Source organism: Muscardinus avellanarius (genome assembly GCF_963383645.1).
Source record: "Muscardinus avellanarius genome assembly, chromosome: X".
Lineage (NCBI taxonomy): Eukaryota > Metazoa > Chordata > Mammalia > Rodentia > Gliridae > Muscardinus > Muscardinus avellanarius.
The window spans coordinates 117485100-117557188 of record NC_137792.1 but is presented as its reverse complement, the minus strand read 5'-3'; the positions used below and the strand labels follow the sequence as shown (position 1 = coordinate 117557188).

General features: G+C 36.9%; 2 protein-coding genes across 2 annotated transcripts; one reads left to right on the top strand and one right to left on the bottom strand.

The window, feature by feature from the left end:
• Positions 1 to 30950: 30950 nt before the first annotated feature.
• On the bottom strand, positions 30951 to 57904 carry CYLC1 (cylicin 1; the record flags this gene model as incomplete). Its single annotated transcript, XM_080719020.1, has 6 exons — positions 30951 to 30983; positions 34699 to 36333; positions 38585 to 38703; positions 40189 to 40195; positions 43292 to 43345; positions 57770 to 57904. 6 exons carry the CDS (start codon positions 57902 to 57904, stop codon positions 30951 to 30953), a joined length of 1983 nt encoding a protein of 660 aa, XP_080575146.1.
• Positions 57905 to 62351: 4447 nt separating this feature from the next.
• On the top strand, positions 62352 to 63284 carry LOC308278653 (prohibitin 1-like; the record flags this gene model as incomplete). The annotated part of the gene is made up of 3 exons (XM_080718553.1): positions 62352 to 62531; positions 62673 to 62915; positions 63267 to 63284. The coding sequence occupies 3 exons, from the start codon at positions 62352 to 62354 to the stop codon at positions 63282 to 63284; spliced, it is 441 nt and encodes a 146-aa protein (XP_080574679.1).
• Between the last annotated feature and the right edge of the window lie 8805 nt (positions 63285 to 72089).

Sequence of the window (72089 nt, the reverse complement as noted above, 5' to 3'; positions counted from 1 at the left end):
CAACCGATTAGACCACATGGAGAACAGAATCTTGCTCTTAGAAGATGATCATTCCAAAATGAATGCATAGTTTCTAATCTAGAAAAAAATATCCGACAGCAGGAATCTGATATTGAAGAAATATGGGCCCATTTTAAGAGAGCTAACCTAAGAATAATTGGAATAGAGGAGGGAAAAGAAAGTGAAACCAAAGGGATCAACAATCTCTTCAAGGAAGTAATAGCAGAAAATTTTCCAAACATAGAGCAAGAGGTTGATACACAGGTCCAGGAAACTTATAGAACTCCCTTTAGACAGGATCGGAGAAGAGGATCCTCACGCCACATAATTGTCAAAATGACCAATGTGGAAGCCAAGCAGAGAATCTTAAAGGCAACAAAAACAAAGGGCCAAGTGACATTCAGAGGCAAACCAATTAGAATCACTCCAGACTTCCCAAACCAAGTCATGAGAGCCAGAAGGGCTTGGAGTAACATATTCCAAACTCTGAAAGAAAACAACTTCCAGCCAAAAATTTCCTACCCAGCAAAACTTTCTATCAAATTAGATGGAGAAATAAGAAGCTTCCATGACAAACAGAAACTGAAGGAATTTATGTCTTCAAAACCAGCACTAGAGAAAATACTCAAAGAGATTAACTACAAAGAAGAAATAGGTTAACACACACCAGAACCAGAGAAACAAGAGTTTCCATCCAACAGACAACTAAGATTGGTTATCTGTGGAGATTCATTATTTATGTTAGTCTTTTACCTGTCTCTAAATTGTATTGTTTGCCTTTATTGTTGTTAATTTTTAGGATTTCTAGTTGGAATATTAGTATACCTTCAGATATAGCATTTGGAAATATTTTATCCCATTCTATCAGTAACTTTTAACTCTGTTTACATTGTCTTTGGATATACAATATATTTTTTTATTTTTTAGGGAGTTTGTATACTCTTCTGTTGCCTGTGCCATTGAAATCATATCCAAGAAATCACTGCCAATTTCAATGTTGTGAGGTTTTATGACCCAGATTTTCTCCTAAAAGTTAATAGTCTTAAGATTTATATTTAGGTCTTTTATCTATTTTGAGTTAATATTTGTATATGGGATTAGGTAAGGGTCCAATTTTATTCTTTTCCATGTAATTATTATGTTTCAACAATATTTAGTTAAAAGATTATTATTTCCACCACCAAATGTTCGTGGAAACCTTGTCAAAAATAACTTGACAATATAGGGAAGAATTTAGCTCTAGGCTTTTATGGTTTATATATCTGCCTTTAGAATAGTACTACACTGTTTCAATTATTGTAGCTTTATATGATTTGAAATCAGAAAATATATATCTTCTAGCATTGTTCTTTTTCAAGATTGTTTTGGGTATCTAGAGTCCATATTCCATATTAGGATAGATTTTTTTTCTGAAAAATAAATATATAAATATATGATAGTTTCACCTAAAAAAATAGAAAAAAAATATTCTCTGGTAAGAAAGAAAGTAAAAAGAAATATTGAAATGTTATCTTTAAGTCATCAAAAGCTTGGTATCAGACAAATGAAACTATTATGTGAGATTATCATTTTTAATTTTGGATAAATTGCTCTAATACTAGATGTCAACCACTAAGCCAAGCATGGGAGGGAGGGATGGGGAGAGAATGGGGTGGGGATCGGGTGGGGGCTGACTGGGCGATGTGTGCATGTATGTCTACAAAAGTTTGTATCCCACTATGATGTATGAATACAGTGCACCAATAAAAAAAAATCAAGCAAAAAAAAACTTAAAAATGGATGGGGGTCTAGCTGAGAGGTAAAATGCTCCTGGATTTAATTCCCAAAACCAAATTTGAATAAAAAGTAAGAAGTTTATTTCTTCACCAACCAAAAGGCATATTAAAAGGTGTTTGACATCTCAAATTACTAGAAAAACAGAAATCAAAACCACAATTAGATATCTCCACATACCAGTTAGGATGGCTATTATTTATTAAAAGATGTAACAAGGATGTTGAAAAACTGGAACCCTTGTTCGCTGTTGGTAGGAATGTAAACTGGTATACTTGCAATGAAAAACAGTGTACAGTATAGAGGATTTCTAAACAAATTAAAAATAGATCTACTGGTAGACCCAGCAATTCAGATTTCAAAGAAATGCTTGTACTTCAAATTAAATGCAGCATTATTTATAGTAGCCGATATGTATAAACAACATAAATATCCATCAACTGATTAGTAGATCAAGAAAATGTAATATATGTATACAATAAAATATTACTCATTTTAAAAATGACAGATAATTCTGATGTTTTCAGAAACAGATGATTCTGAAGGACATTATGCTAAATGAAATAAACTAGTCACAGAAAGAAATAGAGCATGATTCCACTTATATGAGATATTCCAAAATAGTCAAACTCATGCAAACAGAATAGAATGGAGGAGATTGCCAGGTCCAGGACGGGGGTATCAGGGATGATAAACAGTTGCTCTTCAATAAGTATGAAGTCCAGTTACCTAAGATGAATACATTCTAGAAATCTGCTGGACAACATAATACCTACAGTTAACAATACTGTAATGGTGCACTAAAACATTGTCTAGAGGTCAGGTGTGGTACTAGGAAGGCTGAGACAGGAGGATTACAGGTTCATAGAAAGCTTAGAAACTTAGTATGATTCTCAGTAACCTAGAGAGATACTGTTTCAAAAAAATATTTTAAACTTCTGGGGGTGTACATAAAAAGTAGAATGCCCCTGGGTTTAATCCCCAAAACCCTTCTCCAAAAGATATTAAGAGGATAGATTTCATGCTGGATAATTTTACCATAATAAATAAAAAAGGAATAAACATAAATTTAAAAGTATTTAAATTATGTTTTTGGATCACAAAAGAAAGAAATTAGTAATCAATAGCAAAAGGAAATCTGGAATATTTTCAAATATGTAGAAATTAATTTATACCTAAAGAACCAATGATTCAAAATGTAACCACAATGGAAATTAACAAGAAGAAAATCCAATCAATTCCTGGGCATGGTGGCACATGCCTGTAATCCCCAGTATGTAGGAGATTGATAAGGAGGATAATAGGTTTGTGGCTAGCCTCAGCAACTTGTTTCCTCAGTGAGACCATGTTCCAAAATTAAAAATAATAATAATAATAAGGGCTGGGGAAGTAGACTGGAGGTAAAATGCTCCTGGTTTCAACCCACAGTATTAGAAAAAAATTCCATCCATGGACTGAAATAATTAATACTTTCAAGATAATGATACTCTCTCAAATAAACCTTTAGGTTCAACACAATGCCTGTTAAATACTCAACTTCACTTTCCTGAGAAACTGAAAGCTGATTATATAATTTGTATGGAAATATAAGTAAGCCAGAATAGCCAAATAAGTCTTAAAAATATGAATAAACCTGCAATGCTCATACTTCATATTTTAAAATTTACTACAAAGCTACAGAAATATAGATAATGGGCTACTGGCATAAGAATAGGCATGCAGATCAATGAAACAGAAATAAAAGCCTAAATGCACCCATATATTTGTGGTCAAATGATTTTCAACAAGGATTACAAAAAAATTCAATGGGGAAATAAGTAATTTTTCAACAAATGGTTCTAGAATGTAGTAGAATGAGCATGAATTTTGAAAACATGCTAATTAAACAGCCAGACACAAAAGGTCACATACTATATAATTTAATTTATGTAAAGTGTCAAAAATAGATAAATCCATACAATCAAAAATGTTTCCAGGACCTGAAAGTAGGGAGAAATGTGGAGTAACTGTTAATGCAAGTATCGGATTTCTTTTGGAGGTGATGAAAATATTCTTGAATTAGATAGTAGTGATGGCTGCATAACGGTATGGATATACTAAAAACCACTGAATTTTACACTTTAGATTTGAGAGTTATATGTTGTGAGACTTTAATAATCAATGAAGAAAAACATTTCTCATGAAACTGATCATTTTGAGAAAATTTGAGAAAGTCCTTTTTACTAAACACTAGAGTTATTCTAGAAATATGCAATGAGAACAAGGAATGAGATCCCACCTGAAGAAATATTTTTCTCTATACATTTACACATGCGTCTATATACAAGGAAGGCTCTCAGATGATACTTAAGAAATGAGTAATGGTAGTCATTGTGGAAAGGGGATCAGGGATGATATGAACAAAAAAGATAATGAAAGGTTTAATTTTAATTATATGCTCTTTAGAAGTGTTTAAATTTGTGTCATGTTTTAGAAATAACATACATCAAATTAGTTTGAGAATTCAGTATTAGCACGTATGGAATCAGATGGGAGTCTATTAGAATGCAGTTCTGGTGACACTGCTGCTAAAGGTTCTGATTCAGTACACCTGGTATGGGCCTGTAGCATTTAGCTTTCTAACGTGTTTTTAGATGATGCTGATACAGGTGATTCTAAGAACACACTTTAAGAAGCACTTCTGTAATAAATGCCTTTTCCCAGAGAGCAGGGGGTAAAATGACATGACACAAAATGATTCCCAAATAGGTATTAACTTTAGGAAAATTTGTGTCATATTGAGCTCTCGATAATTTTTTCTTTGAATTTTCTTTCTACCTTCTTGAAGAAGAGAAACACTTGGCAAAAGCATCTGAAATGCCAAAAGGTTAATTTGGGGTTATTTTTCTTTTCTTTAGTTTCCATAATGCAGAACTAGTACTTCCATAGTAAGAATATATTTATAAGAAAAAAAGAATACACACGCACACACACACACACACACACACATAAACACACACACCTCATACACAGAAGCACAAACCTCCCACACACACTAGAAAACACAAATCTAATTAGTTTACCCTGAGCCTCGGAGAGAAAAAAAAAAAAGGCCTGAAACTCAAAAAATCAAACTGTTCCAACAAATGAAGTACTTAAAACAGTGGATTGACCTTTCAGCCACCCACACACACCCTCAGTCACTCTCCCCTACACACACACACACACACAGGGCATCTGATATGTTCATTCAGCTATAAGAGCATTTTAATTAGCAACACCAGCAAGCTTGACTCATTCTATTAGGAAATAAATTTAGGAGGGGAAAAGGCTGAATGAGGGCGTTTCGGTGTGGCAATAATCAGATAGCTTTCTTGTGTTTCTAGAAGCACTGATCAGCATACAAATAAGACCACCTTACGTTTCCACCCTGCATTACAGTTTTGCAGAACACTTTCATATTCTTATCCATTTTGTCCTGAAGCCTTCCCAACAACTTCGTAATGTAGATGAGAAAAAAATGAGGCCTGAAGAGGTTGGAAGACCTGACCAAAGTCATGGAACCAGTTAACATCATCCAATTGTGTATTGTTTACATCCTATGAGAAGGATCAGAAGGAAGAGAACTTGTGTGTGTAGGCTACACACTCAAACTACAACATTTGTGCATGTTGTACACATAATGGCATTGAATAGTTTCAAAAGATAGTGCAATTACTACCTCCCTTTTGCAGGTTGGGAAAAAGTGAATTACCCTTAGCCACCAAGCTAATAAATTCCAGAGCCAGAATTCAAACATTCATTGATGCGATTCCAAACAGTGTTGCTTCCTTCTAGAGGGAAAAGGGTTAAGGGATAGAGAACTTTAGTCCTAACAATTGGGGAACAGATTGATGTAAATGGAAAAATCAGTTGCATTTGTGAAGAGACACTAGTGTCCATCAGTAGGCTGTGGTCCTCCCAGTAGTCCAATTGGCTTGTCCTTGGCTTGCTTTGTTCCTTTCTCCTAAAGGAACTATGACTGGTCATAGATGTGTTTTCTGTTTGTGCACAAGGACTCTATGTGCTAGTAAAATTTTCCACAAAGTACTTAGCACATTATTAGTCACCCTGTAGCTGTCCCATACATGCTATTAACTTGCTCCCAATATATAAAAATCCTAGATTTAAAACACTTTCTTTGGAGAGTACTTATTTGTATAAAATTATTTGGTAACTCTTCCCAATGAAGTAGACAATCAAATGTATAGACAAAAGTGGTCAGGTAGACTTTTATAAGAAGGCATCTTCTGGGCATGTTGGTGCATACCTGTAATCCCAATATTTGGGAGCATGAGACAGGAAGATTGCAGTTTTGAGGACAGCTTCAGGAATTTAGTGAGATCCTGTTTCAAAAAAAAAATCAGAAGGGCTGGGGTATAGTTTGGAGAGAGAAGGCCTCTGGATTTAATCTGCAGCACAGAAGAAGGATAAGCAGAAGAAGAAATAGAAGAAGGAGAAGGAGGAAGAGGAGGGGAGGAGGAGGAGGAGGAGGAGACATTTATGATGGTGTTGCAAACACTAACCAAAAGAAAAAAAAAGAGATGTAGTATGTGCTGTTTATTTTCTATTGATTTCTGATTTAATAATGGGGACATAATATTCAGAGAAGGAGGGAAAGCATGGGCAACAAATGTAATGAATGCAAATTAAAGAAAAATAAAATGCTTGGGCTGGAAATATAGCTCTATGGTCGAACTCTTGCCTAGTATGAGCAATATTTGAGTTTAATCTCAAGCACCACAGAAACATAAAAGCAATCTCTCTCTGTCTCTCTCTCTCTCTCTCTCTCTCTCTCTCTCTCTCTCTCTCTCTCTCTCCCTCTCTCTCACACACACACATATTGATATTGTCAACCATTTCTGTACCACTTTGGTGAAAATATTGATAACAAAATTGTGGTAAAAGGGATTACAGAATACACAAATGCTACTCAGAAATGCTCCTAATGGATTCTGGGGCTGCCAAGGTAAGCTGTGTGCAGCAGAGGGGAGCTTGTGATTTACTTTGCTCTGAGTTAGTTCCAGCCCCAGGAACCCTGGTTCTCTTAACATCCCCAAATACATACTCATTATGTTGTCTTCCTTGCACTGTTGCACTCAGACTGTGAGATCCCTGTGTCCTCCACAGGTCAAAAACAGTTCCCTATATGGTAGTCACAAAGAAAAGTTTATTGAATAAAATAAATGAATAACATATGAATAAGTGGTCTAGCAGTATAAAAGAGTTCAACAAAAGAGATTTTTGAGCAGACATGAAGAAATATCATAAATAAGGCTGCCTTTTAGAATATTATTTTAGAGCAGTTTATAATTTTGAATAGGGGAAGGGGAATGATTTGGAAAGAAGAGGAAGGTGATAGCTGTGTTAGTGAGAGATGGAAGTAGTTAACATTAATCAAGCCATTACTATATATTGGAATTTTTCTTTTACTATAATTATTATATATTTTACATTTACATAGCAATAAAACCCAACACCCAATATTATTATTTTATTTTAAATGGTTGTTTTTTTGGTGGTACTGGGGTTCCTGGAAACCCTTTTACCTCCGGGCTAAACTCCCAGACCTAATCTAATATATATATATATATATATATATATATATATATATATATATATATAATTTGGAAACAGAGTCTCTTAAGCCAGCAAGGCTGGATTCAAACCAGCACAATCCTCCTGTCTCCACCTCCCAAGCACGGGGATTACAAGCATGCGCTACCACGCCTGGCTAAATGGTTGTTTTTGAAGAAAATAATGCTCTTTTTACAAAACTAAATGTTTCCCATTGCTCTTCAGTATTCCCAGCAAGTTTACATTTCTAGCTAGTTTAATTTCCCTGTAGCTTGAGAAACTACCATTAGTATTCTTTATATAATGTGGGTGTGCTGGTAACAAATTTTCTAAACTTTCATTTACCTAAACATAAATTAATTTAACGTTCATTTTTGAATGATATTATCTCTTGGTAAAATTTCTGGTCAACAAACATTTATTTTAAAACTTGGAATATGTATTATGTATTATATTTCTGTCACTGTGACAAAAGACATTGACATAAATAACTTAAAAAGCAGAGAGATTTATTTTGGCTCAGGAATTTGGAGATTTAAGGCTATGGTCAATTGTTTGCATCATTTTTGGGTTCCATTGTTTCCACATTGAAGCATAAGGATGTGGTAGAAGATAGCATATCTTCTTGATGTACTGTTCCCTTGATCAACACATAGTGTCCTTTTTGTCTCCTCTAATTTTGGCTAAGAGTATATTTTGTTAGAAAACAAGTACAGCTACTTCTGCTTGCTTTCTTTTTTATTTTTTTCTTTCTTATTCTTTTCTTTTCTTTTCTTTTTTTTTTTTTGCAGTAAGTACTGGGGATAGAACCCAGGGGTATTCTACCTCTAAGCTACATCCCCAGCCCTATTTTTTATTCTTTATTTTGAAACCGGGTCTCACTGAGTTGCAAAGGGCCTCACTAAGTAGCTGAGGCTGTCCACGAACTGTGATTCTCTGGTCTCAGCCTCCCGAATGCTGGGATTACAAGGGTGTGCCACCATACCTGGCTCTGCTTGCTTTCTGATCTCATTTGTTTTAAAAACTTTTTTCCATCCTTTCACTTTCAGTCTGCTTGTCTTGGCAGGGGGGGTGATTTTCCTTTATGCAACAAATTGTTTGATCTTTGTTTTTAATTCATTTAGCCTGTCTGTGCCTTTGAATTGGAGATTTAAGATCATTTCGATTCAGTTTTATAACAATGTATGTACTATTTCTGTCATTTTATTGATTTCCTTCTGATTACTTTGAATGTAGTTAATTTTCTTTCTCTATTATTAATTTTAGAAGCTTGCTATTTTGCTGTATTGATAATGTTTGATTCTTTCCTATTTTTCATTTGCATGTTTTCTCTTCTAGTGGTATTTATTCTTTCATGTGTTCTTATTATTGCATCTGTATTTCCTCCTCTTCTGGATGTAGAATTCCCTTAACCATCTCCTCCTGTAATGCTGGTCTAGAATTTACTTATTGTCTTAGTTTATGATTACCTTGTGTTGTTTACATTTCTTCTTTGATTCTGAATGATAAACTTGCTGGGTATAATAATCTTGGTTGGCAATTGTTTTCTTTCAGAACTTGAATATAGTTCTCCATGCCCTTATGACCTTTCGAATTTCTGCTGAAAGTTCTGCTACTAACACGAGTCAGCCTTTAAATTTTACTTATTCTTCTAATAACTTTTGATATTCTTTATTTTTTCTATATTTTTGTTGATTCAACTATAATGTGTTATGGGTAAATTTGTTTCTGATCATGACTATTTAGGGTTCTAAATGCCCCCTAAGCCTAAATATTCAGGGTTTTTTTCCCCCAGGATTTGAATTTTTTCTGCTATTGTTTCCCAGAATATGTTTTATACACTTGCAGCATGTAGCTCTTCTTTCCTCCATATATCAATTACATAGATATGTGTATTCTCTTGGATTTTATTGAGTTTTATTTTTCCCTTGTGATACTGGGGATTGTACCCCTGGGGTATTCTACCTCTGAGCTATACCCTCAGCTTTTTTATATGTGTGTCTTTGTTGTTGTTTTGTTTTCAAACAGAGTCTTCCTGGGTTACTGAGAGTCTTTTTACATTGCTGAGGTTATCTTTGAACCTGCAAAATCTGCCTGCCTTAGCCTCCCAAGTACTGGTATTACAAGGGTATGCCATCACACCCAGGTTCATTGAACTATTAAACAATCATTCTTTTGAATTCTTTATCCAGCATTCCATCTATTATTGTGTATTTGAGATTAGTTACTATGGAGTCTTTAGCTTTAGTAGATGATATTTATTTTAATTGGTGCATTGTAGTCATGCATCTTAATGGGGTACAAGATGGTGCAGACATACATGCACACATCACTCATTTAGCCCTTCCCCAATTCCCACCCCATTCCCTCCCCCTCCCTCCTTCTCATGTTTGGCTGATTACTGATTGACTTTGATATGTTTGTGAATATACATCATGTACATTAGAGAATTTCCCTCTTCCCCTTCTCATTCCTCTCAATTAGGTTGCCTTATTTGTTCATCTATGGTTTGTCTTTCTTCATCTAGAGTTCCTCCTATGCCTTTTTCTCCTTAGAGTCCACATATTAGGGAGAGTATCCAATTTTTTACTTTTTGTGACTGACTAACGTCACTTAGTATAATGTTTTTCAGTTCCATCCATTTCCTAGATGATATATTAGTTTATTTTTTCATGTTTCTTGCATAGCTATGTGATATTTGTGAATCTATTGGGATGTATATATTTTCCACTCTCATATTTTGGCCTTCATGGTATGCGGCTTTCTTCTGCTAATGTAACTTGAGATACCATTTTTTGTGCAACATTAAGTTTATTTCTAACTCCATAATATAATCTCCCAGTACCTTGTTTGGTGATATTCATGGGTTAGAGCACAGAGCATACCATATCAGAGTTGGAGAAACCCCCCTCAAGACATGTAAGGGTGGGAACACTCTGGAACTTTAGGCAGATGTTGTGTAGGCAGTAGGTGCACCCTCTATGTTTACTCCTCCTATAGGAGTGGTAGTCCCTATCAGGAGTTGGAAATTTCCACAGGCACTATTAGTAGTATCTCTGTTATTTGAAAGCAATTCTGATGCTGGTTTCTTCAGTCATGTTGAAGAGCCTTAAGCTCTTTTGCTTTGCTTGGAAAGTGGTACAGATATCTGTGCATCACATGGAAGTGTAGGTGCTGAAATCACAGCAGTCTCTCTTAGGGATTCACTTTCAGACTCATTAGCTCAACATGATTTTAAAGGGCACAGCTATGATTAGTGTGGAGAATCCACATAGATGGAATGTCATCAACCATTGTTCTTTACTCTCTGTGGTGTTATCTGCCCAGGAACAAGTCCTCAGTCCCCCATATCTCTGACTGCCTCAGGATGGTTCCACAGCTGAGGGCTAATGCCCTCCTTTACTTTTTTGGTACTTGGAATTGAACACAGAGGCATTCTATTTGTGAGACATACCCCCAGCCATTTTTATTTATTTATTTTTATTTTGAAAACAGGGTTTCATTAAGTTTCAGAGGGCCTCTCTAAGTTATTGAGGGTGGCTATGAACCTGCAATCCTCCTGTCTCAGTTTCCCAAAATCTGAAATTAGAGATGTACAACACCATTCAAGGCTCTCCTCTTTTTTTTTAAGTAGAAATATCTCTCAGGTTTGGGGCATGGCTTATTTGTAACCATAGCTGGGTTTAATTTTTCCCAGCTGTATTGAGAGTATATCTAATAAGTAGAGCACTGGACTAAATGAAGGCCCTGGGCTTGAGTCCCATTAACACAAGAAAAAAAATAAAAGAGAGAAAAATAATTTTAAAGATAACAAAAATTAGATAAAGAAAATAATTAACAAAGAAAGCAAAGAGGTAAAATATTAAAATAGAGGGGGATAGTCAGGTATGGTGACACCTGTAATCCTAATATTTGGGAGGCTGAGGCAGGAGGATCCCAGGTTCAAGGCCAACCTTCAAAGCTTAGGAAACCCTCTGCAACCTAGTGAGATCTTGTTTCAAAATAAAAGAATAAAATAGGGCTGAAGTGTAGCCCAGAGGTATAATGTCCTTGGGTTTCATCCCCTGTGACAAAAAATATGAAGAAGAAAAAAAATTCTAATTGAAAATTAAATTGAAGTTAGAAAAAATAATAAAAAGATGGAATCTGGGTGTGGTTGTGTACACGTATAATCCTATTACTTGTGAGGTCAAGACTGGAAGATTGCAGGTTCAAGACCAGCACATGGCAACTTAAATAGATCCTATTTCAAAAGAAAAATGTCAAAAGAGCTGGAGATGTAGCTCAGGGGTGGAATGCCCCTGGATTCAATTCCAAGCATAAAACCAAAACAAAGAAAAGATAAAATAGACATAGGAAAAAATGAGTCCAAAATTCCTCCTGGCCTAGTTACTGGAAAACCCTTTTCTTGTATGGAAAGGTTAAAATACTTCAGGTATGGGGGGTAGCAGATCATGACTGGAGCTTGTTGTAATTCCATTTGACTCTTATGAAAGGAATTGGGGTGGTATGCAGGCTGTGCCCTGTGTTTCTTGCTGAACCGGTTAAGGTGGATGTTGACTGTGCCAGGAGTATATTCTCTCTGGAGGGTTTTGGACTGTGCAGCCCAGGGTGTGGCAAAAGTTGGAGCAATAGCGAGCCCTTCTTGCCAACCAACTGAGTTTTGGAAAAATGTAAACTGATCCAGTCATAGGCTTACTCCAGTGGTTTTATTTTTTGCTCCTGGGGGGCATGGTAAATGTTAAAGCTGTGGCATATCTTCAAGATGCCTCCAAGAGTTTGGGGACTTATTGAACCATGGAGTTCTGTGCTGGAGAGTTTTATACAATGACCTAGAGAGAAGCTAACCTTCAGTCATTCAACCGCTGTGCCTTCAGACATGGCCCCTTATGAAGCCATAGGAGACTGGTGTTGGCCCACATCTCAGAGATCAAGATTGCTGGACCATCCTGCTCACTGTCGGAGCCAGCCGGCAAGAGTACGGGTTCAGAAGAGAGGCGTGAGGATGAAGAATTTTTAATTATAACATGGGGGAGCCGCCAGCCTACTATCTCTACTGGTCGACCCCTGTTCGTGGATAAATATTTCCTACGGGTCGACGACTATGCCTGGGTCAGTATTCTCTATTGCGCCGACACTCCTGGCCAACACAACTTCTGGGTCAATCTCATCTTTATTGTGCCGACGCCGACTTTGTTTTTCCAGAGGTATTTATACACAGCTACAGGTCAATCAACATTCTCGTGCTACCATCACCAGAATACAATAAAGACCAATACAAAACACATACATTACAGATAGGCCTATCAGTACCCTCGTGTCATCACCACCTGATCCTCTCTCAGACCTCTTTAAACTTTCCATAACCCCAAACCTTGTTGACTCTGGGCAAAGGACAATCAGCTGAGTCAGAGACACCAATCTAGAGGAAAGCCTTAATGGCTCCCCACAGTCCACCACTCCTTTTGCCCCCACAACTCATGTTCCCCAGGGTGGAAAACTTGTATTGAGTTTGTTTCATGTGGCCTCTGCCTGCCCAATCATTGCAGAGATATTTCCACAGGGACCCCAAGGTGTGATTGTGCTGAGTTTCCTGATCCCCTCCAGAACAGTTTAGTCTTGACAACAGAACCCTTCTTAGAATGGCTCCTAGCTATGGCACTCTGAGAGTTTGATGAGAGATAGTGACTTTCTTCTCTAAAGCTACTTTGCTGGGAAGAGTCCTGTTCACTTATTTATTTAAGCTGCTTTTTTTCAGGGTGCAACGGCCTTCTGTGCCATACTGAATTTATATTTCAATTTTACTCTCTTGGAGGAAAGAGTTACCTTTCACCTACATCAGTACCTAGTGTCAGGTGTTCTGCTTTTCTGGTCTTCTTGCTTCATTGCTATCCCTAGACTCTAGAAATTGCTGAATTCTGCTTTCTCTGTTGTCAATTTCCAGTGCTCATACATAGTCAGTCACTTCCAAGAGCAGTGACATATCTGTTGCCTTGGTTTTATACTGTGGAGTACTAAACTAGTGCTGGGTGTCTACTATTTGGATCTCTTTGCTTTTTTGGCACTGGGAATTGAACCCAGGGGCATTCTATCTCTAAGCCACACCCTCAGCCCTATTTAATTTTTTTCTTTCCAAACAGGGTATAGCTAAGTTGTTGAGAGTCTTGCTAAGTTGTCGAGGCTGACCTGAAACCTGCAATCCTCTTGTCTCAGCCGCCCAAGTACTGGGATTACAGACATGTGCCACCACACCCGCCTAGGAATCTTTTGAAAATGATTTGTAATCATGTTATTTAGTGATTACAAAACCTGAAGTAATCATTCTTATTGCTTTCATGATACAGATGACATAATAGAGGCACAGAATTCTTAATTAACTCACAAAATTTGTGTTAGAATCTGAATTCAAACTTAGGTCTGTCTCACTCAAGAGCCCTTGATTGGGTTTTTATACTTAACGAATTTATACAAATCATTAGGAGAAACCCCAACCCTAGAATTTTTCAACAAGAAATGAAGATAAGTATATGAAGAGATTATTGACAAAATATACATTGTAAAATGTAAACATATACACATATATGCAATCATATTAATAGATTAATACTAAATATAATCTATTAATTATTGCAACAACCTCATAAGATTGCCTTAATAGATATACTTTATAGATGAGAAAACTAAGTTATGCATTAATCAAGTAAATATGGAACTACAACATCGAGATGAGAAATCATGTAAACTGTGGGATTTGGTTGATAATGTGACAATATTGCTTCATGTATTACAACAAACAGAACTTTCTAGTGGGGAATGATGCTGGTAGGGAAGGCTATGCATATGTGGAGGAAGAGGGAATCTGGAGATTCTCGGTATTGTCTGATCAACTTTTTGTGAGACTAAATCTGCTCTAAAAACAAACACACCAAAAAAATTCTAGAAATTAACAACAAAATCTGTAAGAAACCAGGTACCTGTAGTCCCAGCTTTTGGGATGCTGAAAAGGGAAGAGATCATTGAGCTCAGGAGTTGGAGGCCAGCTTGGGAAAAAACAATGAGACCTCCATTTCAACAACAACAACAACAACAACAACAACAACAACAACAACACTAACAGAAATGAAGAATACCTTTGACGAGCTAATCAAAAGACAAGGCACACTCAAAAAATAAATAAGTGATTTTGGGGATATATCAATAGAAACTCCCCAATATAAATAGCAAAGTGGAAACTGAATGTAAAAATCAGAATAGGTTTTCTAAGAACTGTGAGATGATCACAAATAATATAACATGCAGGGAATTGGGAAACCATAAGGAGAAGAAAGAAATAGAAGAAATATCTGAAGTACTAATAGCTAAAAAAATAAAAAATTAATGACCAAGGAAAATAAATACCATAAACAAATGTGGGTATACAATATGAAAACTGTAGAAAATAAAGGAGAAAGAAAAAAATTTGAAAGAATCCAGAAGAAGCTACCTTTCCTACAGAGGAAAAAGGATAAGGATTAAATTGTAGAAACAATTAAGTGAGAAAATATTGAGAAGAAAATGAGGTGAAATATTCAAAGCATAGGAAGGGAAAAATCACCAATCTATAATTCTGTATCCAGTGAAATTATTATTCAGAAGTGAATACAAACAAAAAAGACCTTTTAATTTTTTAATCTTTTGTTGGTGCATTGTAGTCATACATCTTAATGGAGTACAAGATGGTAGAGGCATACAGGCACATATAACTTATTTTAGATAAACAAAAAATGAGAGAATTTGTTACTAGGACATCTACCTAGTTAGACAAATTCTTCAGAGGTAAAAACACTAAAGGTCAGAAATTCAGACCTATCTAAAGGGAAAATGTTAGAAAAGGAGTAAATCCAGTTAAAATAAAATAAGATTTATTTTCCTAATTCTTATCTAACATAATATAATTTGTTCAAAATAATAATGGCAACACTCTATCAGATGATTACAGTTTATGAATAAGTGAACTGAATGATAGCACTGTTATGTGGAAAAGGAGAGAGGAATAGGAAATAATCTCCTTTAAGCTAAAGTGCCTGTCCTCCCCCCTATTTAAAAATAGTGGTAAAATATACATACCGTAAGGTACATAAAGTATATCATTGTTATCATTTAAGTGTGCAATTCGGTGGCATTAAATGTTAAGTATTCAAAATTTTGTTTCAACCATCACCATTTTGCATTTCCAGATCCTTTTCATCATCCTAAGTGGAAATTCTGGCTGTAAAACCGTAACTTCTTATTTCCCACATTCCATCGTAAGCTCTTACCGTTGATCTTTATATGAAATAGACGGGAAATTCCAAGAACAGCGGGCTTAGACATTCAAAATCTAGGTGCTGAAACCCATTCCCTGTGAGAAGTAGGATACTTTTCTTGCCTCCATGTGTGTGCTTCTTGTGACTGTGTCTGGAATTATACGGCTGTTTTCCATGCTTTATCCACTAACCTCTTGGGGTTTGCTTGCCTGCAAGACATGTCTTTATGATTTCTGCAAATTGTTTCTCTGACATTGACATTGGTCTCAGTTTCATGAACAAAAACCATTTTATTAAAGATTACCTTGTCTTCTTTGGCCCACACAGCCCCTCAAAAAGCAGGGATTAGTCTCACCAAGAATGCCTTGACAATGCTGCCATCTGGCGGCCGAATATGGAAATGATACGGTGTCTCCAGCGACTGTTTTTAGTTTACTAATTAAGTTCTTTTTAAATTTGTTTTGCTTAAAGAATCCTATGTTATTTCAACCTTTTTGCTTTCTATTGGTTAGTTAAGTTTTCTATGTTTAATTGGTTCGATTTAGGTAGGTTGTATTCGTCTAGAAATCTGCCGAATTCTTCTAGGTTTCCCAGTTTATTGGAGTGTGGATTTTTGAAAGTTTCTGATGATTCTCTGAATTTCCACCTTATCTGTGATGATATCTCCCTCTTAATATCTTATTTTAGTAATCTGGATCAATTATCTCTTTATTTGGTTAGGTTGGCTAAGGGCATATCAATCTTATCTTTAAAAAATGTTCAACATCATTGGCAATAAGGGAGATGCAAATCAAAACTACACTTAGATTCCACCTAACTTCAATTAGAATGACATTTATCAAGAAGTGAAACAATGAGCCAGGCATGGTGGCACACCCTTGTAATCCCAGCATTTGGGAGGCTGAGACCGGAGGATCATGGTTCACAGACAGCCTCAGCTACTTAGTGAGGCCCTTTGCAACTCAGTGAGACCCTATTTCAAAATAAAGAATAAAAAATAGGGCTTGGGGTGTAACTCAGAGGTAGAATGCCCCTGGGTCCCATCCCCAGTACCGCTAAAATTAAATTAAATTAAATTAAATTAAATGTATGCTAGAGTTTGGTATAGAAAGAAAAGTCCACTTCCTTAACACACTGTAATACACCTCTAACTTCGCTGGCATGAACTCTCCTGCAAAGGAGAGGGATTTGGTCACATTTTGATAAAAGAGAGAACTAGAAATGATACACAGCAGGAGAGGAGAGGAAGACCCCATAATAAGCTTTATTGTGGTTATTTATTTATTTATTGTGGGTCTGGGGATGGAATCCAAGGGCATTTGACCTCCGAACTACACCTCCTGCCCTGTTTTTTATTCTTTATTTTGAAACAGGGTCTCACTGAGTTGCGGAGGGCCTCACTAAGTAGCTGAGGCTGTCCGTGAACTGTCATCCTCTGGTCTCAGCCTCCCGAATGCTGGGATTACCAGTGTGTGCCACCACACCCAGTTTATTGTGTTTATTTAAAAGGAATGTTGATAATAAACATTTGAAGATGGTCACAACATATGAATAATGACAAATAAAATTTCCAGTATATTGTTCTTAGTAGCTTCCTCTACTAATACATAGAACTATTTTATTAGGAAGTGGGTTGATTTAATCAGGGGAATTCTAACTTGGAGCTTCAAATAAGGAAAAAAAAACTATGCTAATGAGACAATTAGGAAGCCGAGCGTAGTGTCACACGCTTGTAATCCCAGCATTTGTGAGGCTGAGACAGGAGGATCGAGGTTCGCAGAGGCTCAGCTATTTAGTGAGGCCCTTTGAAACTCAGTGAGAACCTGTTTCAAAATAATAGATAAAAAATAGGGCTAGTGGTGTAGCTCAGAGGTAAAAATGCACCTGGGTTCCATCCTCAGTACCGAAAAAAAGACAATTAGGGATTAGAAAGGGATCTATCCAAAAATAGAAGAAATGTTTAAAATGTTAATAAAGCTAATGACAATGAAACAGGATATTTGACATATAGACTATGATAGTTTCATTATATAAAATAAAGCCAGGCATAGTGGCACATGCCTGTAATCCCAGCACTTGGGAGGCAGAGACAGGATGATTGCAGATTCAAGTCCAGCGTCAATAATTTATGGAGACTTTCAGCAACTTAGTGAGATCCCTTAAAAAAACAGAAAGGGCTGGAAGTGCAACTCATAAGCAGAGTGGCCCTGGGCACAATCTCCAGTAACACGCGCACACACACACACACACACACACACACACACACACACACACACACACCACAGCTTAGTATTTCAATATGTAATATGATTATGTGAAGTAGCTATTGAAATGAACTGATAAGAGTATGGCATATTATTCATCACTTGGAACTTTTAGGAAATGTACTAGTATGCAGACAAGATGTACATTCTAGAAAGATTGGGGGAGCTACAGGGCTGAGAACAAGAAACGAAGTTTTGAAAATAAAGCGAGCTTCCTGTCTGCATGTATGAGTGGTGATTGCTTAATCAAACATTTTAAACACTGAGGACTTATTCTGTGGTTCCCAAGAATCCGTGTACAGCTTAAAACTGTAAAAAAAAAAAGGGGGGGGGAGTAGTTTGTGTATGAAAATGAACCGATTACACTGGAACCACAGCACCATTAAAAAAAAAAAAAAAAAAATCAGGGCTGTACTGACCCCTAGTGGAAAAGAGCAGAATGCCACCTTAACTCTAAAGAAATCTAAAGAAATTGGAGGAGCTCAAAAGCTCCAACAGCAAGTAATGATAAAGGCAATGGAAATGTTAATCACCCTGATTTGATCAGGATATATTGTAGATGTGCATTTAATGATTTCATTGTAATCCATATATAAGCACAATTATTATATATTAATGCAAATGTAAAACTAAAATGTTTAAGGAAACGGAAATGTTAACTACGGTGATTTGATCATTGCACATGACATACATGCATCACATTTTCACATTGTACCCCATAGAACTGTAGCCTTATAATAAAATCTTATTTAAAACGTTAAAAAGTGAAGGACGTTGAAAAGAGAACTCAAAAATGTGTAACTGTGCTTTGAAAGAACTTCCACAGACATTACTTTGGAGATGGTTCAGGGCTCAGAAGAAAAGGTTTTAGACATGCAACAAAAGAATTTGTTAAAATTCTAAAGATAGGGGGTGAGCAAGAGACCCATTCATGAATTTTGTGAGTGTCTGATGGAGAAATTAGGATCTTGTTCCTTGGTGAATATCCAGTATAGGCATACTGATATTGTGTCTCTTCCCTTTTGAGGAAGGACCTTAAAACAGAGTAGCATTGCTAACTAGAAAAAGGCAAAAATCACTACCCTCTCATCTCAATTTCCTGTGCACAGGAAGCAAGGAAGACTGAGATTACTCAATTTCCCATGAGTCTAAGCTACCTTGCAGAAAAAGATTCAGGCAAGGTCAACAAGACCTAACAGGTGTTTATACACCGGCAACTGGGGAACGCATGAGAACAGACTGCCAGCAATGAATATGTAACGTGGCACATTCCTTTATGAGGTCTCCTATTATATAAAAAAAAATCTGCTGGGCATGGTGGCGCACGCTTATAATCCCAGCATTTGGGAGGCTGAGACTGGAAGATCACGGTTCACAGCCAGTCTCAGCTACCGAGCGAGGCCCTTCACAACTCAATGAGACCCTTTTTCAAGAACTAAAAAGACTACAAAATAGGGCTGGGAGTGTAGCTTGGAAGTATAATGCTCCTGGGTTCCATCCCCAGTATGGCAATAAATAAATAAATAAATAAATAAAATAAAACCATCTCTGGAACGTCAGAAAAATGGACTAAAAATCAGAATGCTTAAAAAGAAGACATTCATATATAAACATTCGATTTGATCATTGCAAAGGAAAAGAATGTTCTTTGCAATAAATTGTGCTTGATCCATATAGTAGAAGCAGCAAACCCTGTCCTATATTTTACATATACACGAAAGTTTATTCTAACTGGGTTAACAGTGACTGTAGGTGTGAATTGTGGACAGGTAATAAGCATGTAAAACAATTCGGCAGTAGCTGCTTCAATATCCTCGCCTATTCATTGTATTATCTATCATTTGGGGGATTGGTTGTATTGATCAATTTTCCTCCTCGATATGAGTTGTATTTTCATGCTTCTTTTCATTCCTTCTACCTTTGGATTGGATATCGGCCATTGTGAATTTATTGTTGGGTCCTGGATTTTTATTTTTAGCTTTGTTCTTGGACACAAACAAGTATTTAGCAACAGTTTGTTCATTTTAGGAATTGATTTTTTAATATTTTTAATTTGATACAAGATGGTACCAAAGTATTTTATTTCAGTAAAGGGATTATACTCTAGCCTGCAATTTAAACCACTGAACAGCTGTCTTAGAGGGCAGTGTCATATATTCTTCATATTTTGCAACCAGATATTCCCACTGATGATAACCTCTCCAATCGAACCTACTTGAATGTTTATTTATTTTGATTTATCTTTAGTGGAATCTGGGAGAGGCTGCAGTTATAATAACGAATTTAAGTATAGAGGTTGGGATTTAATAAAAGTCACTGTTCCTTCTCCAAAGAGCATTAGTTAGTCAGATACCATCGAGTGAGCCTCCACTGTGAGCAGGTGCTGAAGCATAAGATTGCCAATGAACAACTCCTTGCTTATTTAACATGTCAATGAATAGCTGGGATCCATGCTCAGATTGAATGCAACCATCATTTATTTCCATTCACTTCATCTGTACTTGTAACTTGCCAAGTTGATATACTTAAGTTTGAACTGATAACTTTTGTATATTGTACCAACTTGTTTTTCATTGAATTTTCATTCCTTCACTGGTCTGTTTTCAAGGCAGTTCCTTTCAATGGACTTCCTACTTTTGGCCATAGGATGGCAGGATTGCCTAATATATATGCAGTCTAGTGCCACAGCCATATACAGTTAAATGGAAAAAAATCTTATGCCTTAAGTTGTTTTTTAGTCCTTCTTTGCTACCTCAGGAAGGTCCAGATATTTAGGATTAGTTTAAACTAAGAGAGTTTTTGAAACATTCACATTTCTGAATAACACTGTAAATCAAGTCAGAGTTTTTCCTTGAGGAAACACCCTTTTTACCCTTTCCCCACTCCCGATAATGTTCCCCACTGGACACAATTAAACATGTGTATTTTAGGACTCAGCATTTCTTTGTAATACATAAACTCAACTAGCGATTCACTGCAGTATTATTGTGATCAATGATACTAAGTGAGTTGATATCTAAAGATTAGGATTTGCACAGCTAATGCAACATGTTATGCATAAACTAGAAAAGACGAAGTTATATAGCAAATTTATTAACTTTTATTTCCAGAAGAGACATGTAACATCACAGATAAAATGAAGCTTCACTGTTGGTCATCTAGCACTTACTGTAAGTGTACTGTTCATTCCAGATTTTTTTTTATTTCGGGGGAATATAATTATTATTATTAGATGAGCATTATAAAAATAATACATGATGCTTTACATGGTGGCACATGCCTATAATACCAGTAATTGGGAGGTGGAAACAGGAGAATGACAGGTCCAAGGCCAGCCTCAGAACTTAGCAAGGCCCTAAGGAACTTTGTAAGACCCTGTTTCAAAAAAAAAAAAAATAGGAGTGGGGAATGTCGCTCTGAGATAGAATGCCCCTAGATCCAATTTCCAGTTTTAATAATGATAATAATACATGTTTATGGTAAAACAAAACAAGACAATGAATACGTGAGAAAATGTAGGCCTTCTCTTCTCAAATCCCATACTCCAGATACTATTTAAAATTTTTTTTTATAATGGGATTCATTGCAGAAGCCTACTGCAATGAATGTGAACAAAATGAGCACACTTTTGCAAACAGAATATTCATTTCATCTAATTCACAAAAGCTAATAAGATGGACATTCGAAAGCATTGAAATTATATTTATCATTTTTGGTGCTAGCAATTGAACCCAGGTGTGTTCTAGCTCTGAGCTATGCGCCCAGCCTTTTTATATTGAAATAGGGCCTAGCTAAGTTGCTGAGAGCCTTGCTAGTTGCTGATACTGTCTTTGAATTTGTGATTCTCCTATCTCAGCCTCTCAAGTACTGCGATTACTGGTGTGGGCCACGGCACCCAGATCAGATATTCACTATTAATAACTTGACTTATGTCTTAGATAACAAAACTATATCGTTTATTTAGGTCCTAATTTGAGCTCTCAACACTGAAAAGCTGAATACATAATGAAGGAAAGGTACAAGAATACATGCAGGTCCACATCCTGACACTGCACTACTGAGGCTGCCCTTGCACCTGTAATTCTACTGTATCTTTGAAATTTTAAACTCTCTTTTTCATTTGGATACTTGACTTTAATTTCCCTAAATGATGCTATCTTCCTTCATCTTTTTTGATTCTTTGGTAGGCGATATCCCAACTCAATCAGCTGCCATAGAATCTCAGAATTTCTCCCCTCACTTGACAAGTGCCTTGGTTTGGCCAGCCATAGCACTTTATGAAAGAAGTTAGATCCTTCAATGCACCATTTGTTTTGGGAGTCCCTGTGAGATGTAGAGGAGAAAAGAGAACAGAACACTCTAAATGGAAGTGCGCATAGCTGCTCAATAAACAGGAGGAATGGTGAAACTCATCACCCATTTTCTAGAAAAACACCTTACCCAACTCTTCCTCACTACTTATGAAAAACTTGGAGGCAGATAAACAAAAAATTTTGAGTAACTGCAACTGCGTTTATTTACAGTTATAGAGATTTTTTATTTGCTAAATGGCCTGAAAAAGGGCATAGTTTTGTGCCCATGTAAGGGAAATGGTATGTGTCTGTTCTCAACAACCCAGTAGTAGTTCTTAACAGGCTATTATACTTCCCTGTTATCATTGTTTTAAGTCAAAGGAGTGTTGGAGCTTTTATGATAAAAAGTGTGAGGAGGCTTGGTTTGTGTTTTAGAGTGATTGTTTTGTTAGTAGAATGGAGTGTGAATTGGAAGGGGAACTGTTGCAATAACCTGCACCTGGGGGCTAGAAATAAAATAGAAGCTGAAATGCCTGGACTAGGGCAGTAATGGTAAGACTTGAAAGGATGGAATAAGGAACTGAGACGTAAGCAAATTAAGACCAACAAGAAGTGGTACTGTCATCTATGTTGATGATCAAATAAAAATCTGGATACTTTTTGACTACTCTCAGTTCTTAACACACTGTCCATTATTAAGTTTTATTTCAATTTGATCTTCTAAATAAGTTAATTTTCTACTATCTACTTCTACTGCATAGTTCATGAATGTATTTTGAAACATGTTAAGTAGACACTTAATTGAATAAGGTACACTAATTGTTTTTTACTGTACCCAAAATAGGCATCATTCTGTTGCTATGCTATAATTGTTATATGATTTCTCAAAAATGACATGAAACAACTACATTCAGAATCTATGGCTATAACTCTCAAAATCACAAAGATGAGTTTATTGTTTAATGTATTGTTATTCTCTTCCAACATGCTTTGTAAATTTTTTTATTGGTGAATTATAGTCTCACATCATAATGTAAATCATGTGAACAATGACATATATGCACACAGCCCTTGATGCCCCCTCCCCATTTCCCCCCTACCAGTAGAATACTGAGACTAACATTGGTATATTCACATATGTACACATAGTTGATGTTAGTATTTCCATGGATGAACCTCAGTCTTCCTCCTCCCCTTTCCTTAGACCACCTTCTTGGCTCCACTGAGGTTTCTCTAATAGCCTGCTTTGATTTTCTTTCTTTGTATCTTTTATGTATTTTCTCTAAACTTTTGCTTTGTGATTATCATAATGTTTATATTAAATATCTTTATTTTAAGTTGATAATAGCATCAATGTTACAAGAAATATACAACTTTACCTACCACATTTTATGTTTAAATGTCACAATTTATAACTTTTTATAATGTATATTCCTTAAAAATTATAATAATTATAGTTATATTAATAGTTTTGGTTGTTAGCCTCAGTATTTGAGATCCAATACAACCATCACAGTACTAATGGACTTAGCATTTGACTATGTTCTTAAACTTACCACTGAGTTTTATACTTTTCTATGTCTTCATCTTATTAATAATGTTCTTTTCATCCAGCTGGAAGAATTCACTTTATCATTTCCTATATGGCAAGTTTTGTTTGATGAGACAATTTTTATTTCTCCTTCTTTCTGAAGGACAGCTTTACTAGTTAAAATACTATTGGTTGGCAGTTTTTTCCCTTTAAAAACTTGAATGTTTCATTCTACTTTGCTGGCCTGAAAGGTTTCTGATGAGAAACCCACTGTGATGTGATTGTTTTTGCTCTTGCTGCTCTCTAAAATATTTCTTTATCTTTTTTATATTTTCATTATATCTCAGTAAACTTTTGCGCGGGTTGAATTTGGAGCCTTCTGAGCTTCCTGTACCGAGTGTTAATTTATTTGCCCAGATTTAAGATGTTTTCAAACCTTCTTTTCTTTTTTCTTTATTCTTTCTTCCTTTTTCACTCTTTCTTCCTTATACTAGGAATTGAACCCAGGGACATTCTATTTCTGAGTACTACAATCCCCCCCAAAAATATTTTGAAATAGGTTATCAATAAATTGCTGTGAGTCTCACTAAGTTGCTGAGATTGCCCTTAAACTTGTAACCCTACTGTTTCAGCCTCCCAAGGACTTGGATTACAAGTATGTGTCACCATATACTATATGCAGCAATCTATTACTTCTTTGAATAAACTTTTTGTACCTATTCCTTTTCTTTATTTTTGCTGGAATGAAGACTGAACCCAGGAAAACTTTTCCCTAAAGCTACACCCCCAGGTCTATTTTTTATTCTTTATTTTGAAACAAGGTCTCACTAAATTGTGGAGGGCCTCACTAAGTAGCTGAGGCAGTTGTAGAACCTGAGATCTTCCTCTCTCATCCTTCTAAGTACTGGAATTACAAGCATGCACCATAACACCCTGAACCTATTCCTTTTTTTCAAGTAATTTCCATTAAGTAAATCTTCACTTTCCTAATGGTGTCCAATAGACCCAGTAAACTTTCCTCATTACTTGTCATTTATTTTTCTTCTCTAACTGGACATTTTCAAATAATTTATCTTTGAGTATTCTTTCTGGTGAAAAAAATTATGCCACTTTATCTGAAATCTTTAATTAGTTTTGTGGTGGCTTCTGTGTTGTAGTTTTTCAACTGATTGATATACTCTTTACAAAGGTATTCTATATAATCTTTATGTTTTTGTAATTTGGTGCCTTAGTTAATGAGAACCTGAGATTATTTTTTTACTCTTGTTGGTGCATTGTCATTACAAATCAGAATGAGGTTCAAAGTAATAGAAACATTCAAGCACAAAGCACTTGGTGTGTTTCCCTCTGCATCCCATCCCACTCCCTCTCTCTCCTTGTACATATCATTGATATTGGAATTGGTAACTTCATATATATATGCATTATTTGAACTCTTATGTTTTATGTACTATGATAACTTCATAAAAATATCATTATTTGAACTGTTTCCTTAATCACATATCTCTTTTCCTCTTTCACCTATTTTATTCATCTTTTTGTTTTGATAATTTATGATATTGGTAATATTTTATTACTTCTGATCCGTCTTGTGTATCTGCTCTTCTTGTGGGATTTATGCTTTCACTTAATAATGGTAACTATCTTTCACTTCTTTTGTTTGTGTGGAACTGGGATTGAACCCAGGGCATTCTACCTCTGAATTATATCCTAACCCCATTTTAATTTTTTATTTTGAAAGAGGATCGCTCTAAGTTGCTGAGGACTTTCTAAATTGCTGATACTAGCCTCATACCTGTGATCCTTTCCCAAGTACTGGAATTGCAGATGTGTGCTTATACATCTGGCTCCTTTCACTTCTTAATTTAGAACTCCCTTAAACATGTTCTGTAAGACTCTTTTGAGGATCCTGGATTTCCTTGGTTTTTCTTATCTTGAATGGTTTTTATGTTCCCTTCAGTACTAAAGAATAGCATTGTTTGATATAGTAATCTTGTTAGACTTTTGTTATCTTCCAGATCTTAGAATTTTACCCTGTTGCGTTCCTGCTGGCAAACTCCTGTTAGTCTAATAGGGTTTCCCTTAAGTATGCCCCTAAATATTTTTGCCCTTAAGTACTTGATTTCTTTCTCTTTCAAAATTTTAATTATCTTCTTTTCCTGTACTTTAGGGGAAGTGTGACTATAATACTTTGTGGTCATGATCTTTTCTGGTCCTATCTATTTAGGGTTCTATGAATCTCTTCTACATGAATGACCATGTTTTTTCGACAAATAAATATGTTTTTGCTATTATTTCATTGAATAAATTACCTGTATTCCTTAACTTTCAATTCTTCACCCTTGGATATCCTGGTGATGCATTATGCAACTTCAGGTTGATTTCTAGCTGGAATCCATAGTGTAACCTTCCTATAGCTTCTTCAGCTGTGATTAGTGAGTTTGGGTACTCTATGTAACAAATCAGGATTAGAAAGACATATTGAGAGCATTGTTAGTCATTTGCTTTGAGGACATCTCGGTCCAGCTTGGGAGGGGCACAAACTGCCCACACAAGTAAAAATTGTTTGCAGGCAGGCACATTTTCAAGGACCAAATGGAACTAAGAACCAGGGACCTGACTAGTAATCAAAGACCCTGAGAGTTTCCTCATTTACCCTTTCCTTGCCTGATTCATCTATAGTCATATAGATCACTATATTATTGTTATTCCCTGACTCACCTCATGATTGCTTTGATATTTCCTGTGATTAGTAATATCTTATAATTTTTAGTTATAACCCTCAATAAAAGCAAGATGCTAGTGGGAGAAATGCAGGAGTAGAGATTATTTCTTTCCTCCCCAGCCTCTCCAACTGCCATGTTGACTTCATTGGCATTCATGTGAGAGGCTACTTTTCATCAATCAATCAACATCAATTTCCTTGGATGCGCACACCCAGGAGCTGCATGGTAACAGGGCATTTTTTCTCCCTTAATCCTTCAGGTGAGGTGCCTTTGATGGTGAGTGAGAATGGGATGCAACCAGCTGGATGGAGTTTTTCTCTGGGTATATTTTGGTCCTGTGTCCTGGGGGCTGGGTAACAGCTAGAGAGCAGTATTGCTTACTTAAGATTGCCACAGCAATCCTCCTCGGCAACCATTTAGTTTTTTCACTAAGCCATTAGTGACAGGTGCCCATGGTTGGAACTGGGATAAAAGGTGACAGGAACTGCATAAGTTATTGCCTTTAGTCTTAGCTGTGACATGAATCCACATGACCCTTCTTATCAGAATGTAGGTTCCATGATCTATAGGTCCTTGAAAATGGCACTTTTGGTTTCCTTCCACATAACACTCATCGCTCACAGTGCAGAGGCTCCAATGCATTTGAGTTAGAGTCACTCTACTGATGCAAGTTTGCTACCTACAGAGCTAGCAAAGTGGATTGACTATAGAATTCCCAAAATTGGAATACAAGGGTTTCTCTCATGTAGAGCTGTTCAAACTCAGAAGATAGGTTCCTTATAAAGATGGCTCCAAGGCCGGGCGTGGTGGCGCCGCTTGTAAATCCCCGCGCTTGGGAGGCTGAGAGAGGAGGAGGATCGCGCAGGTTCGAAGGCAGCCTCAGCTACTTAGTGAGGCTCTCAGCAACTTAGTGAGACTCTGTCTCCAAATAAAATATAAAATAGGTCTGGGAGTATAGCCCGGAGGCAGAAAGCCTCTGGGTTCCACCCCCAGTACCACCAAAAAAAAAAAAAAAAAAAAAAAAGATGGCTCCACTGGAAGATATTAAGAGACCTAGTTCCAAAGTATTGTGAAGGTTTCAGGTCACTTATCTAGTTAGGGTGCAAGCCTGTGAGTGATATAAATCTTTCTAATGAGTAGGATTGCAAATATCTACATGGATGGAGTTGCTGGTACTCTATCTTTCACCCTCCACCCTTGGCTGTGGAGATGAGACAACATATATGGGGCTATTTTGTTTCTTGTACTATGCTGTTCTTTTTTTTTTTTTTTTTTTTTTTTTGCGGGTTTGGGGATGGAACCCAGGGGCATTCGACCTCCGAACTACACCTCCTGCCCTGTTTTTTATTCTTTATTTTGAAACTGGGTCTCACTGAGTTGCAGAGGGCCTCACTGAGTAGCTGAGGCTGTCCGCGAACCGCGATCCTCCAGGTTTCAGCCTCCCAAATGCTGGGATTACAAGCGTGCGCCACCACGCCCGGCTCTATGCTGTTCTTTGAAGACTGAATTTTACAATGTTCATATTTTTCCCTGTTGATCTGCAGTTACGCTTCATTTCTTATTCATTTCGACTCCTGTTGTCCTGGTCTAGACTTAAATATAATTAACTACTTTGCCTCTTATATCTCACTTCTGAGATCTAATTTTACACAGTGTCCAGTGTTACTTTCCTTCCAATTTCACCAGAAACTAAATTTGATATGATTTTTCACAGTGAACTCCAAGCTCTCTTTTGGCAATGCCATTTTAAGTTTTCTTTTTATGAATAAATCTGCTTTTTAAAGCCAGAGAACACAGTTTGAGCACCTGGAAATGGTGCACACTAGAGAAAAATAGATAAGATGATTTAGAATCATTATAGTTGAAATTTTCCACATAAGATGTCAAACACATGATTAATTCTACTTCCAATTAATGAATGCAAATAAATATATTTGCTGCTATAGGCCAAATGAAATTTTTCTCTATATTCTAACATTTACTACTAAGTTTAATTTTCTAAGAGGAACACATTGTAAGCCTTAGGGAAAGAAAATAATTAGTTTTTAAAGGTACTTTAATGAATTATAAAATGTCTTTTAAGCATAAATGAATAACCGATAAGTGCCATTAAGTGATTTATTTTCTAAAATATATAGTTTTATTTGGTCCATTTTGTTCCAAACATGGTCTTAAATCATTTTGGATGTAATAACACAAGGACTCAACTAAAGATTTAATTAAGTTTTATTAAATCATTAATGGGTTTATGACTTCATTGAAATTTCTGGACTATCAGCAGGTGAACAATGAGCTACCCTTTGTTGTGAATAAAAGCTGTCTAACATAAAAAATAGGTTTCCATAAATTTAGAGACATATAGTGCTTTATTCTTCCACTCTTCCTCACCTTTTTGTCCTTTTTCTTTCTTTCTTTCCTTCTTTTCCTCTTTCTTTCTTTCTTTCTTTCTTTCTTTCTTTCTTTCTTTCTTTCTTTCTTTCTTTCTTTCTTTCTTTCTTGTTGGTATCCCCCTTCCTCATTCCTCCTTTTCCTTCTCCTCTTCCCCTAAACTCTTTTCTCTTTCTCTCAACCCCAACACTATCATTTTTCTATCCTACCCTTCCCCTCTACAAGCTACCTTCCTTTTCTTTACCCTTCCTACTTATGCACCTTTTTCCCTTCAAATTTATACTTAATCATTATTGTCTAAATTGTTTAAGATAATTACTCTTATGCTTAGTTTTATCTTGACATGCAATATACCTTTCTTTTTAAAATTTTTAAATTATTTCTATTTCTGTTTTGATTTTTATACTTTTATTGGTGCATTGTAATTATACATCATAGTGAGATTCAAAATGATACAAAACACATGCAAACAGCACTTGGCACAGTTCCTTCTACATATGTTTCTGGTTTTAAATAGTTTCATTATTGTGTGCCTTAGAATCATTTTTACATTTTTCTTTCTTTAGGCTTGTTGATATCATTGTATAAAAACAATGACGATATGTTCTCTAAGTTTCAAGTAAACAATAAAGTGGTATTAAACATAGTCACAATGCTATGCATTAAATCCTTAGAACTTACTCCTCTTAAAATTGAAAGTTTAAGTTTACCCTTTAATCCACATTTTCCCATTTCTCCTTCACTGTAATCCCACTTTTGGCAACTTCCCTTCAACTATCTGCTTCCATGAATTCAAAAGTCTTAGATTTCACATATTGTTGAGAGCACAGTTCACTTAGCAAAATGTCCTCAAGGTCCATACATACTGCCACCAATGTCAGGGACTCCTTTCTAAGAGCTAAATCCTATTCTGTATCTGTCACATTTTCTTAGTCATTCATTCACTGATGAGCATTTATGTTGCTGCTGTGTCTTGGCCATTGTGAATAGTGCTGCAGTAAACCTGTAGGCCTGTTGGCATTGTCAAGCCTTTCCAACCAGTTTGGCTTAGAGGCAGTAAGACACCCGCAGGGAGCGACTGCCTTGTAGAGCTAGGGTGGGCCCCTTTTTGGCACCCCCACTAACACAGCTCCACTGACTAGCCCCCGTGGACCAGTCAGCAAACTGCTGCCAGGAGCTAGTTCAGACAGAAATCCCCACTTGCAAGGCTTAGCCACAGCCATAGAATAAGTGTCCACAGATTGGCTGAGGACAGGTAGCGCCTCCTATAGCTAGTGCAGGGAACAGCATAAGCAGGCTTAAGTACAATTCATGCTGGTGGCAGTCTATGACACTGTCCATTTGTGGTTTTGCAGGCATTTTGAATACAAGAGTTCAAGGGTCATTGGCACTACAAATAATTTTATTTTTCTCTTAAGGGTGTGGAAGTTATGCTTTCATTCTCTGTATACTTGTTTGTTTGTGGGTCTGGGGATGGAACCAAGAGACATTCAACCTCAGGGATACACCTCCTGCCCTACTTTTTATTCTTTATTTTGAAACAGGGTTTCACTAAGTTGTGGAGGGCTGGCTGCGACAGTGATCATCCTGTATCAGCCTCCCATATGCTGGGATTATAAGTATGGGCCACCACGCCGAATAAAAAATGCAGAATAAAAAATAAAAAATTACAAAATTACAGAATAAAAAATAGGGCAGGGGATGTAGCTCGGAGATCGAATGCCCCTTGGTTCCATCCCAGAACAGATTCACACACACACACAAAAATGTGAAGTAAAAGAAAAATTTAACAAAACATAAGGGCACCCTACAGAACTTGCTACATTTGAACCTAAACTCAGAGTTTTCAGCTTGATGCTCCTGAATAGTGGATTAATGCTACATTATTTTGGTCGGAGTAGTTTAGGTTTTTAATAGATAAAACACATCTCTGTAAATCAGCCTTATAAATATTATACAAAAAAAGCTCTCGGGACCCATGAAGGACTTGCTTTTATTCATTACAGTTCCACAGAAGTAGAGATGCTCAGATGAGAGTATTAGTTGGTGCTTACGAAGGTAAGGCCATTCTGTGGAACTAAGTGCTCAGTTGTTCTTTAAAGCAGCTTACGAATCCACTCCGCTTCCGGCTAAAAAATAAGGCAGAGAAACGAAAAGAAAAAAGAAAATCACTACTGATTATAGACAACTTTAAAAGTCAAAGATATAATGTAAAAAACTATTAAAACTATATTAAAATAACCAATAATAAGTCTAAATTCTGTCACATTAATACAAATATTTTTGCATGCAAATGGCACTGTGTAGTCTGTCTCTGTTCTGAAACACAGATTTTTTTTGCTAGATGCAATTTCATATTATTTTTTCCTACTTCTGGCTTTTAGAAGTCAGATTATTTGATTTTTATTGGCTCATTGTATAATACTATAGTATTATCTATCCTTTCACTGTAATTCTTAAGGCTTTATCATTATCATTTCAATGAATACTAATTATTATTTCTCACATTTTACCAAATCATTTTTAGATTTAGTTTAATTCCAATATTGTTTTCTTAAAACCAAGACTGCAGTAACTATTATTATGCATATGTCTTGTTTTTTACAACACAAGTTTTTAATTAATTCATTATTTTTTTTGTGTTTGTGTGTGGTACTGGGGGTGGAACCCAGAGGCTTTCTACCTCTGGGCTATACTCTCAGACCCTTTTTATATTTTAGTTGGAAACAGGGTCTCACTAAGTTGCTGAGAGCCTCACTAAGTAGCTAAGGCTGGCTTCGAACCTGTGTGATCCTCCTGTCTCAGCCTCCCAAGCGCTGGGATTACAAAGCATGTGCCACCACGCCTGCCTAAGTGTTTAATTTAAATACCTTTATAGGAGAGTCAAATAGTTTTGTCTCATTTATGACTATACATATTTCCACATAGGCCCAGACGAGGGTTAAGCCTGTTTATGCTGGTCCCCTTCTGTAATCATCAGTGAATAAATGTACCACTCTCCCTGGAATTGCAAGCCTTCACCAATGCTCCAGGCCAAAAGAGTACTTTTTAAAAAAAGAACTAGAAATACAGGACAGAAAGGGAGAACTGAACAGTAAGGAATCTAGGAAAAATAAAATTGCAAAGATAATTAGTAAAATAAAGAAAAACAAACATGCAGCCATAACAGGAAGAGGGAAAAAGAGAACATGGCCTAAATCTTCATTATGACAGAAAACATATAGAAAATGTGTAAAATTAAGATGTATTCATATGAAAACACTATTTAGAAATATGAAAATAACCAATGAAAAAACAAAAACAGGACCTTATATGTGCCAGGCAAGCACTCTACCACTGAGCCACACCTTCAGCCCTAGTTTGTATTTTAAATATATCATAACATATTATCACAGTGGCATAAATAAATTACCTCTCATTTCATGACTCTATATCTCTAAAATATCTAGAGAATAAGGTTGTCCCTGGTAATTGTTTTAGTCCTTCCTAAGAAGACTTCTATCTGGTAATAATTTGTACTCAATGTAATAATTATTTCTTGTATTATGATGGTTCAGTTCTTTCTTCTGTCTCATTAGTAATATTTTATCTGTTTTTCATCACAATTATGGGCAGGCATATGATCTTTCTGTCTCTGCAACATCAAGGAAAGGCCAAACTCTTCCTACTATGCTAATCACATCCATTTTAGTTTATAGTTCATCTAGTTCAATTTCTCATTTTAGACTTGTCAGACCCCAAATGGGGAAATGATTTTTTTACCTTATTTTATCATGAAGCAACACATATGCCAGAAACAAAACAAAAAATTTTGAAATAGGCCCTACAGTTCTTATGTATTTAACTTTAGTTTGTGTTTTGGTTAATTTCACCTGAAATAAATATTTTGATGTGCTCTCCAATTTTAGACAAATAACATTAATTTTCCTTGAATGGGAGCAAGGAATCAACTTGTAGCCTCTATTTTTTCAACATTTATGATTATTTAGATCATCTTCTTTGGCTCCTAATTAATTATAAAAATGATAAACATTTTGAGCAGTTTTATTATTTTTAAAATTATTTATTGGTACAAATTACATATATATATATATATATTTGATGGTTTTCATTGTATCATAGTAATATCTGGACAAAAATATAATGTATGGTTTGTAATGTTTGCCCAAAAGGCTCATGTAATAATAACATGATCCCCAACGCAGTAAGGTTCAGAGATGGGGCATAGGTAGAGGAAATGGGTCAGGAAAAAGCCTCAGGTCATTCTTGTACTTAATGGTGAAGCAGAGGAAGATAAAATGGAGGAGATTAAAAGCTATCACTAAGTAGAGAGTCAAAGAGGTTAAGTAAAGCAAGCTTTTCCAGGAGGAGAAAGTTAGTTTAAAAACTGTTAGATTGTAGAATAACATGAGGAAAGAGAAAATAAATCAATGGATGTGGCCAGAAGAAGATGTTTGATAACCACTTAAGAGTAGTTTTAGTGGAGGGGTAGAGATGAAAAAAGGCCTAACTATACTGAGGATATTCTTAGGAATTTTATTAAGGAGTCTTGGCATGAATATTCACAAGCCTTTTTAATTAAAATTATTTCTCAATCATATGTTTTCTTGTATTTTACTTTATTTTTGTAGTATTAGGGATTGATTCCAGAGGCATTTTACCCTAAGCTACACTTCAGGTCTATTTTATTTTTTATGTTGAAACAGGGTGTCACTAAGTTGTAGAGGGCTTTCCTAAGTTGCTTAGGATGGCTGTGAACCTGTGATCCTCCTGTCTTAGCCTCCCAAGTACTTGGGTTACAAATGTATTCCACCATATTCAGCTTATTTTACTTATTTTTAATGGAAAACTGCTTGTGGAAAATAATAGAGTTATTTGAGGGTCCTTTTCATGTTTACTTTAAAACTTATTCACCAGAGTATTTTTATGTCTTGTAAGTTTTGTAGACTTAATGCCTATCCACCCATTTACTCAGTCTTTAAGGTGGAAGATAAAAGTCATGCCCAAAAGTGAGTCATTAAACACCTTTGAGTCTCAAAGCCTGTTTCTTGGTATCAGTAAAGATGAGGGCTCATAAAAAATTTAATTCAAGCCAGGCATGTTAGCACATACTTGAAATCCCAGTACTTGTGAGGCTGAGTGGAGGATGGCAGGTTTGTAGCCAATCTCAGCTATTTAGTGAGGCCCTACTTAGTGAAACACTGTTTCAAAATAAAGAATAAAAATAGGGCTGTGGGTGTAACTTAGAAGTATAATGTTCCTGGGTCCAATAGCCAGTACTGCAAAAAAAATAGATTTGGCTCATACTAAGATTAAATAACTTAATTTTTCACATCTAAATAACCATATATTTATACCTGCTATGCCTAGATTTTTGATATTTGAGCTTTTACTGTACTCAGCAATTTCCCAGGGAGTATCTTTATATCTCATTTAAATTTGCCCTTGTAAAAGTTTTAGTCAATTTAACTTTCAATTTTTCATAAGGAAAAACAGTCATTTTCTGCAAAATGACCCTATTTACAAATAATTTTAAATGTTTGCAACCCATAAGCCGCTTCAATGCTTCTCAAAATTAGTATTATTTTCTTAAATTTTTAACATTTACTTTTCAATTATTTTAAATACTTTTGACATACTCATCTTTACCTTTGGGTCCCATATCTGTCAATATTATGGCAAAAACTAAAGTGAATATAGCAATTCAAATACTAAGAATCTTTCATTTCAAAATCAATTTGGTTGATTTGTGCATGTATGCATCTACCATCTTGTACTCCATTAAGAAGTACGATGACAATACAACAGTAGAACAAAATTTAAGTAAAGCAGGACTAAACATACCAAAGGAGCATATCTTTTTTTTGGAGGTGGAGGAGGCATCTTGCACCGACAGAGACGTTTGATTTTAGGTGATGGTAGAATAGGCTCACAAGGAGGGAGTGGTGGTCTTTCTCTTGACGGAGGAATTCTACCTGTAGTTTGTATTTTTTCTTTCTCCTTGAAAGTAGTCTTTTTGGATGACATTCTGAGTCCTCTTTTCGGTTCCAATACTCCCTTCCTCGAATCTGTGGATGTGGCATCTGAGTCATCAGTTTTCTTTTTAGCCTGAGCTTTACCTTGTGACTTGTCAGATTCAGCCTCAGACTCGGTGTCCTTCTTTGCATCCTTCTTTGAGTCCTTCTTGCCCTCTTTTGAAGGTTTCTTTCCCTTCAGTGATTGTTTCTTACCCTTCTTGGCCTCCACTTCAGATTCACTTTCAGTAGACTCTGCAGACTTCTTTGCATCCTTCTTTTTGCTATCTTTCTTTGAATCTTTCTTTTCCTTTTTGCCCTTTTTTGCATCCCCTTCTGATTCAGAATCAGCATCAGTAGACCCTGTGTCCTTCTTCATAGATTTCTTTTTGCTATCCTTCTTATCCTTCTTGTCATCTTTCTTGCTCTTCTTGGCCTCCACTTCAGATTCAGATTCAGTAGAGACTGCCTCTTTCTTAGCATCCTTCTTCTTGTCATCTTTCTTTGAAGGTTTTTTACTCTTCTTGGCATCCTTTGAATCTCCAGATTCAGCATCTGTAGAATCTGCATCTTTCTTAGCATCCTTTTTTTTGTCATCTTTCTTTGAAGCTTTATCCTTCTTTCCATCTTTCTTTGCATCTTTTGAGTCGCCAGATTCAGCATCTGTAGAATCTGCATCCTTCTTTGAACCTTTCCTCTTCATACTTTTTCCTTCCTTCTTTAAATCTTTCTTTGCATCCTTTGAGTCTGCAGATTCACCATCAGAGCCCTTCTTTGCATCCTTCTTTGTGTCCTTCTTTGCATCTTTCTTTGCAGGCTTCTTTGAGTTGTTCTGTGAGAAATTCTTTAACCATGTATCCATATCCATGGAGCCAGCAATAGACTCCTCTAAACACATCATTAAATCCACATTTGAAGGGATTATGGAACAAGTCTTTGATTTGTCATCAGAATTTCTCTTTGAGTTCTTAGAATATTTCTTTGAATTTTTCTTTGCATATATGGATTCAATAATTGTGTTCTTGAAATTCTTTGAATCTTTCTTGTCTTTGATTGTACCTGTCTGGGTGGCTATGTTAGACTCCTTGGATTCTAGATTTGTTTCTGATTTGGGCTTTGGCTTCTTAAATATTTCATTTTCATATGATGACTTTGATGGAACTTTATCTGCTTTATTTTTTCTTCTAGGTTTATCATATTTTACTATTTTGTTGGATTCTAGATTTGGTATAAATGGGCCTATTGTTTTCTTGGAATATTTCTTCAGGGCTGTTATTTTTTTATCTTTGGGCATTCTAGTTTCTACCTTCATAGTATGGGTTTTGGGAGTATAATGATGTCGGAATGAAGTCTGTATCTTGGAAGCTAGGGAAATGGATGGCCTTTGGAAAATTTTTCTAAAAGAATGCCTTATCCATATATGAGCTGGCTTCGGACCTTCCTCTATTTTTCTTTTGTCTGGACTCTGAAAAGGTTGGTTAGAACAATGATAAGCATTTGTAAATGAGAATACACACACACACACACACACATACACACACACTCACACACACAATACATAGAATGGAATTCAAGTATGTTCTACCATTGAGCTATGCCTTCAGCCATTTTAAAAAAAAATTAAAAGAGGTCCTAAGTTGACATGCACTGGCCTTGAAGCTATGATTCTCCTATCTCAGCTTCCCATGCACTGGCATTATAGGCATGCTCCACTGCAACTGGCTGAGTTATCCTTTTTTATACTACCGTGTAAAATGATTTATTTTTCATTATTTATTTATTTATTTATCTATTTATTTATTTATTTTGCGGTACTGAGGATGGAACCCAAGGACATTCTATCTCCAAACTGCATCCCCAGCCCTATTATTTTTATTCTTTATTTTGAAACAGGGTCTCCCTGAGTTGCAAAGGGCCTAACTCAGTAGTAGTTGAGGCTGTCCACGAACCACGATCCTCCTGTCTCAGCCTCCCAAATGCTGGGATTACAAGCATGTGCCACAACACCCAGCATTAACCATATATTTAAAATTACAAAACTATTTATATTACAATCAGCAGATATTTATCAACTGTACCAGAGATGCTACCAATGGAATAGCTAAGCAGCTAAATACCACCAGTAGTATGATCTAGGAAAAACATTTAGCTCTAGATATGAATTAGCTGATTATGCTAGAGATGATGACACCTGTGAGAGCAAAAGTCACCATATGCTAACAGAATTTGAAGAGTAGTAGTATATAAAAAATAGGGGAGGATTGTGGGAATCCAATTACATCTTTTCCATCAAGTGAATATCTTAGCTTAAGCTCCATTTTATAAAACTGCCATTGTATAACCTTGTGTGCACTGTTTGTTTTTTTAAATATAGCATATCCTGGGAATTAGAAGTGTCAAACCCTACTCTGGCATCCCCTTCAGCCAATGACATAAGGACTGGCAGATAAGGCTTCTATTAATAGGAGGATAGCACAGGAGCCCAATGCTGAAAATAAAATACACACAGTTTTCCTCCATATTGTTCTTTTCCACCTAATTTTACTGTTAGCAGAATCACTTTTTGCAAGAATATTTTACTTGTCTTGCTGAGACAAACAAAGGAAAATAATTGTTTATTCTCTTAATATTATATGTGTATCATAATTCCACTTTGGAAATGAGATGACTTAGAAAAATTTAGTATTTCTTTAAAAATTCATATTAGGATAGGATTAGGTCTGTAATGTCTATGACATTCTAGGGCCTATCCTCACAATAAACAGGGTTATTTTCAGAACTTCATCTGGGACTAAGTTAGCCAGAAACAAGATAATAGTCTTGAGGTTTGTCATAGAAATTCTTAAGAAAGTTATAGTCCTCAGACCTAATCTTACTTTTATTCTTGCTATCAAGGTCTTTGGTCAAACTGAGAAGACAAGACCTTAATTTTGACCCTAAGTACTATAGAAAATAAGGACATAAAACAAAACAAATCTACATTAATCTACATTGATCTACATTAATTTGTGTAGCAGTGGTATAATTTATTTTCAGCTCATACCCAAATACTTGTCAAATCTGGTGATAAGAATTAATTGGCCACAAAGTTGTAGTTTAGATTTTCTTCTTATACTATTTTCACTTTCTAGTAGAACCAAATGTTTAGATGTGATCAAATGAGGATCATGAAGAGAAGCATGAAACTTGGACCACTAAAGACAAAGGGGTGGCCCTTTAGTAAAAGCATTGATCATAGTTTTGTTTTGGGATGTACTTTAAAATATTTTAATAAAAATATGTGATCTATATATGCTGATTTTGTTGTACTAATTGCTAGGATAATTCAACTTCATATAAGCAATATAAAACTTGAATCTCCTAGTATCAGTATCCTCTATACTAGATTTTTAAAAAATGGGGGACCCTGAGACATTAAGATTAACTCTTGTTCTAAGTGTAAATTTTAGATTTTTTTGAAACTGGTGACCATTTTCTAATAGATGCTCCCAGATATGCATTAGTCTTCCAGCTTGCCTACCCCATTAGCTATTTAATAACTTTGATGTAGATTATCATGTACAAATAAAAGTTTAATCTGAAATAGCTGGAGACAATCTGTCTATAAAAAATTAAAAAATCTTCTCCCAGGTAGTAAAATTCAAATTATATATGCTTTATTTATATATGCTATATCAACTTAGATTTAGTTTACAAAATATATTTTTAGTACTTACAGGAACTGTGATTTCGAATTCTGAAGGTCTTGATCTCGCATTTCTACCTGGCATGGGTGGATTGGGAAATGTCAGAGCAGAGTGTTCTTGATTGCATGATTTTTCATTAATTTCACTGACTAAAGGAATAGGAGAAAAAAAACAGTTTGCAGTTAATAGCAAGGCTTGCATTGACATGAAAATATTCATGAGTAAAATACATTATTTAAATTAAGAAAAATTGTAACTCAAAGCATAGCTTTACTTCTTGGAGTTTGTAGTTTATTTGCACAAAAATTGGGTAAAATAAAAGCCAATTTCTTTTCTAATTTTCGGTTATGTTTAAAACAATATTTGCAGTTTTATTTTCTAGATTCAAGAAATTTTCACATGAGAGAATAGGAATGGAGAATAAAGAAAGATCCACTATTTTCTTTCAACTGCCTCCATTATGCCCTCTGTCTTGGCTTATTTTTATTATTTCATTTTGGATATATTTGCAAATAATAGAACTGGTTATTTATTCTATAGATTATACTATAACTAACATAATACTAAACAAAAGTCCTCATTCACTGACTCTTATTCTGACTGCTTAGTTTTGTACTCTTTTAACCCAAATGACATCCTAAACCACAGAAATTAGGTACAGGGAACTCTAAAGAATGACATCTACATACTTGATGGCCTCCAGAATAATCAGGAAGACCAAATTATCTGAAAATAATGTCAAAAGAGGAACTTTGGAGAAAAATCAAGATGATTCTCTTGGAGATGAGGTGACTAACGAAAGATGTCATCATTTTATTCAGATATTTAAAGAGCATCTATTTGGGAGAGTAGTAGTATTAATGACTCAACTACAACTGATACCATGAATAAAGTGATCACTATGTGTCAGAATATGTTCTATGAACATTATATGTATCAATTCATTTAATCATTACAAAAGCTCTTTGAATTAGATGATGCTCTTTCCTCCCTTAAATGTGGAAAAATTGGATGAACAGATTGAATTCCTTTCTCCAAACATAAAATTATTAAGTAGCATGGTTAAGATTCATATACAAAACATTTGGTTCCAGAGACCATGCTCTTAATTATGTTACTGGAATCATTTTATGCTTCCTGAGGCAAGAACTAGAATCAATGGGAAAGTTGTAGCATTGTAGGCAGATAGCAGCTCAATATATAATGAGAAGTTCCCAAATTTGAAGCTATTCAACAAATGGTCTGTTCAGTAACTACATTCAACTCTCTGACTATATTTGCTTTCCCCACTTTGGGTTTGTTATTGTAGATTTTTGAATGCAAGAATTTATGCAAATAAGATTGGCTTGTGCTATGAGGAAGAACTGACTAAATAAACCTTTCATTTAAAACCAGCCAATACAAAAACTCACATAAAGTTCAGAAACATTTTACACACACACACACACACACACACACACACACACACACACCAACATACACCCATTAAATTTAAACAAAATCAGGGCAATTAGCACATTTAACCAGGGATACTAATCATTTGTTGCTAAAAGTATCTTCAAATGTAAAATATATTGAAATTCAGAGATTACATACTTACTAATAATAGAATTGACATATGTTCTGATGCTTACTTCTTGCCTTTTAAGAAAGGAAAACACTTTAATTAAATTTACACTATGGATAATAGTAAGAACTACAATTATTACGAATATTATTCAGTAACAACACTTTGAGAATTCATTCATTCTTTCATCATGTTCTTAAACACAAAACAAAATAAATAAAAATAGTGAAGTGTATTTTTAACTTATTTTGTAAAACTCTGGCACCCAGCACCCAGCACAAAGCTTAGCCAACATTTATTAGTAAATAACTACTATCTTACTTAAGATAAACTTTAAAGACACTGATCAATAAAATAATCTGGTGGTTATCAACAAGAGCTAAAAATGAGAATTTGTAAATTTAAAAATATATAAACATGCCTCCAGGCTTATGAATCAAAATCTCTGGCCGGGCATGGTGGTGCACACTTGTAATCCCCACACTTGGGAGGCAGAGACAGGAGGATCACACAGGTTCGAAGCCAGCCACGCACGCTAGCTTAGGAGACCCTGTTTCCAAATAAAAATGTAAAAATAGGTCTGGGAGTATAGCCCGGAGGTAGAAGGGGTTCCAGGAACCCCAATACCACCAAAAAAAAAATCTCTGGGTTTGGTTAATCAAGCCTGTATTTAAAAATCACTCCTAGGTGGCCAGCAAGGTTGGGATCAGGGCTTGCTGTGAGGCAAGGCCAGTGCTGGGGCCTCCAAGGCCGGGATTGGAGCCTGCCAAGGGGTGAGGACAGTGCCAGGGTCAGCGAGGCTGTGATTGGAGCCTGTCATGAGACAACGACAGTGCTGGGGCCTCTGAGGCTGGGATCGGAGCCTGTCAAGGGGTGAGGCCAGTGTTGGGGCCAGCAAGGCCAGGATTGGAGCCTGCCATGAGGCAAGGCTGGTGCTGGGGCCTCTGAGACTTGGATCAGAGCCTGCCAAGGGGTGAAGCAGGTGTTGGGGCCAGCGAGGCTGGGATCGGGGCCTACTGTGAAGCAAGGCCGGTGCTGTGACCTCCAAGGCTGGGATCGAAGCCTTCCAAGGGGTGAGGCCAGTGTTGGGGCCAGCGAGGTCAGTAACAGAGCCTGTCGTGAGGCAGGACTGTTGCTGGGGCCTTGGAGACAGAGATCGGAGCCTGCCGAGGGGTGAGGTTGGTGCCAGGGCCAGAGAGGCCGGGATCGGAGTCTACGAGAGGCAAGACCGGTGCCAGGGCCTCAGAGGCTGGGATCGGAGCCAGCCAAGGGGGGAGGCCGGTACTGGGGTCAGCAAGGTCAGGATCAGTGCCTGCCATTTGGTGAGGTTGTAGCTGGAGTCAGCAAGGCCAAGATAGGAGCTAGCCTAAAGACAAGGCTGGTGTTGGAGCCCCCGAGACTGGGATCGGAATCCGCCATAGGAGCCAGCGAGGCCGGGAGCAGAGTCTACCGGGTGGCCAGGCCGGTGCTAGGGCAAGAGTGGGATTGGAACTTGCACAGCGGCATACACAGAGAAATATCACAGAAAAAAAAACAATCGGTTGCTCTCCTTAATATGCAAAACTAGGAAGAAATGGGTAATAGGAAGGAATCTAGTCCAAGGAGGGCCCTATGGAGGAGCAATTAAGGTAACTAATCAGAGGGGATGGGATGGGGGAAGATGGAATCTCTTTAAAGCACATGATGTATGTAAATAAATATATCATCTTAAACACTAAATCAAGCATGGGATTGAGGGAGGGGTAGGGAGTGGTATGGGGATTGGATAAAGGATGATTGGACGATGTGTACTTGGATATCCACACAAGTCTTGTATTCCATTGTGATGTTTGACCACAATGCACCAATAAAAATGTATTTAAAAAATCACTCCCAGGTGATTTTTTGTTCTTGTGGTACTGGAGAAATAACCCAGCAGCATTCTACTTCTGAGCTATATCCCGGCCCTATTTTATTTTTTTTATTTTGAAACAGGGTCTCACTAAGTTGCTGAGTGAGAGTCTTGTTAAGTTGCTGAGGTCTTCAAAACTGTGATCATCCTGTCTTAGCCTTTCAAGTACTGGGATTACAGCCACTATACCCAGCTTCCCAGGTGATTTTGATGTTCAGCTCTGTTTCAAAACCACTGCTCTGAATAGTCTTGAAAACAAAAATTTCATAGATTTCTGAAATTGTTTACGGTTATGATTTTTTAATTTTCAAAGGAAATTTATCAATGATCTATTAGTCTGTAGTGAGAAGACATCCATACAAATCAGTGACTATATCCCTGAGCTGTATCCCTGGAAATTTAATAATTTAGAAATCTGTCATGCTGGCTGGATTGCTACCTTCATACTTCAGAAAAAATATTTTACCTGCATGAACTTTGTCTTCATGTTCATAGTCTATCTGTGACCTAAACTTAATTTTTCAAAAACTTCCATCAATATACCATTTTGAAGCTGGGCGTGGTTACGCACGCTTGTAATCCCAGCATTTGGAAGGCTAAGACCTGGAGGATTGCGGTTCACGGACAGCTTCAGCTACTTAGTGAGGCCCTCTGCAACTCAGTGAGACCCAGTTTCAAAATAAAAGAATAAAAAGTAGGGCAGGGGGTGTAGCTTGGAGGTAGAATGCCCCTGGGTTCCATCCCCAGACCCGCAAAAAGGAAAAAAAATCTTAGAAAAGAATGTACAAAAACTAAAATTAGGAGAAATATGAAATATGGGTCTGACGTTGGAACCCAGGGGCATTCAACACCCGAGCTAAACACCCTGCCCTATTTTTTTATTCTTTATTTTGAAATCACTAAGTAGCTGAGGCTGTCTACAAACTGCGATCCTCCAATCTCAGCCTCCCGAATGCTGAGTTTACAAGCATATGCCACCATGCCTGGCTATTATGAATTATTTTTATACACTAAAGATATTAACACAAGTAGCCAGGTGTGGTGGCTCAAGCTTGTAATCCCAGCATTTGGGAGGCCGAGACAGGAAGATCGCAGTTGTAGACAGCTTCAGCTATTTATTGAGGCCTTTTGGATCTCAGTGAGACCCTGTTTCAAAATAAAGAATAAAAAATAGGGCTGAGGGTATAGGTTGGAGGTAATACGCTCCTGGTTTCCACCCCCAGTACTGCAAAAAAAAAAAAAAAAAAGATGATATTGACACAATGATTAGAAAACTAACCGATATTGAGAATTCCAGGTCTGGTTGTCTTGAATGACCATTTCTCCCAAACACCTAGGAAAGGAATAATAGATATTCACAAATTATTCAAAGAATAAAGTGGGAATCGTAGCCAATTTTGGGGGAGCATACCTTAATACCAAAACCTCACAATATAAGCAAATAGAAAGCCAAATCACAGGCCTATATGCCACATAAATGAAAAATTCCTAAGCATATTTGGCAAATTCAATAAATAGGAAGAATATTAGATCATAACCAAGTGGGGCTTATTTCAAATTAGTTTAGTATTTGAAATTCACCATATTAAGACACTAGAATAAAGAAGGGAAAATCATGTGATCACATTAACATGTAGAAAACTCATTTGATAAACTTCAAACTTATTAATCATGATATTCATAGCAACCAAAGAATAGAAAATGTTCATGAATTTAATAAAGGGAATCTACATACATTTTATCCTAAATGTAATACTCAGTGATGAAAACTTGGCAACTTTTCCCTTGAGCTCAGAAATAGGACAAGGATGTCTACAAGTGCAACTTTGATTTAATATTTTTTTAGAGATTTTAGCCTGTGTAATAAGAAAAAAATCTTAATGTAAGATTAAACAAAATGTAAGAATAGAAAAGGAAGTTATAAAGTTCATTATTTATAGGGAACATGTCTTTTTACATAAAAAATGCAAATATCTATAAGTTTCAACTATAAATAAGCACATGTAGGAAAATTATTTGATGTAAAAGAGAAAATTCAAGAGTCAATTATATTTCAATGTACTACTATCAAAGCAATTTGCAAACATTTTAATAATACCATTTATATAATTACCTAGCAAATATTAAATATGTAGGAATACATCTAAATAATATGTGAAATGCCTTTACAGTGAAAAGTAGAAACCAATATTAAAATAAATTGAAGCTAATATAAGTAGATGGGCACATATATGATCTTCAGAGATTGGAAGACATAATAATATATAAAAATCACCCCCAAATTGTTATACTGATTCAATAAAGTATTTTGTAAAAAAATTTATAACTGACTAGATATAAATTTTATATCAAAGTGAAAGTGCCAAATATATGTATATATTAATATATACATATAAAGACAGTATATATGACAATTGGGGTGTGAAACATACATATATATATATATATACATACATAATTAATGTAGAAACTTATTTTAAAGGGACAGAATTAAGACAATGTAATATTGACACAAAGACAAATGACCAATGTAAAAGAATAAGGGGTATAAACAGAAACCTATGTAGATACAATCACAAGAATTACCTATAAATTGTGTTATGTTCTAGGGAAAGGTGGTGTTTTCAATAAATTTTATCACATAGTTTGATATATACAAGGAAACAATGTGATTCTTGATCTTTAACATTATATAATAAAATTAATCTCAGATGGATTGCAGACCTAAAGCTGAAAGATAAAGCAAGATTGTTTCTAGGAGGTAACAAAGGGAAACATCCCAATAATAGTAAAGTAGACAAATATTTCTTTAACTGAACGCTAGAATCTATAACCTTAATAGACTAGAATGACAATTTTAACTCTTGTTATCAAATTATGAACCATACCACTATTTCCTTCTGCAATAATGGAAATGTCAAAAATGAATAGAATAAAATACAATTTTTTGACCAACATAACAAAAACTCTTGAGAAAATGGTAGAGCCATGGAAGTGCTAAATGATATATATTTTTATTGTGTTTTATAATGTTTTTATTTTTAAAATGAATGTGCAAATACACCATATTGTTTATTTATTTATTTATTTTGGTGGTACTGGGGTTCCTGGAAGCCCTTCTACCTCCGGCTACACTCCCACAGGCTACACTTTCAGGCCTATTTTTATACTTTTTTATGTGGAAACAGGGTCTCTTAAGCCAGCGCGGCTGGCTTCGAACCTGCGCGATCCTCCTGTCTATGCCTCCCAAACGCGGGGATTACAAGCGTGCGCCACCACGCCTGGCCACCATATAGTCTTTATAATTAACTCATTTTCTTCTATAATTAGATCTGATATGAAAGATTGAGTAAATATTTGTATGTATTCAATTTTTCAATTAAAATATTGTTTAAAATGTCATTGTTAATGGAACAAATGTGCAATGAGATAGCTTGGATAATTCTTTCAAAGAGTCTTACTACAGAAAGGTAACAGAAAATGGAGTGGCAGGTGGCAGAGGCTATGTCATGAAGGCGTTTTTAAGTGATAGAAGTTACTAATTTTTGGTATGATAATAGGCGTGATCCACAAAGAATTAAGAAATAAAGATGGCATAGAAGAACATGAGTTAATTATAAAGACTTTATCCTTTAAGTAGTGAAAATCCATGGGCCACAGATGTGAATTTAATTGTGTCATATCAAAAGATATATTCAAGAATGATCATTCATATAAGTCATCAGATAATAAGACAAAAGCACTTTTGGAGAGGACGAAAGTGAGGCCTACAGAAAATCATTGGCAAAATGGAAAGCGATCTAGGAGTTAGATCATGTATATAACAAGGAAAGGTAGCAGTTGAGATACTATGATGCTGGGCGTGGTGGCACAGGCTTGGAATCCCAGCATTCGGGGAGGCGGAGAAGGGAGAATCACGGTCCATGGCCAGCCTCAGCTACTTAGCGAGGTCCTTTGCAACTCAGTGAGACCCTGTTTCAAAAGTAAAAGAATAGCCAGGCGTGGTGGTGCATGCTTGTAATCCCAGCATTCGGGAGGCTGAGACAGGAGGATCACGGTTTGCAGACAGCCTCAGCTACTTAGTGAGGCCCTCTGCAACTCAGTGAGACTCGGTTTCAAAATAAAGAATAAAAATAGGCAGGGGGTGTAGCTCGGAGGTCGAATGCCCCTAGACCCACCAAAAAAATAAAAAAAAGTAAAAGAATAAAAAAATAGAGCTAGGGGGTGTGGCTCGGAGGTAGAATGTCCCTGGGTAACACACACACACACATACACACACACACACACACACACACACACACACACACTATATGATGCCGGGCGTAGTAGCACACCCTTGTAATCTCAGCATTCGGGAGGCAGAGACTTGAGAATTGCTGTTTATGGACAGCCTCAACTGCTTAGTGAAGCCCTCGCAACTCAGTGAGACCCTGTTGCAAAAAGTAAAAAGAGCCAGGCGTGGTCCCAGTTTAGGCTTGTAATCCCAGCATTTGGGAGGCTAAGACAGGAGGATCCGGGTTCACAGCCAGCCTCAGTACTTACTGAAGTCTTTACAACTCAGTGAGACCCTGTTTCAAAATAAGGAATAAAAAAAATGGGCTGGGGGTGTAGCTTGGAGGTAGAACACTCCTGGGTTCCATGCCCAGCACCGCAAAAAAAAAAAAAAAAAAAAGCAAATAACAAAAACTAAAAAGACTAAAAAACAGGGCTCAGGGCGAAACTCAGAGGTACAATCCCCCTGGGTTCCATCCTCAGTACCGCGGGGGGAAAAAAGATAATATGATGACATGAGATTAAAAAACAGGCAATTTGGAGGAAGTAGAGAAGGAAAATGCCCTGGAAGTGGTACTGAGGAACAAACAGGTGCTTATTACACTTAAGGGTCCAGTAGCATGACAGTAGGTTGGAATATGAGAGAGAAAACACCATCAATTCTAGAGAGACGGGCTTCAGATAGAGCAAGAATGTGGGGATACTGAGGGGGCAGAGGAGGACTCTGAGGGTTTGGCTGACCACAGTGAGTTTCATGGGAGCAATGTCCAGTAGCGGCATAATCCTCAGGCCTTTGTGAGGTAAGAGGGAAGTGCAGCTAGAGGCAGGAGCAAGCTAGAAATGTCTTAATATTAGCACAAGTGATTTTAAGGCCACTTTAGGGAACTCAATTTTTATTTATAGATAAAACCATACTTTTTCGTTCTTTCAAGCTTCACTAAATTTTCTTTTTCTCAAAGTAGTACATGTTCATTAAAAAGTCCAGAAATTATAGAAATATATCATTCAAAAGGGAAAAATTCCTTTAATGTCATAGAAAGTAGAATGATTCTTCAGAATTTGGGTTTCTGAGTCAAATATTTTCTAAATTTTCTTTTTATTTTGATATTGCACACCTTCACATTTACTTTTCTGTAAATTCACTATTTATATGCTCAAACAATTTTGTGATACATTGATTTTATTTTTTTACTGATTTTACAATATATTTAGGCTATCTCATGAAAAATGTCCATGATTGTCATAGGTAAGATGGATTATATTACCACTTTCATATTCTAAACTCAATATACAATGATATTAACTGGTGGCACCGAGTCAATGTGACCCATATTGTCCTAATTTTTATTACTTCAAACAATATAATTAATGAGAAGATTGGCTCTTAAAATAAAAAACAGCAATGAAATATTCATCCAATAAAGATGGTAAATCTATTGTTAATCCCATATGAATACCATCTAATTTTATACATTACTACTCCTTTAAATAACAAGCCCACTATACCGTTCTTTTATTATATCAAAACAATAGTATGCTATAATTTGCCTTATACATGAAATTAAATATACCCCCAAATTTTTGTGGTACTGAAGGTGGAACCCAGGGGCTTTTCTACCTCCGGGCTATACTCCCAAACCTATTTTATCCCCCTTTTTTGGGGGGAGGAACAGTGTCTCACTAAGTTGCTGAGAGCCTCACTAAGTAGCTGAGGCTGGCTTTGAACCTATACGATCTTCCTGTCTAAGCATCTAAGTGTGAGGATTACAAGCATGTGCCACCATACCTGGCTCCTACCCAAATTTTTAAATATGATACAATCTTACTACATCTTATCCTTCTTTACATTTTAAAGTACCTTCACATACATTAATTTCTTCATTTCTCCCTAAAACAAGATGCCATTATACAGTAGTGAGAATTCAGAGAGAAAAACTGGTAAAGATTATACTGAAATTTTGTGAAAGAGCCTGAACTAATTAAACTTCAAATCAAAATACACAAGATATGATGGAGATTTCATATCTCTCTTTAAAGTACAAATTTTAATCTATAAATACAATAACTATGAAACAAATGTTCTTTATACTTAAAGAAACAAATATAGAATGAAACCGAAGCCGTTAGTCATTAAAATACTAAGAAAATACATGAAAAAGAGGACTTACAACCTTGAAAGAGACATTTCCCCTGCTTAAATGTTGCCAGGACTTCAGCACTATAAGTTAACACTGGTGATGTTGAGTGATGACATCATAAAGAGACTGTGAACTACAGCAATTTAAAGGGAAACACAGTATTTTACCATATATAGATGTTTCTGAAATGTTTTAAAAATTGAGGCATGTTTATACAGTTTTGTACTGTGTACTAACAAAATCAGCTATTCACTGATTGGTTCTATCTACCTGTGTACTAATTATCTAGGTTTGTAAAATGTCAGTCTATTTAAGACTAATTTTGAATGTGTACACACATGTTTAATTTTCATGTACTTTTAAAGTTGCTATTCTTTTTTTAAGTTGGTCCATTGTAAATATATATCATGATGAAGTTGCTTGATAGAGGCATCTATACACATAGTGTTCGGTGAGCCCTCTCAAAGTTCCCACCCTACTCTCTCACCCTCCCCATTGAAAAACACTGTGATTGACATGAATAAGTTTGTGTATTTACATCGTATCTGTTGAAGTGTTAACCTCATCAAATTTTCCTCCCATCTTCCACCTCCCTATATAAGGTCACTTCCCTCATTCCACTAAGGTTCTTCCTCCTTTGTCTAGTGTTCCTCCTGTGTCCAAATCTCTCCCTGGCTTTCACATATGAGAAAACTATCCAATCTTACACTTTTAGGAACTGACTAATATTTTCCATTTCTATCCATTTCCCTGCAAATGACACAATTTTGTTCTTCTTTATGGCTGAGTAGAATTAAATTATCTGTATATTCCATAATTTTATAATCCATTAATCTGCTTTGGACACCTCAGCTGATTCCATAATTTGACAATAATAAACTATGTTGCTATAGACATAGATATGCATGTGTTACTATGATAGTCTGGTTTCTTTGGGGTAGATACCCAGTAAACTTGGTTATATGGTAGGTTCATTCTCATTCTTCTGAGAATCCTCCACACTCTTTTCCAAATTTGCAATCCCACCAACAATGTATCAGAGTTTCTGCTTCTCAACATCCTCATCAGTATTTATTACTATTTGTGTTTTTATCAATTACAAGGTTAGGTGAAATCTCAGGATAGTTTTGATTTTTTTAAATTGCTAATGATTTTAAATACACACACACACAGATGTCATTTGTATTTCTTTTGTATTTCTTTTGTGAAATATCTATTTAGTTCACTTGCCCATTTTTATTGCATTTTTTTTTTCTTTTGTGGTACTGGAGATGAAACCCAATGGCATTCTACATCCGAGCTACAACCCTAGCCCTATTTTTAATTCTTTATTTTTAAAAATATATATTTATTGGTGCATTGGAGTCAAACATCACAATGTATTATAAGATTTGTTAGGATATCCAAGTACACATCATCCCATCAACCTTTATCCAATCCCCATCCCATTCCTTCCTCTTCCCTCAATCCCATGCTTTATTTAGTGTTTAACATTGATAAATTTATTTACGTATATCATGTGCTTTAAAGAAATTCCATCTCCCCCCATCCCATCACCTCTGATTGGTCACCTTAATTGCTCCTCCCCTTCTTCCACTAGATTCCCTCCTATTACCCATTTCTTCCTAGTTTTGCATATTAGGGAAAGCATCTGATTTTTAAAAATTTTCTGTGATATTTCTCTGTGTATGCTGCTTTGCAAGTTCCAATCCTACTCTTGAAGGCCCCAGCACTGGCCTGGCCACCTGGTAGACTCTGCTCCCTGCCTCGCTGGCTCCACTACTAGCCTTGCCTTGTGGCAGGCTCCGATCCCAGCCTCGTAGGCCCCAGCACTGGGTTTGCCTTTAGGCTAGCTCCTATCTTGGCCTCGTTGGCTCCAGCTATGGCCTCACCAAATGGCAGGCACCGATCCCGGCCTTGCTGACCCCAGCACCGGCCTTGCCACATGGCAGGCTCTGATCCCAGCCTCCTTGGCCCAGGCACCGGCCTTGCCTCACAGCAGGCTCCAATCCCGGCCTCACTGGCCCCGGCACCGGCCTTGCCTCACACCAGGCTCCAATCCCGGCCTCGGAGTCCCCAGCACTGGTCTTGCCTCATGGCAGGCCCTGATCCCGGCCTCGCTGGCCCCAACACCAGCCTCACTCATCGGCAGGCTCCGATCCCAGCCTCGGAGGTCCCAGCACCAGCCTTGCCTCAGTGCAGGCCCTGATCCCAGCCTCGCTGTCCCTGGCACTGGCCTCACACCTCAGCAGGCTCTGATCCTGGCCTCGGAGGCCCCAGCACAGACCTTACTTCATGGCAGGCCCCAATTCCTGTCTCTCTGGCCGTGACACCAGCCTCACCCCTTGGGAGGCTCCGATCCTGGCCTCGGAGGCCTCAGCACCAGTCTTGCCTCATGACAGGCTCGGATCCCTGCCTCAAAAAGTAGCTGAAGCTGCAGGTTTATTTCCATTTTTTTTACATATGGCTACCCAGTTTTGCAAACATTTGTTGAAAAGGCTAGTTTTTTTTTCCCAGCATGTGTTTTTGCCCTTTCTGTCAAAAATCAAGTGTGTGGGTTTGTTTCTAAATTTTCTCTTCTGCTCTATTGATTAAAATGTCTGTTTTTTATGCAAGTTCCATGTTGATTTTGTTATTATGGCTCTACAGTATAGTTTGAAGTCAGGTGATATGATGACTCTTCTATGATTATTATTGCCAAGAACCATTTAGGCTATTTTGAGTCTTTGGTTGTTCCATGTGAATTTTAGGATGGATTCTTCTAGATCTGTGAAAAATGAGGATGGTATTTTAATAGAGATTGCATTGACTTTGTACATACTTTTGGTAAGATCACCAATTTGATAATATTTCATTCTATTTATCCAAGAGCATGGAAGATCCTTCCATCTTATAAGATCTTCTTCAATTATTTTCTTTAGTGTTTAATCTTTTACTTTCTTGTTTAGGTTTATTCCTAAGTACTTTATTGTTTTTGAGGTTACTATGAATGGAATTGTTTTCTGGATTTCTCTTTCTGTAGTTTCATGGTTGGCATATAGAAAAACATCTGATTTATTTTAGATTTATTTTGTATCCTGACACTTGGCTGAATTTGTTGATCAGTTATAGGAGTCTTCTGCTTGGTTTTTATTGGAGGAAGTCTTCAATGTATAGGATCATATCATTTGCAAACAGAGGTTGTTTCAGTTCTTCTTTTTCTATTTTTATTTCTCTGATTTCCTTCTCTAATTGCTCTGGCTAGAGTCTTGAGTACTATATTGATAAAGAGTGTGATTGTGGGCATCCTTGTCTTGTTTGATTTTAAAGAAAATTCTCAGTTTTTCTGCATTCAATATTATATTGGCTTTGATATTGTCTTTATGATATTGAGGTAAATTCCTCCTATTCTGATTCTCTACAGTGCTTTTACATAAATGGGTGTTCGATTTTGTCAAATGCTTTTTCATCATCTATTGAAATGATCATGTGATTTTTGTCTTTGGTTCTCTTTATGTGATGAATTACATGGATTGCTTTTTGTATGTTAAACCAGGCTTGCATTCCTGGGATGAACTCTACTTGGTTGTGGTGTATGATTTTCTTGATGTGGTTTTGAATGTGTGTTGCTAGTATTTTGTTTAGCAGTTTTGCATCTAAGTTCATCAATGACATGCTTTGTTTTGGTTTTGGTATTAATGTGATGTTGGCTTCCTAGCATGTATTTGGGAGAGTCACATTTCTATTTCATGGGATAGGTTGAGAAGTATTGGGATTAACTCTTCTATAACAGTTTTATAAGATTCAATGGGAAACCATCCAGTTCTAGGCTTTTGTTTGATGGAAGGCTCTTCATTGCTGCCTCAATCTCTTTGGTTGCTCTTGGTTTAAGTTTTGTCTTCTTGTCTCAGTTTAGGAAGGTTGTATGTATCTAGAAATTATCATTTTCTTCTAGATTTTCCATTTTGTTGGAGTATAGGTTTTCAAACTAGTTTCTGTTAATTCTCTGGATTTCCATGCCATTGGTGGTGATACCTTACTTTTTATTCCTTGTTTTAATAATTTGTGTTCATTCTCTCTTTCTTTTGGTTAGATTGGCTAATGGTTTATCTTAGTTTTTCAAGAAACCAGTTTTTGAATTTGTTGATTTTTGTATTTTTAAAATTCTCTACTTAATTGATTTCTGCTCTGATTTTAATAATTTCCTGTCTTCTACTGGCTTTGGGGTTAAACTTCCTGTTTTTCAAGGGTTTTGAGGTGTGACATTAGGTTATTTATTTGGCAATTTTCTGTTCTTAATACTGCCCTTAAGATGTCCCAGATGTTTTGATATGTTGTGTCTTTTATTTCTAGGAATTTCTTAATTTTACAGCTTACTTCTTCTATGGCCCATTCTTCATTTCAGCTGGGTGGTGTTCAGTCTCAATGTGTTGATGTGGTTACTCTGGATCTTCTTATAGTTAATTTCTAGCTTCATTCCACTGTGGTCTGAAAATATTTAGGGGAATATGTCACATTTTTAAAGTTTGCTTGTGCTAACTTTGTGGGCCAGGATGTGCTCTCTTTTGGAGAAAGTCCATGAATAGCTAAAAAAAATGTAAACTCTGCAGTAGTTGGGTGGAATATTTTGTATATGTCTAACAGGTACATTCTGTTTATGGTGTCCTTTAGGTCTGAGTCATCTTTACTGAACTTTTGTCTAGCAGATCAGTCTAGCAGTGTTAGAGGAGTTTTGAAGTCTCCTGTTATTATTATATTTGACTTAATGTCACAAATAATTTGTATTATGAAAGTGGCTGTAGCTATGTTTGGAACATAAATGTTGACTATCATTATTTCCTCTTGCTGGATTGTTTATTTTACCAGTAAAAAAAACTACCTGCTTTGTTTCTTCTGATAAGCTTGGGCTTGAAGTCTAATTTGTTGGATATCTTATTTGATACTCCTGCTTATCAAGTTCCATTGGCATGGATTACTTTGTTTCAGACTTTAGTTTGTGATTATCTTTACTTGTAAGGTGTGTTTCTTGCAGGCAGCATAGATATGGATTCTGATTTTTAATCCATTTTGTTACCTTTTATCTTCTTTTGTGGATTCAAGGCCATTTATGTTCAGTGTGATTATTGAAAGATAATTTTTTGTGGTACTGGGAATAGAACCCAGGGGCATTCTACGTCCGAGCTACACCCCCAGCCACATTATTTATTCTTTATTTTTTGAAACAAGGTCTCACTGAGTTGCAAAGGGCCTCACTAAGTAGTAGCTGAGGCTGTCTGCGAACCACAATCCTCCTGTCTCAGTCTCCCAAATGCTAGGATTGCAAGCATGTACCACCACAACCAACTGAAAGATAATTTTTAATTCCTAACATTTTGTGTTTTAACTTCTCTTTGAGGTAGTGTTTGTTCTTCTTGCTTAGTGTTTTGTGTAATAGAAATGATTGTTTCTCTGATTTGGGCATTTATTACGTATTTCTTTTTTGTAGTTGATCTCTTTGAGTATTTTCTCTAGTGCTGGTTTGGAAGACATAATTTTTTTCAGATTGTCTTTGTTGTAGAAGATTTTTAAAAATTTCTCATGAAATTTGAGAGATAGTTTTGCTGGGTAGGAAATTTTTGGCTGGAAATTGTTTTCATTCTGAGTTTGGAATATATTGCTTCAGGCTCTCCTGGCTTTCATGACTTAGCTTGGGAATTCTGGAGTGATTTAATTGGTTTTCCTCTGAATGTCATTTGGTCTTTGGCTTTTGATGCCTTTAAGGGTCTCTCCTTGGCTTCTACATTAGTCCATTTGACTATTATGTGGCATTGTGAACCTTTTCCCTGATATTGTCTAAAGGAAGTTCTATAAGTTTCCTTTACCTGTGTATTGACCTCTTTTTCTATTTTTGGAAAACTTTCTGATATTCTTTCTTTCTTTTTTTTTTTTTTGGTGGTGGCACTGGGGTTCCTGGAAGCCCTTCTACCTCTGGGCTACACTCCTAGACCTACTTTATATATTTTTTATTTGGAAACAGGGTCTCTTAAGCCAGCAAGGCTGGCTCCGAACCAGCGTGATCCTCCTGTCTCCACCTCCCAAGCGCGGGGATTACAAACATGCCCCACCATGCCTGGCATCTGATATTATTTCTTTGAAGAGATTGTTGATCCCTTCAGTTTCACCTTCTATTCTCTCTTCTATGCATATTGTTCTTAGGTTAGCTCTTTTAAGATGCACTCATATCTCTTTGATGTCTAATACATACTGTTGAAATGTTTTTTTTTTTAATTATATACTGCCGAAGGCCAGCTTAGTCCAATCGGGGCGCAAGTCCACTCGCGATCGAGAATCTCAGCAAAGATGGGGAAGGATAGAGTGAAATACTGCAGCCTCTTATCTGCAGTGATTCTTTCCCTTTTAGGGACTAAATTTCTTTAAGTCCCTAATGATGGCGCTCTTGGAAAGAACCTGATATGGACAAGAGCCTTTTGAGCTAATGACACTTTATTATAAGAAGCCCGAAAAATTTATACCCTTCACCAGTAAAGTTAATAATAAGAGAAAAGGAAGTGAATGCAATCACTGTGAAACAATAGTGAATGACATGTAAACAAAGGTAAAAAAACTAGTCCGGCTTTCAGCTGGCTTTTGGCTTTCAAGAGATTAACTCCGGATCTTCTCCCTGATCTTGCAGACAAGCAGTTCCAAAGGGCAATCTTCCAGAAGAAACGGGCACGCCCAAGGCTTGGAGGCTTCTCGGGGAATCTTCTTTTACTTTCTTGGAACTTTCCATCTTTTGGGCTCAGTCCATATGGCAGGCATGGGGGGATGTGGCGATTCAGGTGGATGTGATAAAAAGTTCTTCCAGGTGTTGCCGCCTTGCCCTCTAAAATCTGAAAGCTTAAGCAAACTCACAACACAGTTTGGCAGACAAACACCAGAAATACCATGTAGTTTTTAGATTTAGTTGTCAGATATACTTCCTTAGCTGTGAAACACTTTTCCCCAAACGATAGGCTTATTAGAAACCTATTCATCTTATAAATAATCCATATTCCTATTCCAGACCCTTTGCAATATCCTTTCCTGGGCCACGTGGCTCCCCTCCCATCTTGGGCAGGGCTCATACTGGGTGTAAAGGTCAAGAATCTTCCTAGCCTTCAGCTCCATTGTATTGGGCAGTATCAGTTGCTCATAAACTGGGTTGCTTTGATGTTACCCCCAACATTTGTCTTCCCGTATCTGGGCAGGATCACAAAGAGAGGTAAATGGAGGCATCCGGTCGCCTCCCCCTCTAAGTTAGTTAGTAATTAGGTTGAAGGTCAGAGATTGAGAGGAAATCTGCATTTGTAATTACTGCCTGGAATGCTACCACTGCATCTAATCTCTAAGTTCTTTTACCATCTGAACAAAGCCAAGGACATTTAGAGGTTTGGACAAATTACCAGAAATTTTGTTTTCCACGGACTCAGTTTCTCTCACAGTCCTGATTTTACACCACCGGAGCAATTCATGTGGAGAGTTAAAAGAATCATTACCAAAAGAATAGTTATGAAAGAATATCTAAGAGTGGAGAGTACTTTCAGCCAGCGACCACACCTTCTCTCGGGGCTATTTCTCACTTTGAGATTCTGCCTATGGACTGCATGAATAATAATAATGCAGATGCCAAGGGGGCGTGGCTGTTGCTAGCATCTGCAATATACTATATGTTCATTTCTGGAGTTAGTGTCTTCTAAGAGTAAGATCCTATTTTTCATGTGGTTTAATCTATTGTTTGAAGTTTGTATTGATGCCTTCATATCAATGATTACATCCTTCTCTTCCTTCAGAGCTTCTTTTTTATTCCTGTTCAGTTTTTTAGATTCTTTCTTTGTTTATTTGTTCCTTTATCTCTTTATGGGTTTTCTCTAAATTCTTTTTAGAAATCCTGTATCATTTCTACTGTTAAATTTCTGATTTGTCCTTTTGGCAATCTCTGCAGTTCTGTGTTGTTGTGTTCTGTTATTGTGAGGTTGTGGGAGCTCGTAGCTCTCTATCTATTCCTCCTTCAAATGATTTCAGGTTTCTTAAGTGTGCATCTTTGTTGTTTTGATAGCTTTCTCTCACTCTGTTCTTGTCAGCTAATATATAGAAGGGCAACGTGTGTTGTTTTCAATGGTGAAGGTTGAGTGAGGAGGAAGATGATGAAGTGATAAACATAAAAGGTAAAGCAGCAGACAGGATTAAATAGAATGAGAGTTTCAGTTTGGTAAGGTAATATATGGTATAGATTAGAGATAGTGAATATGTAGTAGGAGTCTAGTATCTAATGTATAATATTTAGTATAGTGATATGACATAGATTTAATACAAGACAAAGAAAGAAAGAAAGCAACAAAAAAAGGAAAAAGGGATGGAGAGAAGAGAGTAGATATGTACAAGGGAAGAAGGGTGGGGAAGAGAGCGAATAATCAAGCACACACACTCACAAAAAGATCAAAACAAAATAACAAAAATACAAAATCCTACAAATATAATAATAGTGAGCAGACATGACCCCTGAAGTTATCCTGGGTTTGTGTGGATTCTTTCTTTTAGCTATTTAAGATTAACATTCTTAATAGGTTCACAAGCATGTTCCAAACCCTCTCATTTGCTCTGTAACCTAAAGTGATGATGTAAGTTTATAGTCCCACTTTTTGATCTCCTTCAATGATAGGTACCCTGCCTGGGTGTCACTCTGTGCAGATGACAAGTGCCAAAAACACCTTTCCCCCTGTAAGCCTGGTTCTTTGAGATGTCAAAAAGAACCTGTCTCTGAGATTTTCTCGGTCTATGCAGATAGCCGGTATCACTGGGGTTGGATCTAGTGTTAAGTGCAGGTTTCCATGCTTTCCACCTACACTGAGTCCACATCTTTCCCTGCCTGCATAGATGGCAGGTGCCACTAGGATCGGACCTAGTGTATATGCAGGAGTCCGAGTTATCCACAGCTAGGGCTTAGTTAATCTGACTTCTCCTTGGTCACCATGATTGGGTGGTCTGTGGTAATCTCCAGATGCCAAGCTAGGGCTCTGAGCCCTGGGGATTGTAGGCTTTTTTGCTTCATTGTCCCAGGGGGCTATCTGATAATCTGTGCCTCTGCTGTGTTGGACAGCAGACTCCATCCTCACCTTCACCTGGGTGAACTGAAAAGAAGTCTCAGATCCTTTGAGTCTATGGTGTGCTGCTTGTATACCTGTAGCCACACTAGGGGTGTCTCCCTTGAGGATCGTGTTCTCCATAAGTAATGGCTGGTTAACTTATGTTGTAGAGCGCTGCTCTGGATTTCTGCAGGATGTGGTGAGCTTGGCTGCCAGTGATGCAAGTCATTGCTCGGGTCAAAGAAGGTGGGGTCAACCACTTACAACTCCAATGACCTGCAGCTGCTTACTTTGTTTCAAGTCATTGGCTTTTTTGCTGGGTTTCTCTGGAGGTTGTGGTGCCAGCAGTTTCATCAGTCCTGGAGCAGTAAGGTAAGGTAGTGCGGCTGTAGCCTCCATGGCCAAAGTCAGAGGTGGGAGGGGTGCTCTTCTGCTCTCTAATATGCCTTCTAGCCTTGTATCTATTGCCTTTCAATTCTCACTGCTCAGTTCAAATTTATACTGGTTTCTTTTCTTTATCAATATATTGCTTTCAAGGCAATAGAGATCTAGTGTCAGCAGGTCTAGTATGTGCTGCTTCCCTAGGTTGCCATCTTCCAATAAGACTTCATAAAAATTCTTGAGTATTTTTGTTTTTAGTTCCCAACTTCCGTGAAGGTAGTCCGGAATGTGGAATGCAGCTCAACTCAGAGTTGCTGATGTTAGTTGGGGCGGGTTCACCTTATATTCTTACTATCTTCCTACTAAATGGGAGATCTTCACCATCTGAAAGTCTATATATCTAGAATATAAAAAGAAATTAGCAATAACAAATACAAATAAAAATATGCAACCAAACTATCAAAAATGTGCAACTGAACTGAGAAGAAGTTTTTAAAAGAAGAAATACAAGCTGTCAAAAAGTCCAACATATTTAGCATTCATTTAAATGCAAATAAAAACTACACTGAGATTCCATATAACTCAAGTTAGAATAGTAATCATCAAAAACACAATAAATGCAAGTGAGGACATGGAGAAATAGGGGGATCACTAGAGTTTTCTCAGAAGAATGGTAATAGTACTAATATATGACTCAGGGACTACACTCCTGGAAATTTTCCTAAAAGAATTAAAACCAGAATATTACAGTGATACTTGCATATCAATATTCATAGCAGCACAATTTACAATAGTCAAATTATGAAACCATTCTAGATGTTCAGCAACAAATGAATGGATCGGAAAATTTTGGTATATACACACAATGGAATTTTATTCAGCCATAAAGAAGAAAAAAGATCAAGCCATTTACAGGAAAATGGATAGAACTTGAGAAAAGCATACTGGGATTAGCCAGTCTCAAAAAATTAGCAGATGTATGTTTTCTCTTATATTTGGAAGATAGATATTTGGAAATAAAGGTAACATAAGACAGAAGAGCAGAGACCCCAATGGTGTCATTGAAGGGGATTGGAGAAGGGAGGAGGGGAGACAAAAATATGAAAGCTGTTGAAATAATGCTATGAATGTATACATAATTAACAACTTGAATCTCAAAGTCATGTATGGTGAGGTTGAGGGAGGTGGAGGGGCCTGGTAGGGAGTTCACCAAGAGTTGAGTGCATATATTTTTCTGTCACTCTATACCCAAATATAATGTAATATTGTAATGCACCAAATAATAAAAAAGAAAAGAAATAAGAGAATAAAAATAAAGATACTAAAGGAAAAGGTAGAACATATAAAAATAGTGAGTGAAAGTTGTAATTCAAACAAAAAATACAGTAAAACTCACACATACTCATACACACATATACACTGTGATAGTCTGGATTGCAAACTTGACTGGATTGTGAAACATCAAAGATTAGGTGATTTTGCATGTGCTAATGAGATGATTGGCTTATGTAACGGTAGATTGAAGGGGAAGTTTTGCCATGAGTGTACTCAGCATTATTCTGATAGGTTCGGGACCTGGATAAAAAGAAATAGAAAGCTGTGTGAGGCGGATGTATAATTTTTTTTTCTGAGAAAAATGTCTGTTCTTGTTTCCTTCAGCTCTTTGATCTGGACTTTCACCATCATTTCTCTGGATAGTTTCTTGGCCTTTCCATCTTGGACTCATACTACATTATCTGTAGGTCTGATTCTGAAATTCTGGCTCTTTGACTCCTTAACCACCTGCTGGTTCCCCTGGCTCTATTAATTCAGGCAGCTACTTGAGACTGTAATTTCATTTGATAAATCCTCCTTCACCGTCCATGTGTCCTATGAATTTTGTTACTCTAGTGAACCTTGACTAATACATTCACACATAGACAAGAAAAAGAAAGAGAACTTTAAGAACTGATTAACAGAAAGTGTAAAAATTTTCCCTATTACAGAAGAGCTGAATGAGAATTCCTTGTTGGGTTTTACTTTTTTCCTGGATGGTGGCCTCCTTAGAAGAGATACAAATGTTGTTCCTGAGCTCTGATTCAAGGCTTTGATCCCCTGTCTCTTATGGTTTCTGGTTGGCAGGGGTTATCTTATGTGTCCTAGGGGGTGGGTGGAGGTAGGTTTGCAGAGTATGCTCAGCTTGAGAACCAAAGGGGAACATGGGCTGGGGTTCTGAATCCTGTGAGCTCCCTCAGTTCTTCTCTACTGGAATGGAAGGTGGAGCATATTGAGGTAAAAAGGGAGTTACAGCACCCTTTAGAAGGCCTGCCCTGTGGTGGGCTGAGCATTGGTTTTTAGAGAATTCCTTAGTACTTCAGGAATGGGGTGGAGCAAGTGGAAGAGTGGGGAGGAGCTGGCTGTAGAAACCCTCTGCTACTGCTGGCTGCTTGAAAAAGACTCTTCTGAACTGGGGATGTAGCTCATTGGCAGGGTGTCTGCCCAACATTCATGAGGCCCTAGGCTCAATCTCCAGCACCACATAAAAAGAGGAGAAAAGAAAAAGGAAAGTTAGAAGAAGAAAGAAAGAGAGCAAAACAAAACAAAACAACAACAAACCTCTCAACTTTTGTTCTTTGCTTGGGTGAGGTTCAGATATTCCCTGCTGTTTAAGGCCCAACTGTTACTATATGTTACCAGTCAGCTCAAGCTTTCCCACATGCTGGGAAACTTGTAAAAAAAATCAGTCTCCTGCCTCCAGTGCTAGATCCTATTCAGTGACAAGTCCTTCTACACAGTGAGACCCTGGTTGGTACTTGTTAGGATAAGCAGCCCAGTCACACCAAAGATGGCACCTCTCCGGCTTCTCTTCCGGATTGTGCTGGCTACCTCATAGCCCATCAAAGGGGGCCAGGGATGCCCAACAACTAACACGCTCACTGGGGTATGAACCACCCAATCAGTAAACGCCCTGTACTTCATGCCATCTTCTGCTGTGAGCAGAAGCCCCCTCCTATTTTCAAAAAATCCCCAGCTCCCTATAAAAGGGAGCTGGGCTGTCTTAATAAAGCTTTTGCTTGCTTGCTTGCTTATCTCCAACGGCTGGCCTTGGGTTTTTTCTGCACTGGACTTTCACTTTCAGTACTTCCTTAGGCTGACATGGGTGCTGGGTGCCTACTCAGCCCAGGAGCACTAAGCTCAGCACTTTCTGCTGGAAAGATCTGGGCTGCCTTTGCAAAAGGACTGGGTTGATTTGTGACTTCCAAGCCTAGAAAAGTTCTTAGAATTTCATGTGCAGTGTGTATGCAAGTTCAGAGTACATTCCCCTCCCCATGCTCCATTTAAGATCTCTTCTCAATTACACACTCCTATGGATTCTGAACTTACCTTGGCTGACCTGAACTTACCTTGGCATGGTAGATCTAGGGAGGGATCCGAGTAGTGCATATGGGAACATTTTTTTCTCTCTGATGTCACCAGCCAGGTAGCTCAACTCCAGGTTCTCACAGTGTGACAAATGCAGGCTCACCTTAGGGTCTTTACTTCATTGCCATCTTCCCACATCTGTCCCTCTTGATAGATTTTCGTACTTCTGCTCACATGGGCGCTGGGTACCTCCTCAGTACGGGAGCACTGAGCTCAGCACTTTCTGATATATACACATTCTATTGTTTTAGTCATCATTCTGTCGCTATAAAAATTCATGAAGGAGCAATCTCAAGATCTACTCTCTCCTCCAACCTTCCGTTTTTTTCATGCTAGGACACGATGTGGGGACTTGGAGATAATACAAAGCTTAGACCTAGAAGACCTGTGTTCCTCTCCAGTTTAGTTCTTACTAGGGAAGTACAGCCCCCACCGCCAAAGGCTTTGCAGAAACATCCTACTTGATAATGTCAAAGAGAAAAGGCTTTCCTGCCCTGGACCACAGCCGCATCACCTATATGGAATTGTAGTTCATCTGAGACGAACCAGCGGAAAGCTGAAAAGCACACTTCCCAGAACTCACTGCGCTTCTCTCCACCAATCAGAAGCACAAGCTGAGCGTGGTGGCGCAGGCTTGTAATTGCAGCATTCGGGAGGATGAGACCCTGTTTCAAAGCAAAAATAAATAGGGCAGGCGGTGTAGCTTGGAGGTAGAATGCCCCTGTGTTTCATCCCCAGACCCGCCAAAAAAAAAAAATAAATAAAAATAAAAAAATAATAGTAATAATAATAAAGCTAAAAAGTAAAAAATAAAAATAAAAAATAAAAAATAAAAATAAATAAAAAATAAAATAATAATAAAAATAAAGCTAAAAAATAAAGCTAAAAAAATTTAGCCTTGGAAGAAAGGGGAAGAGGGGAAAAGGGGGAGGAGGGGGAGGAAGAGGAGGAAGAGGAGGAGGAGGAGGAGCTGCCACCCGGTGTACAAGTAGTTTGCGCTGCTGGGGAATTCACGTGGAGGTCAGATTGGAATCAGATGTGAGTGGGTCAAGCAGAAGGAAACATGACTGCCAGAGTGTTTGAGTGCATTGGCAAGTTTGGCCTGGCCTTAGTTGTCGCAGAAAGCGTGGTGAACTCTGCCTTATATAATGTGAATGCTGGGCACACTGCTGTTATCTTTAGTTGGTGCCGCGGCGTCCGGGGCATTATGGTAGGGGAAGGTATTCACTTTCTCATCCCTTGGGTACATAAACTGATTTTTTTTTTTGCAGTACTGGAGATGGAACCCAGGGGCATTCTACCTCCGAGCTAGACCCGCAGCCCTATATTTTAGTCTTTTTATTTTTGAAACATGTCTCACTGAGTTGCAAAGGGCCTCACTAAGTGGCTGGAAAAAATCATCTTTGAGTGCAGCTTTTGGCCACACAACATACCGGTCAGCACTGGCAGAAAATATTTGCAGAACGTCAACATTACCCTGTGCATCCTCTTCCGGCCAGTTGCTAGCCAGCTTCCTCGAATCTTCACCAGCATCAGAAAGGACTATGACAAGCATGTGCTGTGGTCCATCACCACGAAGATCCTCAAGTCAGTGGTGTTTTGCTTCGATGCTGGGGAACTGATTACCCAGAGAGAGCTGGTCTCCAGGCAGGTAAGCGATGACCTCACCAAGTGAGCGGCCACCTTTGGACTCATCCTTAATGACGAGACCTGGACACATCTGACCTTCGGGAAGGAGTTCACAGAAGTGGTGGAAGGCAAACAGGTGGCTCAGCAGGAAGCCGAGAGGGCCAGATTTGTGATGGAAAAGGCTGAGCAGCAGAAGACGGCAGCCATCACCTTTGTTGAGGGCAACTCCGAAGCAGCCTAGCTGATCACCAACTCACTGGCCAATGTGGGTGACGGCCTGATTGAGCTGCGCAATCTCGAAGCCACCGAGGACATTGCTTACCAGTTCTCACGCTCTCAGAACATCATCTACCTGCCAGCAGGGTAGTCCGTGCTTCTCCAGCTGCCCCAGCGAGGGCTGCCATGTCAGCTGGGCTGCAACCCTGAGAATTCTGAACACCACCTTCCTTCTGCCCCCACCCAAGAAATCACTGTGAAACTTCATGATTGGCTTAAAGTGAAGGAAATAAAAGTAAAAATCACTTTAGATCTCTAGTTATTAAATAAAGTTTTCATTCTTCTCACATCCATCCTCGTTTTAATCTACCTCCCTACCCAAAACTGACAAGTGCCTATGCAGACTGGCTGTGGGTCCTTTGGGGCCTGCGGACACTCCAGCCTAGGCTTTGGCAATTGGCAGAAGAAGAGCAGGGCAGTGTGTGTGATGGATGGGGGAGCACAGCTGGCAGCCCAAGTAGACCTGTAGCCTCCCACCTGTCATTGAAGATTTGAGAACAATGGCACACAGGGAACCAAGAAGGCAGGCCTCAGTTTTCCCTGGCCATCCTGTACAGAGGCAGCTGAAGAGGTGCTGGGAAAGGTCAGGGAGGAAGTGTCTGTCTCTTACTATAAGGCCTATTTCCTCTAACTGTGGTCAGTGGAAGCAGGTGTGTATCAACAGGGCATGGATTGAAGACTCTGCTCTTGTTGAGGTGGGTGAGACTGATTATGCTGCCCCGCACCAGGGTCCTACACTGTGATGGATTTGGATAGTGAGAGGAGGTCTAAATGGAGCTGTGAGTCCTGTTGAAGTTTCCCCCACCCCATCGTGGTTCTACTCAAACACCCAATGGAGTTCCAACTTAAATGATTGCATCCTGCTGGGGCTGAACAGCCTGCCAGAGACTTTCACATCCTGCGTTCTCGCTGCTTGCTCTCAGGCTGCCCTTCTTCAGGACTGTGCGCATGCGCTTTGAAGGAAACAGTCATGGGAAGAAAACAAATATGTTTAACCTGCTGTCAATAAATGACACCCAGAACTTCCAAAAATAAAGGAAAGAAGGAAGAAGGAAGGAAAGAAGGAAAATACATGAGGTAATCAATTTACAATAAAAATATACTTTGATTCACAGTTTGAATATAGAATGTCCACTGGAAAGCTCATGTGTGAGAATACAAAAAATATTCAGAGGCAAAATATCTGAATCATGAGTGTACTGATCTCGTTAGCTGATTAATCCGTTGATGGATTAATGGATTTTTCTGTGTTAAGGTGGGCAGATAACGTATGGTTTGAGGCTAAATAGGAATGACTTCAGGCCCTGCAGATGTAATCACCCATGGTGGTAAGACCTTCTCATGTAGCAGCAGGACTGCTGAAGGCATGAGCCACATGGGGACATGCCTCAGGCCCTCTGAAAGTGAGTGCCAATGGCATAAGTGTCTCTGGAGCCACGGGCAGCCTACCCTTTAAGCATTAAAATTTTATTTTTAAACGTTTATATTTAACTAGGCACATGCTTGTAATCCCAGCATTTGGGAGGCTGAGATAGGAGGATCATGGTTCAAGGACAGCCTCAGCTAATTAGTAAGGCCCTTTGCACCTCAGTGAGATCCTGTTTCAAAATAAAGAATAAAAAATAGGGCTGGGGTTATAGCTCGGAGATAGAATGTCCCTGGGTTTTATCCCCAGTACTGCAAAAAAAAAAGTTTATATATTATGTAATACCATATTTTGTTTTAGAAAATAAAAGAAAAATTTGATGTAGGATACCAAGATACTTTCCACCTGAGCAAGTCAGTGTATCTCAGAAAGTAGCTCAATTGCATTACCTTAAGAAGGAAAGCAATACTAAGCCATTAAATTTTTAATTCAAAAGTTAAAGCGAAATTAGACCAGAAGAATCACAATCATATATTTGAATGGAATATTAGCTATGTATAATGAACCACGAATTTGTAATTCAACTTTCCACATTAGTTTCTGAATTTATATTTTTCAGTGTCTGTTCCTTTTTTAAATAGTATTTCTCTCTTTTTCCTCTACCATTTTAATGAATGACTGGATCTAGTATCATTTTCTTTTTTTGGGGGGTTTTCACACTCTTTTACTTTTATATGTTTCTGTGTCTTTATGCTGTAAGGCATAATACCCAATAACACAGAGTCAAATTACACAAAAATAATGTTAATATATTCAGTCTGACAATCTGTCTTTATCATGGTATTTTGTCCATTTACATTTAAATATTAATATTTTGAGGTTTAGATATACCTTCTTATTTTTTTAAATTTATTTATTTTTTTATTTTATTGGTGCACTGTATTCATACATCATAGTGGGATACAAACTTTTGTAGACATACATACACACATCACCCAGTCAGCCCCCACCCGATCCCCACCCATTCTCTCCCCATCCCTCCCTCCCATGCTTGGCTTAGTGGTTGACATCTAGTATTATAGCAATTTATCCAAAATTAAAAATGATAATCTCACATAACGGTTTCATTTGTCTGATACCAAGCTTTTGATGACTTAAAGATAACATTTCAATATTTCTTTATACTTTCTTTCTTACCAGAGAATATTTTTTTCTATTTTTTTAGGTGAAACTATCATATATTTATATATTTATTTTTCAGAAAAAAAATCTATCCTAATATGGAATATGGACTCTAGATACCCAAAACGATCTTGAAAAAGAACAAAGCTAGAATATGTATATTTTCTGATTTCAAACCATATAAAGCTACAATAATTGAAACAGTGTAGTACTATTCTAAAGGCAGATATATAAACCATTGGAGTTAAATAAAAGCCTAGAGCTAAATTCTTCCCTATCTTGTCAAGTTATTTTTGACAAGGTTTCCACGAACATTTGGTCGTGGAAATAATAATCTTTTAACTAAATATTGTTGAAACATAATAATTACATGGAAAAGAATAAAGTTGGACCCTTACCTAATTCCATATACAAATATTAACTCAAAATAGATAAAAGACCTAAATATAAATCTTAAGACTATAAACTTTTAGGAGAAAATCAGGGTCATAAAACCTCACAACACTGAAATTGGCAGTGATTTATTGGATATGATTTCAATGGCACAGGCAACAGAAGAGTATACAAACTCCCTAAAAAATAAAAAAAATTTATATCCAAAGACAATGTAAACAGAGTTAACAGTTACTAATAGAATGGGATAAAATATTTCCAATTGCTATATCTGAAGGTATATTAATATTCCAACTAGAAATCCTAAAAATTAACAACAATAAAGGCAAACAATACCATTTAGAGATAGGTAAAAGACTAACATAAGTAATGAATCTCCGCAGATAACCAATCTTAGTTGACTGTTGGATGGAAACTCTTGTTTCTCTGGTTCTGGTGTGTGTTACCTATTTCTTCTTTGTAGTTAATCTCTTTGAGTATTTTCTCTAGTGCTGGTTTTGAAGACATAAATTCCTTCAGTTTCTGTTTGTCATGGAAGCTTCTTATTTCTCCATCTAATTTGATAGAAAGTTTTGCTGGGTAGGAGATTTTTGGCTGGAAGTTGTTTTCTTTCAGAGTTTGGAATATGTTACTCCAAGCCCTTCTGGCTTTCATGACTTGGTTTGGGAAGTCTGGAGTGATTCTAATTGGCTTGTCTCTGAATGTCACTTGGGCCTTTGTTTTTGTTGCCTTTAAGATTCTCTGCTTGGCTTCCACATTGGTCATTTTGACAATTATGTGGCGTGGGGATCCTCTTCTCCGATCCTGTCTAAAGGGAGTTCTATAAGTTTCCTGGATCTGTGTATCAACCTCTTGCTCTATGTTTGGAAAATTTTCTGCTATTACTTCCTTGAAGAGATTGTTGATTCCTTTGGTTTCACTTTCTTTTCCCTCCTCTATTCCAATTATTCTTAGGTTAGCTCTCTTAAAATGGGCCCATATTTCTTCAATATCAGATTCCTGCTGTCGGATATTTTTTCCTAGATTAGAAACTATGTGTTCATTTTTGGAATGATCATTTTCTAAGAGTGAGATTCTGTTCTCCATGTGTTCTAATCAGTTGTTTGTGCTTTGAATTGAGGCCTTTACTTCATTAATTGCATCCTTTATCTCTTTTTGGCTCTCTTTGAGTTCTTTTTGAAGCACCTCTATTATTTCTACAGTTATTTTCCTGATTTGATCTTCTAGAAATCTCTGATTTTCTGTTTTATCGGGTTCTGATGTTGTGGGGTTGTGGGCATTCATTGCTCCAGTGTTATTCCTCTTTCCCATGATTTCGGAAGTTTGTGCCTTCTCTGGGTTCTTCCCTTGGGTCACTATGACTTCACTTAAAGTGTTCTGGATCTTGAGTCAGTAGTATCTCAGACCCCACTACTCCTTTACTGGGTTGTATCACAGAGTCTCCGACCCAGAGAGTCGATAGAGGCTGCTTTAGATTGTGGGGGGTGCCAGGTTGCACGTTCTCCTATGGTGTGATATCTCTGCCACCGCCACTCCCCCACTGGGTCAAGTCCCAGGGAGTACAGTACTGGGATTTCTCCTCTGTGGCCCGCAATTTGACTCACTGTTCTTGAGTACACAGATGTAGCTGTACTGGATTTGGTGAATTCTCTGCTGCTGCCGCCGGTGACAATATGGTGCCGCTGCTACGCCCTCGGCCGTGAGGCTGGCGTATTTCTTCTTGGTTTTGATTTCCACTCTGAATCCCTGCGGCGTGTGCTGAGCTCAGCCACTGGGAGCTTTAGATTTTACCTGCGGCGAGAAATCCCGCCTGGCTGTTCTGCAATGGCTCACCTCAGCTTGCTGTAGCCGTCTGGTGAATTTGCCGCTGCCACCGGCAGTATCTAGTATCATTTTCTTTATACAGCCTTTCCTTTCTTTGTCCTTCAGACTTCAGTTTTTACCAGGAAAAGTTTATTATTTATAATTATTTATTTGAAATCTACTATATGGCAGATTATATTGGATTCTAATGATTTAACATTAAAACATGATCCCTCTTTATCTTAATGGACATAGTATATATAATTGTTTTCATAGAAATTTCCATTTTTCATTATTCTTTAATGACAAAGCTCCAATTTTATTCTATTGTTCATCCTATACCCATCTCACCTAGAAAAGGCCAGTCTCATCCAGTTCTCTATCTCTGTATAAACTATTGTTGCTTTAGGCTCTTGTTAAATTTATTTTGCTCGTGAACAGTTTAGGTGTTAAGCATATCATTAATTTCTAGTCCATGAGACATGAGACATGAGAGAAGGTTTGGGGGAAATATTTTCTCACTCCAGAAAAGACAATCTATCTTTACCTACCAGAAATCTTCATGTCTGGTTGCAATTCTTGACACTTTTTCAAGAACAATCTTGTTAACAGAAGAGAGACAGACTAAAAGTGAAATCAAAAAATTCAAGTGACAGAATCTTGAGATAGAAATTAGGTTCATGCTGACATTGATAATCTGTTAATTAATCAACCTTCAACTCTATTTAGAATGATTAATGACATTATTGAGTAAACCTACCTGAGTTAGCATTTTTGATACTTGTTACTGACAGTATCATATATAATACATAGTCTAAGAAAATAGAGAAACTTATGGTAAACGGCCAAGAAACTCTGGAGAAAAAGGCCTTTACATTTATTAATTTAAAATTATTAGTCCTAGAATAACTAGATTGCCTATTCAAGAGCACACAAATAAGCCACAAAAAGTCACACTTGCTGATTATTTGCACATCAAAAATTCACTACTGACCCTTTGTCTTTAGGTCATATTTGTTTTGTGTGATCAGTGGTAAACTTGATGTAATAGTTACAGTGTCTTGTGGAAGTCTGAAAATTATTTCACCAGTATTAGAGATATTGTTTGTGAACATAAGACTGATGACTAATGATCTGGAGTGTCCAGACCATAGCTTTGCTTATTTGAAATCTAATCAACTGAACTACCCTGCTATTGATTGTATATTGCCCTTAATATGCTGCGAATAGTCAATATGTTAAAAAAAGAATACTATTTTTTATGTTTATGGGATTTCCATCCCTATAATCTTTCTGTGCATTTTAAATTGTTTTATCCCTCTAGCAATTTGAATTATATTTATACAAATTTTTCTATTTTCAATCATTCTGGTTATACTAGTGTTATATTTTCCCATAAAAATTGGACTGCACAAGTAAACCACCAGTTTTAATTTTTAAAGTTATGTCCCCTGAGATGTCTTCATAATGTACCATCCATTTTTTTCTTTTCTTTTTTTTTCAGTACTAGAGATTGAACCCAGGGGACTAATACCTCCATGATACACCACCACCCTATTTTTATTCTTTATTTTAAAACAGGGCCTCACTAAGTTAAGAAGGGCCTCACTAAGTATCTGAGACTGGCCACAAACCTTTGATCCTCCTGTCTCATCCTCCCAAGTACTGGGATTACAAGTGTGCGCCGCCATGCCCAGTTTGCATCACCTTTTTTTAACTGGCAGCTTAGATATTTTATGTTGAGTTTTCATTCTCATGTTAATATAAAGATTAAAACCACTGCATATAAGTTGGCTTAATATATTTGGTAATGAGTAATGACTGATATTTCTAGTTTCCTTAGTGTTCTTGAGCCAAGAAGTTAAAAACCACCTGGATATTTCCAAATTCATAAAACTTACACTTGTATTTGGAATCTTCATTTGATATAAGGGAATATATAAAAGAAAATAAAGTACCTGATACACTAGAAGAGGACAGGCCAAGGACAGAGATTAGCAAACAATCCTCACTGAAAATAGAATAATATAACTTTTATTACTTTTATAAATATCAACAAAAATGTTTCAGTTTTAGTCTTAAATTCAACTGGAGAAAAGCCTGGATCTTCTTTTTTTCTTCTCCCTGGTTTTTTATTGTTATAATTAAATAATTATAGGCTACATGAAGGGAGCCAGAATGACATTTTGTTCAATTGTAAGGTCTAATATAGTCTAATTAGGATATTGCTGCCTAATTCTTGATGTTTATTGAAAGTTTTCAATTTATTATGCAAAAAAGTTACAATCATATACACAAACTTTAGATATTATAAATTTGATTTGACTCACTTGTGTTATGTAATAGCTAGTCTAACTTTACATTGGTTTAAAATTTTATTACTATAAATCCTTATTAATACTAATGTTGACATAAGAAAATACAGTAAAGTCACACCTATTACTTTATTTAGGATAAAAATGAAAAAGTCACAGATAGCAAATTTTGTTTGTTAGAGGTGTGTACTAGGCCTTGTTTTATTTTAATCAGGAAGTCTAAAGCAAGGTCTAGGAAAAAGTAGCATGTACAAAGTTTAAGGAATTATATATATAGGTGTCATAAAAGTTCCTAGAGATGGTTATTTGTTTTTATTAAAAGTGCCCATGACTACCAAATTTCAAGGTCTACTTTTCTAAATTTAATTTTAGGATGATAATTGCTGCTACTTCAATAGGTTTGAATACTCCAGTATGCTTATAATAATCTCACCCATATCTTCAGTATAATCCTTTCTCCCAATCTTCAGGCTCTCATTTCTAACTTTTACCTATTCATTTATGTACATCAAAGTTACTTAAATTTCATACATATCAAACTAAATTTATTACCTTCATCATCACCTTATTCTTTTGGTCAATGATCTTATCATTGATCCTGTTGCTCTAGTCAGAAAACTAGTATGAATTCTTAATTTCTCATCTCTCAACACCCCCTTCTATTCCAATAATTCATCTCTGTGGTTTACACTTTTCAAATATCTCCTAAGCTTATTCAGTTTTTTCATCACTAATTTTCCTGCCAAAACAAAACCAGACAAATTTAAAATCCTTAGATTAGTCTCATAATTTCCTAACTAATCAACCTTTAATTCTCCATGTTCTTATCCATTCTAACCCATATTGCAGCAGAATTGCCTTTCCCAAACAAAATTTAATTTTGGCAATCTCTTAATGATCTTCTAATTAGAAAAAAACATGGACCTATGCCATTATATAACATGACATTCCTCTATGTTATGCCTACCAATCCAGACTTAACACTAATCTATCTATACTCTATAGTTCAATCATATTTAGCTTCTTTCAGCAATGCAGATGTTTCATGATCCCTCTTACTTGCTGGATTTTGCATCTCAGGCTCTCTTCCTTTGCAGAATAGTCATCCTCAACCCCCATGTCCAACATACTCATACATATGTTGCTACTTAAATCTTACTTGTGGATCCTCCAGAATTCAGTTTAGATAGTCTTAAACTATGATACTCTCCACAAATTCCTTAGTTTTGTTTTGTAAAGAAAATAAGTGGTAATCGAAACCAGGAATTCTCTACTTCTGAGCTATACCTCCAGCCATATTTTATCTATTATTTTGAAACAGTATTTTAGTAGATTGCAGAGGTTAGTCTTAAACCTGTGGCCCTTATTTCTCAGCCTTGATACAATGGGATTACATGTATGTATCGCCATGCCCACCTAATCCCTTAGGTTTTGATGACATAGTCTCTTATGTGTTGACATAGAATCCTGCGTTTATTTTTATGATAGAAATTGTTATTTTCTATGTCAGAACACCATTTCATTTTTTGTAGTAGTGAGGATTAAACTCTCAGGTATTATATCACTGGGCTATATCCCCAGTTTAATTACCATGTACTTACTGGTCTCAAACCTGTGATCCTCCTGTACCTTGCATTCTAAGTACTGGGATTACAAGCATGTATCACCATGCCTGGCTCATTTATTTTCTTTCCTGTATGCCTCACTAAATTTGATTTCTTGAAGGACAAATACTCTGTTTAACAATATTATTGAAGACACAAATACAGCATATGGCATATGTTCTAACTGGTCACGTGTGTTCTGAATATTAGTATATAAATATTATTAATTCTAT